This window comes from Amphiura filiformis, chromosome 6 (genome assembly GCF_039555335.1).
Source record: "Amphiura filiformis chromosome 6, Afil_fr2py, whole genome shotgun sequence".
Lineage (NCBI taxonomy): Eukaryota > Metazoa > Echinodermata > Ophiuroidea > Amphilepidida > Amphiuridae > Amphiura > Amphiura filiformis.
Window position 1 is genome coordinate 60,340,788 of NC_092633.1, and position 55,065 is coordinate 60,395,852.

General features: G+C 36.0%; 2 protein-coding genes across 2 annotated transcripts; one reads left to right on the forward strand and one right to left on the reverse strand.

Annotated features, from left to right (window-relative positions):
- The first annotated feature begins 305 nt into the window (after positions 1 to 305).
- On the forward strand, positions 306 to 8,924 carry LOC140155745 (vesicle transport protein GOT1B-like). The gene is made up of 5 exons (XM_072178694.1): positions 306 to 430; positions 3,045 to 3,136; positions 3,892 to 4,070; positions 6,614 to 6,695; positions 8,151 to 8,924. The coding sequence occupies exons 1-5, from the start codon at positions 406 to 408 to the stop codon at positions 8,187 to 8,189; spliced, it is 417 nt and encodes a 138-aa protein (XP_072034795.1). The 5' UTR covers positions 306 to 405; the 3' UTR covers positions 8,190 to 8,924.
- Positions 8,925 to 21,082: 12,158 nt separating this feature from the next.
- On the reverse strand, positions 21,083 to 47,238 carry LOC140154101 (MPN domain-containing protein-like). The gene is made up of 14 exons (XM_072176710.1): positions 47,122 to 47,238; positions 44,329 to 44,543; positions 43,728 to 43,880; positions 43,028 to 43,111; positions 40,124 to 40,278; positions 39,301 to 39,341; positions 38,698 to 38,785; positions 37,948 to 38,044; positions 34,050 to 34,122; positions 33,507 to 33,583; positions 32,293 to 32,461; positions 30,395 to 30,465; positions 30,005 to 30,094; positions 21,083 to 21,925 (listed from the first exon to the last, which is right to left on the reverse strand). The coding sequence occupies exons 1-14, from the start codon at positions 47,123 to 47,125 to the stop codon at positions 21,755 to 21,757; spliced, it is 1,488 nt and encodes a 495-aa protein (XP_072032811.1). The 5' UTR covers positions 47,126 to 47,238; the 3' UTR covers positions 21,083 to 21,754.
- Positions 47,239 to 55,065: the final 7,827 nt, after the last annotated feature.

The window sequence follows — 55,065 nt, forward strand, 5'->3', positions numbered from 1 at the left end:
AGGAGGGGGGGGGCAATTTTGTGAAAAGTGGACTTTCTTCCCCAAATTTGGACCTTTTTGACCAAAAAATGTAAAAAAAACCTGCTTTTTTTGCTCGCTATGCTCGCAAGTTCTGAAATTTTGGGACTTTTTGTATACTTTTGCAAATTTGGGGAGGTGCGGTCGCACCCCCCGCACCCCCCCCTGCGTACGGGCCTGCTCATGACCCAGAAAAAATACTGTGCAAACGTTGCTTTCAGCATAGATTTTAAATAAGATGAGGACCCTCAGGCTGAGGACCCTGTCTGGTTCAGTGGCATAGCGCCATCTGTAATTTGAAAGTGACGTGGATCTGAAAACGTAAACACGGATTTTGTGTACTGGTAGCTCGAAAATTGAAGAAAATAGCCATCGTCCAGCAGAAATATGATTGAAATATCAGATTTTCAAAGTAAGATATAGTTCAGTTTCTTATCAAATTCAAAGTGAGCGTTTAAAAACTATTTTAAACGTGCTTCTCCTCATTTTGATGTGGGCTTTGTGATTTTGCTCAGCATTGTCTTCAAAATTCGGAAGCTTGGCAGCTAGTTGTACACACCCAAAACCAAAGCAGCTTATAAATATTAATCTAATTATAAATACACTGCCTTGCTTCCAGGTATCTATGTTCCAATTATATACCTCACCCAAAACAATTATACTCGTACATGTAAGTTATGTTTAGGTATGCCAGGCAAACCAATAGTTAACACATTTGCTAGTCAGCGAAATTCGCCCAGACCGGCGGCGGGGACCAAATTTCAATTTTTTTCAAGAACAGGTCGGTCAAGGAAACCTACATAAATATGTTTTCTATACTTCACTTGACCCAAATATATGATTTTTTATGGTGATGAGACACTCACACATGGATTTTTAGAGGGATTTTGATAGAAGTTCCATTAAAAAAAGCTGCTATCATCATGAGACTAGGATCTAGAAACACCCCCGTAATGCTGTTTTGGGGAATTTTGCTAGCAGAATCTTTTTGATGAAAGTCGATCTTTTTTGCCACGGAAAGTGCTATGACAAAAAGGTTTTCAGTTTTGGCTTTCTTTACTCAAGGGCTTTAATTTGATATATATAAAATGATGCAGTTTGATGGCAAATTTAAATTCACCTGGCATACCTATTATGTTCATTTTACAGCACTACACTGTCTACAGTAAAGGTAAATTACTATTTTTTGGCCAAATTGGATTGGAACACTGAACGCGTCTAGTGCTCCGCGATAACACATGCGCACATAGCGTGGTACAGAAGAAAGCATACACACGTCCTGGGACACTATATCTGGTTCCATACAGCAATACGCAGTATTGCTGTCTGGTAAGCAGGTATGCAATTGAGACGTTATGAATTGAGACGCCGGAGCCGGTCAAACACAGAGGACTAGCCTACATCCCGTATCCTACTATCACTCAAACAAGCAAATCTCTTCACGAATTCACTCACCTTGCGATCCTACATCATCAGTTGAAACAAACATCTAAGTTTCCAAAAACAACTTTGTCATTCCTCAAAACTACAAGTAACTTCATTAATAAAAATTGAAATCATACTATTACCCGTTATTGAAAATTTTGTTCGATTTATGTGAACCAAAAGAACGCACGAGTCGAGTTCAGTTTACCAAAATGGTAGCTCCTGCCTCCTGGTCACCTCAGATATGACGTCAGTATCAAGCTGCTTATTAAACGGTGGATCGGATTGGTTGAAATCAACGCCACGCTTTTTGACCTTACAGGGGTCAGAGATATGCATATTCATGTATGAAAACAGCGATGCGGATATAGTATCATCACCGAGAACTGAGAATTGCGACATTTTCGATGTTTGTACCGGGAATTTCAGACACGGAGACTCGCAGAGATTTGAAAAATTCGCCCAAAGGTAACCAAAGGGTTGGGGATCGCATTTTAACTATCACTAAATGTTTCGGAATTGAGGTCGGCTAAAAAGTAGACAGTTCGGGGACTGTAATTGGTGTAGATGTCACATTTTGAACAGTGAGCGATAAGTGACCAATTTCATGCTCAGCACAAGTGACTATCTTTACACAGGGTACTGGGACACATGTCTTACATTGCATACACGATTACACGCTTAGTATGCTACATGGACGCAATGCGCATGTTCCAGTTTGGCCAAAAAATACTTAACTTGTCTTAATTTACCTGCATGCAGTGCATGGACATTTTTTATTTTTTGCAGGCCATCTTGAATCTTCAATCTTGTCAAACAAAGTTGAATCAGTGTTAAAAATATGCCTCAAAAAGCCTGCAACTCTGAAAAGTTACGCGTGTTGATGTTACAAAGCTAAAACTAGCGTGCTGTCACAAATAATACGAAAAAGGGTTATCATTTGAATTTTGTCTTTAAAATTGCTTTTATTCATCGTAACAATAATACTAATAAAGGAAACCTAGATTATTTATGAGAAAATAAACGTAAAATATTAAAAATTGAATATTGTCAGGTTGTGATTAATAATTAAATAAACATTAACCGCACGTTAGCGGCACATGTTCAGTTGTAAACAAATCAATCAGGACTTCCCCAGGCCATCAAACGGCGATCGTTCGGAAAGCATGCAAAAAGTGAACGATTTCCTGACGTTGCATTTACAAATATTGCAGAATTTACTTCAATTCTTAGCAGGTGGGTCAAAATTTTGGGGCTTTTATTATCATAAAAATATAAAAGAATAAAATTTCTTATTTTTATCATCAATTAATGATAAAATTTCAAGTTTTGCCTGCTTCCACATGCATGTGACATGGACTTAAAATACTTGATTAGCCATGTGAACTTGCGTCCAAATTTGTAAAATACGCGTCTGGACGCAATGACGCACACTAACGGGAAGCCTGTCCTACAATAGTCGGACATGATCCCTAAACCAGCCTACCCGCACTAAACCAAGCTATCTCGCATGTTCTAAATAGCTTCATTGTATTCTCTATCTTGATTCAGAATATCTTTTCATGTAACATTGTTCTCTATTTTACTCTATTGCTTTCCAGAAATTGGTGTGGGTTTAACAGGGTTTGGAGTGTTTTTCCTATTTCTTGGTATTATGTTCTTTTTTGATAAAGGACTTCTTGCTATAGGAAACGTGAGTATCAGTTGAATGAATGCATGCAAATTGTAAAATTATAAAAAATGTTTTAAAACCAAACACTCATTTAACATTAATATTAGTTGAGGGGGGAGGTGCTCAGTACTAATGACCATACACTACAGAGACATGCTGCAAACATGGGCAACATTTTCTTCATTCTGGTATATCAATGACCCCCTTTTCTAGGCCAATTTTGATATGGGTGAGTCCTTTTTGTAATTTTTTCAGAAAATACCAATTTTGCCTCACTGTTGTCAAAATTTTGGGGGAAAAGTTGTAAAAACTAAGAGAATTTTGATATAAAATTGGATCGATTGAGCCCATGTATTTGTCTCGCTATGAGTAACATCTCATAGCGAGACCAATAAATATTGGGTGTAAAGCATCCAATTTCATCATTATACACTTGGATTCATCAAAACATAATAATGTATAATTAAATTTGGCTAAATATTTGGCCTTGGTATATCAATGGGTCCAAATTTCTTGAAAATTTGGTATATTGATGGGTCCACTTCAAATTCTCAGCATCACACCCCTTCCCAAACCAAACATAAGTTGCCTACCCTGTACCCCTGTTAAGGAGTGAAGGATAGATAACAACAGTTAACAACACAATAAAGATATTGAATGAGATGAAACCAAATTTACATGTTAAATCTTAGCTATCTTAGGCAAGTTTCTGTCAACAACTTGGTGTGTGCCGTATTGCGTAAATTAATGATTTTTTCATGTTTTCTTTTTTTCAGATTCTATTTCTTGTTGGTTTATCATTTGTGATTGGTCTAGAAAGAACATTTAAATTCTTCTTCCAACAACACAAACTTAAAGCAACAGCATTTTTTATAGGTGGAATGTTAATAGTATTGATTGGGTGGCCATTGATTGGAATGTGTGTAGAAACCTATGGGTTCTTCTTATTATTTGGGTAAGTTAATTGACAGGTTTTATATCAAGGGAGAAAGAATGACTTTATTCATTTACTAGCGGGATACCCGCGCTTCGCGCGGGTCCCCGCTAGATGAGTAAATGGGAGCGATCACTAAAACAGGAGGAATTACTGAAAAGGTAGAATCATTGAAAGGTAAATTTTATTTTTCTAAACCTGTCCCTTCTTGCATTTCCATTTTCTTTTCAGTTTCTTCTGCACGGGCCTAGTTTGTTTCCATTAAAACAAAATGCTATTTAGCTTGTGATTTTCCGTTTCCATGTTATTTATCTATCTAGGCCTAACCCCACTCCCATTATTTTCTAAATCTATCCTTTCTTATCGTTTCCTTTATAGCTTCATTTTTATTAGCTGCTTAGCTTGTGATTTCCGTTTCCTTCAGTTGTTATTTATGTTTCTTATTTTTCCTGATTAGTTTCTAATTTTAACTTCTTTTTTTTCCCTTAATTTTCCTGATTAGTTTCTTTCTTTCCCTCTTAATAGTTTGCTCCCGTTTCATTTAGTTACTGTAAGCATAACCCATATAATAGGCCTACCCGTATCTTTTTTGTCTTCTTCTTTTTTTTCTTTTTTTTAAATTCATTTATCTCCTTTCTTTCTCTTCAGTTTCTTTTGCATAGGTCTATTTTGTTCCCATGCTGCTTAGCTTGTGATTTCCGTTTCCATGTTATTCATTTATTGAGCCCCGTTTCCATGCATTATTTTATAAATCTACCATTTCTTACATTTCTCCTTTTAGTTTTGGCTTTCTTCTACGTTTTATTCCCATTTTTCATATTTCCTGCTTAGCTTGTGATTTCCGCTTGAATTTTATCTATTTAATTCTATTCTCATTATTTTAGTTTTTTACATGAGTTATTTATTTATTTATTTATCTTTCCTCTCGTATCCTCACGATTTTTTATCATCTTGGCGGGTAATCTCTTAATCGAATCCAGTACCATGCATATAATCCACAACCCGACCCATCCATAGGCCTACCTTTTCAGTTTTGTCTTCCTTTCTTTTCTCTTCTATTTCTCTGGCACGGAAAGTTGGTCTGTGCATATTATGCACCCGTGACGCAAGGCGCTGCATCACATTGCTCAGTACGCCGACGTATTAACGCCAACGCGCTGCTGCCAGTTAGTTACGGTACGCGCTACCACTGAGTTTTGACAACAAAAATCCCGGAAAAAACCCGGTTTTAACCATATTTTCACTGATTTTGAGGCCAATTCTTGGTCTTGACAGTTTTCAACCAAATAAAGTGCAATGCGTTCCCAGTATATTCCTTAATCTCCCGTATGAATTTGGCTGTAAAACTAAACGACGATTCATAGGCCTAGAATAAATAATAAAATTCACGCGACGTAGCCTTAATCTCTTGGCTGCCAACTTCGTGCAGTGGCGGAAAATGGGGTGCGAGGCTCATGAGGGGCTTAAAAGCTCGTAAGATCATTCTTAAAGTACGCGATGTTGTGCATCAAGATAGCCTGAATCATTTCTTGGCCACCTCGCAGTTGGCAGAAAACAGGGCAATGTTGCTCTCATGTATGGTTTTTAATGGAAATATTATTACGCGGTTCACACTGTCCTTATTACCCACAATGCCGCTGCATGCGATTTTGCATAGCAACACGACAGTTTTTTATGTTATTCTTTTAGATACCATCAATTTGTGCAAAAATGAACCTCAGATGGTTTAATGGCAATATGTACCCGATCAATGTACGAATAAATCAGAGCTGAAAGTGAAATCATCTCTGAGTCTATTCGCGCACAAGATTTAGCGACTTCCTTTTATTTATATAGATTGCTGGCTTCACCTTCATAGGAAGCCTTCTTTGCTTTGTCTTCTTGGGTTATATTTGACTAGTCTCAGATTCCAGTTAATCCATTCACCCCATTGGAAGACATAGCTGTAATCGTCCACACAGTGAGTGTGTATTACAAATGGGGTTACCTGAATAGGTGTCTCCATTTGCAATTTACATAGGGGGTGTTTGGATATCAACTGAAAAGGCCCAGTTTTGCCTTGGACCAAAAACAGTGGAAGTACATATTGTCAAAAACCACTGAGCTATGTGACTAAGATTTTGTATCCAGTGTTAGAGATCTACAATGTATCCAGTTTGTGTGTAATGATGTATTGGGCTGTTCCATTTGAAATCAATACAACTCCAATGGAAGACATGACCATAATATTCTACAAAGGGAGTGAGACTTTCAAATGGATGGGTTACTTCATTTGAAATCTACATCCCCTGGTAGGGAGATTAAGGTCATGTCTTCGTATGGAATGTATTTAAAACTGGAATAGACTAATTTTTGGACCAACAATTATGAACCGCATAGTTTACAATACTGAAAGGATATGGATGGTTTCTGCAGGGAATTGACTTGGTCAAGGATAATTGGACACAACTTTGTAGATAGATGCTTGTAATGGATTGCATCCTGAAACTTGGTTTTATTGAAATGCCACTTGCATTACTATTGAAATATCCAAATGAATTATATTATCTTTTTTGTTTTTTCAGTGGATTCTTACCAGTAGCAATTAATTTCTTAAGACGAGTTCCAGTGATAGGTACCTTGCTAAATTTACCTGGGATTAGCTCCGTAAGTACTTTCATTGAAATATTTACACATGTTGTGTGTTCGCTGAGCCATTCAAAGCGAGGTTTCCCACATTCAAAGTGAGGACATTTTGACAAAGCGAGGACAAAATCCAAGTCCTTGCTTTGTGACGATGTGCATTGGATAACACTCTTCTTATAGGGGTATATGCTATTATCTCAATTTGTATGCACGTTTATAGGCAAAGTGAGGAGACCTCACTTTGAATGGTTTGTCTCGTAAAAATGTCTTTGCTTTGAATACCAGGACAGACACACAATGCACATATGTGTATCACAAGTCCACGCACGTAGGGGTGTATGCATAAGTGTAAATGTAATTGATAATTACATCATACTTTGATATGAATACTACTTGTGGTATTCTGATGGACCAGTCACATGCCTGATGGTGTTAATTTTTTTGTAAGAAGTGTATCAAGCATGAAAATTTCCAGGTTTTAGCCTGAATTCAGGCTGTTTTCAGGCTATTTTCAGGCTGAATTCACGTAATTTGATTGGTTTTCCGGTGTATAATATCTCACAATAGTTGTTAGTGATATTAGTCAGGGCGCGCGCCGCCACGCAACGGCGGCACGCTTGTTGCTCCTCAATGATTGCGCGATAATGCGTTCACAGAATACACACGCATGAAAAACTAAGAACGCGATTCGGGCGGCTTAGATGTTCGTGATGGGTTCGCTCATTTAAAACAACGGGATGTCCTCACAAAAGTAACTTAATTTTTTTGTGAAAAAAGGCAGTTTTCTCGCAAAAATTACATCGTAGTGGATGCGGCTGCGCCGGCATCCACTCCTCAAAATATTGGCCAGCCCATCCATTATGACACAATATTGGATAGGCAAAAGACAAAATCCTATCATTTATTCTCTAATTATATCTCGGGAAAAGCAATTAAGCATAAGGTAAAATACCATTCTTTAGAAGGACTTACCTGATTTCAGTGAGCAAACACAAGGTTTGCTAGAAAGAAGAAATAATATGGCCCGGCCCCATTGTATGACAAAAATCATCTTGGAACATAACCTTAGATGAGGTGTGTGTTTTAGGTGTTTTTTATGTGACAGGTTATGACATACATGAAATTATTTATGCGTATTGCATGTATTTAAAATATCAAACAGATATGTGAGCAAAACAGGTGCCGCGATTAGTTGACTTCATTGACCACTAGGTGAAAAGCATGGGGTGGGTCTGTTAGTACTAAGGTTCTCTAATCTGAAAAATAACAACAGGTTGCTTGTCCAAAAGTTAATTTGCACCCTAACCCTAAACCTACCACATACTCTAATCATGACCTAACCCTAACTTTCGGACTAGCGAACCTTATATTTTCGGACTAGTGAATCATAGGACTAGTAAACCTTATGAAGCACCACCAGCTTGTCATCAAATACAACTTTAAAATCTTCCGGAATTTTATCTTTTTTTTCTACAGCTTGTAGCCCGTTTTGAAGATAGGAACCCCATGGTGTGACAGTCTGCCTGTGAGCCTCCTACCAAAACATAGATAGTATAAACTCTACTAAAGCTTACTTCATTGGATGAATGCAGGGAGTTCAAAGGTCAATGATGTTGTCAAGTCATACTTGTCATGAACAATTTGAAATACATGTGAAGATTGTGGTCAAAAGTCTGGCAGCTGCTGTACACAAAAGAGATGGACAAGATACAACCATCCGATGGATTGACATTGGACTATTCCAGTTGAAATCCATACACCTTCTATGGAAGACATTACCTTAATCTCCCACACAGGAGGTGGAGATTTCAAATGGAGTCACCCATTCAGGTGACCCCATTTGAAATCCACACTCCCTGTCTGGAAGGTTAAGGTCATGTCTTCCATAGGGGGTGTATGGAATTCAACTGGAATAGCCCATTCATCTTAGTATTCTAACAAATATGATGCTTCAAAATAAGGTTTTGCCAGCAGTGTGAAAATTGAAGTAAGAAATGCTTTGTGATTTCATGTCCCCACGATATAAGTCTACTGTGGAAGTTGTATATTAACAAGACTGCTAAGGAAATGGTCTCTTTGCAGAAGACTCCCACTGAATACTAGAGGGTTGACAACTCTAATATAGGCTTAAGTACTTCTTGTTTACAAACATTCCCAGATGGAATGATAACAAGACTATTTGGGTATGTTGTCTCTATAATGTTATTTAAAATCAAGTTGTATAGAGTTGCACTGTCTATTAAAATTCCTTTTAACATATTACATTTGGCAACAACAATAACATGATCAAGACAGGCTAAGTGTTTTAAATGTTTTAACATTTCTCAACTGGACCTGTCTTGATCATGTTAAAACATTGTGGATGCACCCAGGTAAAAGGAATTTTGATAAACCCCTGTATCTTCTTGAAGGCACTGCCAGAAATATCATCTCATTTGTATATACATTGTTGTTTTTATACATGACAGTTTGTGATACAGATAGTATTGCTATGACAGTAACATAGTCACTTCTGTATTAAATGCTTATCTTCAGTCCCTAAGCAGTGGCAGCACATAATTCTGGGGAGGGGGTATTGGGGGGATGTTTAAGGGGTGCACAATTTCTGAGAATTTGTCTAAAATTTTGTGATTTTTGCCAATAAATTTGACATTTTCAGTAATTTTGTTCATGTGAGAAACATTGAGGGGGAAATTTATTGGAGGAGGCATTGATAGGGAATTTATTGGGGGGAAATCTGAAAATGTGTGTAAAATTGTGCAAATCAGTGATTTTATTCCAGACTGGAGGGGAAAGCCCCCAGGTTATTTCAAGCAGGTGGGTCCCCCTATGGCACCGCCACTGATTGTGAGCAATCAGTAATGTTGTTGTTTTCCATTGATTTTATATAATAAGAAATACATCAATGGTTTAGGACCAGAAGGCCCTGTCTGCAATACCTACCCCATAGACATTTTGATTATCTCTGCATTCTATATTGTACACATGTATCTGACAACTGACTATTATTGCAGGTAGGGCTTCCTTACCCTAAACCCTTGACTTGTTTTGTGCATACAATGAAATGTTAGATGCTTTGTAGCAGCAAAATGTTTTGTTCTGTTAGGTACTTTGTGTGACTGCTTTTGTTGTTGAAAACATGTAATGATAATTGTTCTTTTCATGTTTTATGTTACCAGTAAGTGAACTTACATGTGTGGTTATTATGGTTTGTATGTGTGTGTTTTGAACACACATTGAGTTATACAGACAAGAGTTTCTATGGCAACAGAAATTTGATTAGAACCTGTAGATTATAGTCTGCACAATGCAGATTCAAAAATTGCACTATGAATTGCTTCCCGCAATGTTTATCATATCGTGCTCCTTTGATCTGTGCATCATGGATGAACACAGTTACCATTGCTAAGAGTGGACAATGGGGCCTGTTACTTGTATGGTAAACATTGACATTAGCAATTTTTTACATTTTATTTTTCAGAAGTGCCAATTTTTTTAATCTGTGCCTTACATCGGTTTTCGTTTCATGTTGGTAATTTCTGCATCATTTGCCATCACTGACATATATCAAATTCAAGGGAACATCCTTGCGCACATTGTGATAACCTTGGTTTTCAACATCTACCTATTTTGGCTGTGAGGTCATGTTCAAAAACTATAGCCTAAATAACAAATTCTCGATCATGAGAGGATGTACCTTCTGCGTCAGCGTACTTTTCATAGAATAACACGATCGCGCGACCTGCATGACCGAATCTTGACCTTGCCTAGCAACGACCGTGTGATTGGTCAATTCTCAAAAGCTGCGTTTGCGCCGTAAGCGGTGGTATTTGCGTAGTACGCTTGACGAAAATAACTGTGCGTACCCAAGTTGGCTCTCATGATCGAGAATTTAATATTTTGGCTATAGTATCCTCTTTATTGTGCAGAGTCTGCAGACTGTAGCTAGAATGTGTAGAATATTCTCCAAAAAGCTGATGAGACTCTATTTTTAGATTCACTTTGAGTTTTTAAGCTCTAATCGCATGATGTGTACTCCACATTATAGCTGGCGGGATGAAATATGGACCAGATTTTGAGAAACTCAACAATCTGGTAACAAATCTCATCATGCAATGAAATTCTGGTCATCCATTTATGTGGTCAGTTTAAATTGTTCAACTTCTACATTCTGATAGTGATTAATATCACATTGAGCATATTCCAGGCATCAAATTTGCTCACAGTTGGGGCTATAGTCCAAAGCTATCGAAATTTTGTAGAAATTGATGAAGCATGACATAAACGGAGCGGATCGCGATCACGACGAGTGATCACAATTGCATTTCAACTGACTGTTCAAAATAGGCAACCTTTGCTCTGAAAGATAGTTGAATATCATTGAAATTTAAACATATTCCAGTTCAATCTTACTTCGAGAAGCCAAGATTAGAATATGCTCACCGATAGCTAGAGTCCAAAGCTATCAAAATCAAGTAGAAATCGATGAAGCATGACATAAAAGAGTTGAATATCATCCAAATTTTAACATCAACAGAAAATGAGAACTCCAGCCTCAAATGTGTAACTACCATGTGCAAATTTGAAGGTAGAGTTGTCAAGCAAGTCATGTGATGATGCAACGGGGAAAACCTTGCAGCCTTAATAATGGAGTATACATTGGGCTATAATAAAGTTAATTTTTTATTACTTCCGTGGTCCTAGCTGTGCACCAAGCGTAGACGAGCGTACACACAGAAGAAATAAACAATCACGCTGATTGGCTGATCAACGCACTTGACAACAAGCCGGTTGACCCATTGGTCGTCGGCGCGGCGCGTAGTAGGCGACCTTGTCACTTCTACGCGATCGCAATTCACCAGCGCGTACCCGGACCACGGTAGTAATAAAAAATTAACTTTAGGCAAAGCAGCAGCTGCTCACCGTTAACTTGGTCAATGGTCATATCATATTAGAGAGTGACATAAATGTAGAGATATGTTATCAAACTGAAGACCTTGAAAACAACTTATTTTACTTGTTGGAATTCCATGGGGGTGTGGAATTCATCTGGAATAGATGTGTGTTGGTTTGCAATTGGAATAAGTGGTATAACGTTTTAATATAAACAGGGTTTATTATGTTGAAGGAGTGTTAAGACATTTCAGCATTAACAAGGAATTAAAAAGTGATTTATGATACGCACACATTTTATATGAAATATTGATCTTACATATGACCCAGCACAATATGGTAAATTGTCAATATAAATGCATTTAAAATGAATTTTAATGCATGCCTGAGGATTAGAACACTTTAGCCCATTATAAGCTGTATAATCCCTTTCTTGAAACTAGGGCAACTTTGAGTATGCTTACATGAAGTTAATACACAAGAATCACTCAGAAAATTGTCTAGGGATCTCACATAGTGTTTGGCTTTATTCTTTATTTATGAAGTAATTTGGATTGACTGAAATGTGATGTTATATTTGGAAATATGAGTTATGATATCAAACTGTTTATAATTGAATGCATCTTACTATAGAATTGTATTGATATCATGATTGATATTTCCCTCCAAGTTGCTCGCTTACTTGTACTGGGTCACAATGTGAGGTGTATTTATGGGTTTATCGTTTCGTTAACCTAACATTCATGTGGAAACACACTTGGGTTCTGAAAGGACAGGTATAATAATTGTAATTACTATTAGCTATATTTTATTGTATCTTGCCATGTTAACTCTCTTTAATGTCTGTACTGTATCCACCATGTCCAAATGTTATACAATAAAATTTATTTATAAAGAAGTGTTCTATGCGATGCACTTTATTTTGAAACTGGATTGTGTTGCATTCCCTTTCAAAACAGGTATGATAATTGGTTGGGACTGTTAATGAATGTAAAGTCGCAAGTTGGTAATTTTGCAAGGCATCCTGGTTGCTGTGTTGGTTTTCTTTGTTTCACATGCGGTCGTGTGTCTTTAGCTCGCCACCAAAAAAAGGTGGCGACGTTACATTTTGCCAAAGTCGACTCAAAACAAATGATGATATCTCTGTCAAGCAAGAAGTTATTGTCATGCTTGTGGTCTCATTTTATTGCTAAATAAAATGCACTTTCAACCCTGTAAAAAGAAATACTTGAACTTTTTTAATACTAACACTGTGCTTCATAGAATTCAGAATGGGCAGGGTGGCGGTGGTGGGGGATGTGGTGGTGGGGGATGTGGTACACACAAACTCTATGGGATTGGTATTTTTAGTGCGTAATCTGCTTCTGTAAAGGCTGTAAATTGGATTTGGACTCTATTTAGCATATAAAAGACTCATGGCCTTACAGCTAAACAATTCTACTAATTGTTTTTAATCATTTATGATTGGTTTAGTCTAGAAAATACAAACTTTTCCATACAAAACTACCCGTTGTCATATTAAACACTGTAGTAAGTAATGCAGATGTCTTCAAAATCTAAAAGTTACTGTAAATTTTAATTACTTTTCCTATCATAGTCAAAGTATAGATTTTCTGAAGGGAAATTTGATGAGGAATCTAAATATGGACATATTTTTTCTGTATGAGTTAGGGGGAAAATGTTTAGGTTCAAAATATGTTGAATTGTAAAAAGATCTAACATACTTTGGGACACCCTATATTCCGAGATTACCAAACAGCTGTGATTTCGGTTTCTTCCAAAGTCAGTTGGCTCTCCATATCCTCTAACCAAATGAATGTTGTTTACTTCCAGTTTATTACTGTAAGTTGGTAATAAGCAATGCATTGAGTGACCCATTTTTTATCAAAATCTTTTTTATTCCACCCTGTATAACTTGCAGGTCACCCTGTATAATGAGTTGAAATGCATATATTTAAATTGCTTATGCCTTCAGCTTTCCAAAAATGTATACTTTTGCTAGTTTAGGGTTGATGATTGTCGAGATAATCTAATTAGAAACCCGGTTGGTGTAAAAATTCATAATATTTGTCATGTAACGCTAAGGGTGGCGAGTTCAGGACACACGGCCATGCACCTGTTCAAGCCAATAGTATATCTGCATGTCCTCTGTGAATGAGGCACAATGAGCCATTCACGAAGAACATACTACTAGCTTGTACAGATGCTTGGCAAACAAAGAATATCAACTCGGCAGCCAGGATGTCTCGAAACTACCAACTTGCGACATTACACTCATTTCGTGGAGCAGGTCTGTAGCTCGCATTTTGAGATAACTTTGCCCTCTATCTATATCACTTTTACATGCCAGGCTATTGTTCTGACATCTTATGGATGTTTTTCTGTTGTAAGAGATACATAGCCTGCATAGAGTTGCAACTATTATAGTCCTGTAGACCCATTCCCCGATTATTCCTTGAAAAAGTATTATTTGCCTCACTGTAGAAACAAATACACTAATACGCAAATAAAATAATCACAAAATGACATATTTGCATTAATTCACATTTTATTAATAAGTACACAGGTGGGGAATAGTTAGTATTCATTGCTACTAATACATTCAATTTTATAGTGGTTTTTCTGACATCTCTCTTGGAACACTATCACTTACAGTCATGTTAAATGAGTATTTTGACCCATAGAATTAGGTGTAGAATTTAAATTTCAGCCTGAATCATAGGTCATATAATTGAAAGATCACCAATTTTTCTCTTAACCATTGGTTTCTATCGGACAGGAAACTAACAGAAGTTCCGGGAGCCAATGTTGAAAAGTCGGGTACCCAATTTTTTTCTTAACCAATGGTTTCTATAGGACTGGAAATCTCAAAAGTCATGGGGAAAATCTTCAAAAGTCACCCAATTGAGCTATTAAGCGTGGGTTTGGCAACCTTGTTAATAAAACAGTGAACCTGTTCAGAACTGTAATGGGCTATTCCAGTTAAAATTCTCCCTTTGGAAGGTACGACCTTATTCTTCCACACAGGGAGTGTAAATTTCAAATGGGGTTACCTGAATGGGTGAATCCAATTGAAATCTACACCCCATGTGTGGGAGACTAAGATAATGTCTTCAATATGGGGTGAATGGATATCAACTGTAATAACCCAATCATGAAATTCATAATGCCAATTATCCCACCATACAGTATGTTTTTAATTATTGCAACATACAGTATGTTTGTAATTATTGCAACAGCTATTTTGTTTAAAACTAGTTTGGTGGCACTGTTCCAATACTTGAATTATCAGCAAATCCACATATTATTGTCAATTCTAAATCATTTCCTATATCTTGATGCCATTTAGGTTGGCAAAACACCAAATTACATACAGGTTAAAATCACAACATTACAAAATTTACGGTAATAATTGCTCAACTTCTTCCTTTTAAAAAGTGCTGCAAAGTCTGAGGTAGAATTACTCATCATTTTGAAAACATGTTTTAGTGATTTAGTGAATTGTTAATTATTATTTGGTTATCAGCACTTTGGTGAGATTGCAAAACTATGCAACTATTAAAACGATAGTCTATGTTAGTTGGTCATTAATTTACCAAATAATCAATGTTAGGGTTTATCCTTCATGTAAGCCTAGCACGAGGCGACGACAAAAAACCCTGTTCTACGGACCTGACCAACTCAGATTTTAATAAACTGGGGGAAAAATTTCCTGTACAAATGAATGCCAACCTAAATTTGGAAAATTTCAGATTTTTTTTTTTTTGGTATTTCAAAATATTTAACAGATTTTGATGATTTTTAAGGTCATTTGCAACTGCTCGACCCTACTTGAAAGGTCAGTCCACCCGTAGAACAGGATTATTTTTGTCGCCTAATGTTAAGATTTCATTGAGGGATTATTCATTCATTCATATTCATCATTCATTAGACAGATGTATAATCCCTGTCTCGATAGTAGGTTAACTCTACTAGACTTACATGAAGGTAATACCAATGTTAGAAATTCTGATATTGTACAATTTTACTACACATAAGCAAGACATACTTGCAGAAAATATTTCAAAACACCAATTATTTTAAGATTTATCATAGTACAGTATCTATTTATAGAATCATTACTGAAATTCTTAACCCCATGGACACTATTGTCTTTCTTACAGTGCCCCTGATTGGTTAATTACATGATATAATCATCTGAGTAACCAATCAAAACAGAGCTCTTGGATCTCTCAGCCATTTTAATCTTGGATCCCATCAGCCCTACTGACTATTCTTACCATATATCTGATTGGCTCAATATGTGATCTAGTCCTCTTAGTAACCAATCAAAATAGTTCTTAGAGACCGATAATTCGCCTGTACTGCCCATGGGGTTAACAGTTTTCAAAGCTGCAAATGAAGTAACAACTTATCTTGGAATGCAATTATTACTTTTACTAGGTTTTTTAAAAATACCATCATTGCCTTCCGAATACCAGAAGACAAGTTCAAGAAAAAGTTTTGGTCTCCAAGAACATTATAGAAACCCTTTAGGCATAATGTTGTCTAGCAGAAGGGTTCTCAAATAAATTGCCCAAAAAGTCACAAATTTCTTGTCATTTTCTTAGTTTTATAGAAGCTCCGAAGTGGCACTTGTGCCATTATTTGAGAATCCTTGGTTTAGCAGATATTAACATATAATAAACCATGTGTACCCCAAGCAAGTATATTTGCCACAGTGTATGTAATTTTATCCTCAATGGTGTGCTAAAGAGATGAGAATGGTGGAATAATTGGGGTATTTGTGTTTTGCTCTATTTCTGTGACCGAACCCCAACTATTTGTAGATAACACATCTACACACACAAACCTTGTTTTCATCAATAGTTAAGTAGTATATCTGCATGGCATGATCAACATTTATTTGTTCACAATAAATACTAATCTATCAAAAATATTATTGATCTTTTTAAATCTAACATTTACGCTATATAGCATAGTTATACAGCACTGTCAACAAAGATCTATTGCTTACAAAAATACTCATTTTACAATTTCTTTGAAATATGGCCTAAAATTGTACTACAAGTTTAATGATATCTATAAAGGCATAAAGAGCCAGCTGCCGAGTTTTGACCGATGGGTGCTGGTCATTGAGAAGGGGGTATCATGTGTGACCTCAACGTCTCATAACACATCCTAAACAATATTTGTGAGTAAATACCCCCTGAACATGTATGACAAGTGCAATTTCCAACCGCAAACAAGTATTGACATTATTTATACCCCATTTGAGGCAAGTAAATCAGTCATTTTTTTTATATTCTAAAACCGTCCATAACAGCTGGGAAACATAAATTCAAAAGGTAGTAAACCTTATAATATATTAATACAGCATACACTTGTCTTCAAGGTGTGCAGGTGTATTTTCTTAAATTTCCTTGTTCTCAATTTGTACATCATGAAAATATACCCCTTATACGTGAATCGTGATCATGCAACCCCCCCCCCATTTTTAAATATCAAGAGAGCTAATCACACTGTCTACCCTTGTCAAACACAACTTTGTTATCATGGCATGGGTATAGCTCTTCAAAGCTCTCTGTTCTTTACTTGTTGGTCCCCGACCTATTATAATTGATTTTGTTTTGTTCCCCTGGAAATCACAAGAAACATGGAATGCTAAAAATCATTGCTTGTATAATCAGTTCAAGGACAAAATTTGGTACAAGATTTCCAAAGTCAGCTGCCATCTGATAATTTTCTAAAAATGGTCAGTTTTATTACATGCAGTTGATTCTAAGGTTTATTCAGTTTATGGAAGGTGTCAACAATGTGAAAACTGTTGCATCTCTCCCAGCTTGTCCTGAAGCTAAAGCAAATTATAGTAAAACATTTGTTTGAATGAACACAGCTGCCAACACTGTGATTGTTGGCAAACATTGTGTGCTGAATGCCACCATGTGCCCAATGCGTAAATCCAATTCACTTGTAGTAGAAAGGTTGAGTGTTTGCATTGTTTCTTGAAATATGATTGCAGTCAGATTGAGTACAGCTGTTGGCAACTTTGTTCATTCAAATGAAGTTTTTACTCAAGAATGGAACTCTAATACATGTATCATTCAAGTTTGTTTGGTTTATATAAGGCGGAAAAACTAAGAATCATAACACCGTGTATTGATATAGAATGGTGTGCACGCAGTTGGGCTCAATGCTTTCGCTAGTTGTGCGTTACGTAATGTGTGACTGGCGCATGCTTATATGAATTTACGCAACACGAGTTGGAACCTTATTGATGCGTGTAGTAACAAAAGCCGATTAATTTCCGCCATATATAAGCCGAACAAACTTATTTGGTTTATATGTGAAATGATTCTGATGAATCCATGATGTCATGAATGTGACAATTACGCAACATTTCGAACTCAAGACAAGCCAAACCAGCTATCACTTGAAAGCGTGGCAATAATGTTAGTAATGCTATTAATAACTGGTTAATAACACACCTAATGGTATAACTTTGTTTTGGCTTTTGAGAGATTTTATAAAATACATCATTTTTTGAAAATATAAATATGCAATTTTGAATACAAAGTACGCCAAGTACTACTTCCATTTGAGAAAGCTTAAAACTCTACCACAAAACTTATGTACACTATCCGCAATTTCACATATTAGTATCAATTGCTTTATCAAGTTTAGAAAATCATCTATTCATTGCAATAGTTAAGATGCAACATTTGTATATTTTATAAACATTCATACCAAGCTGCTAATAAACTTGGTAAATGTGAAAGCAATCTGAAAAAGACAAAATCAGACACTTATTAATAAATAAAGTAAGGATGAAAATACATTCATGTAATTGAATTGGTCAATCAGTAAGCAGTTGAAATTTGGAGGCCAAGGTTAATGTACCACCCATTGAATTGGAACAAAGAAGGAGCCCACAAAATACGACTGAGCTAGTATGTATGTTTATGCTTTATGTTAACTTGTTTGTTTTTGTTAGTTTGATTTCTTCTTTACCCTAGGACACTCAATCAGTTGAAAACACAATCAACCATTTGTTGCCTAGACAATCTACACAATCTGATTCATCAACAACCATCTTAAAACTGGAAGTACTGAGAATATTTCCTGACCCAAAAGCTGCTTTTTAAGGTCATAATTTGATACATAAATCAAGTGCCAACCCAGCAACTCCACCATTATTTCTACTGGCCAAAATAATAGGTATCACACTGCATGATCTACCTCCTGAGGTGGTTATTGGTTGCTGAGTGGCCCCTCTCTTCCTCCAATAACAACTCCGGAATGGAATCTTCTCCAACCGTTTACACAAACAAACTAGCCCAATAATCAAGCCTGAAAATTCTGGAATCTTCACATTTCTCTCAAACTTGGTTGAAAAGTTACAAAATTTTATAATGTTGAATTTCACAAATAGTTTTTTTCCCTCAAATGCTTGTATGTATCAAAATTTTACATTTGCTGCCTTTGGCCTGATCAAATCAAAACTTGTAACATATCTGCTTATATCTCTACTTAAGTATGGCAACCCTTTCTTTTTACAAATTGGCATTTTGCACTTAAACAGAATACTATACATGAATTAAATGGAATACTAGGAATACAAATGAGCTATTCCAGTTGAAATCCATACACCCCTGTGGAAGACATGACCTTAATCTTCCACACAGGGAGTGTGGATTTCAATTTCAATCCACCCCGGATTCCATTTGAAATCTATATCCTCTGTGTTAGAGATTAAGGTCATATCTTCAAGAGGACGTGTATGGATTTTAACTGGAATATCTTAATATAGAGCCTTTAGTTGACTCGTAATATTCTTAAGTACAATGTACGTGAAAATAACTACTTGCAGACATTAGTTTTAACCAATGATAACACTTGCAGTGTTTCTGCTAATTAATAATTATTAATAAATAAAAGTAATAAACATGTTGCACAATTACAGGTCATATTGGGTTTATAATACAATTATCAAGTAGTAACAAACTTACATAAATAACTCTGTCATGAACAAAATAAATTATTATCAGATGTTATATAATAATCATCATAAGCACAAAGACATACAGGGTGGTCCCTAATGCACAAGTTTATTGGACCACCCTGTATAAACTCACATGAGGTCTGATTTTATCAATATGGAAGTCCTATTTCAATACAATTACATTCACTGTTAAATATAATTTTCATTTTTGATACACATACGACTTAACAAGTGCAATTTTCAAGCATTTATTTGTACACTTTACACAAAACCTTTCCATGAGGCAGGTAGGGCAAGAGTGCCCCCCCCCCCTAGCTTTTACTAAGCTAGCCAGCTCCATCTGCCTGGCAGAGTGGATTGAAAATATATGTACGCACGCTTTGCACATATAGGTCAAAATGTCAAATGACCCTTAAATGCGGAACGTATCTGGAGTTTACCAACAAATATTAATATTAACAATATTTCTACATGAATCAAAGAACATTTTGGTACAAAAATACAATTGAATTATTTTCCATTGACAAATTATTATTAAGTATTTAAACTCATGACAAAGGCAATCTCTTGCCCAAACTGTTCAAGACTGCACCCTGCCAACTGTACCAGCTTTTCTGCTTGCTGTTTCCCTTTTATTTAACACACAATATATTGGTCGTATCACATAATGTTCCAGAAACAAAATTGTTTCACAAACCGAGCTATAAATTTAATATCATTCTGGTGTTAGATTTGGCTTCAAAATTATTTAATGCTCAATTCATTTTCCTCAACAGGGTATGTGAAAGTTTGAATTTCTGTGAAATTTACAGGTCAATATTTTGAGTAACATTGTTTAAAATGGTATTCAACTTAAAGCTCTGTATGTGGAACTATTTTGTTTAAAATGGTATTAAACTTAAAGCTCTGTATGTGGAACTATTTTGTTTAAAATGGTATTAAACTTAAAGCTCTGTATGTGAAACTATTTTGTTTAAAATGGTATTAAACTTAAAGCTCTGTATGTGGAACTATTTTGTTTAAAATGGTATTAAACTTAAAGCTCTGTATGTGGAACTATTTTGTTTAAAATGGTATTAAACTTAAAGCTCTGTATGTGGAACTATTTTGTTTAAAATGGTATTAAACTTATAGCTATGTGATGCGACCGATAAGTAGTGAGTTTTTGTTTTCAATGACAGTGGGTTCTGCAACAGTTAAAACAAATTACCACGACCAGCGTCAAAAAGTTGTTCACAACAATGCAGATTTGCTCCAAGTAGTGTCCAAGAAACTGGAGGACAACAACATGGCAAAGTTGACACATGCATACATCACTTGGGGTGTCAATTTACTGTCACAGAATCATCCACCGACCAAAAACAAAAACTTATTATCTCACGCTTTTACTTGTACTGAGTTTAGTTCAATTTGGTTTCTAACTTACATGCATCATGTCTAATAGACATCATTGATTTGTACATGGCTTTCTTACAACTGAATTACACAGTAATTCAGTCGATTCACAATACGATGCACCTGGAGAGAGGCCAAAATATGCAGTGCATCTTGGGAAAAAGTCGACATACAAAGCCTGTGTGATATGAATACAACACAGGAATGTATGTCATTGTGTGTTTACATGCAAATGCATACCAAATGAGCAATTTACAATTACAGTAGGTTCATTTTCTATCAGTTGATCACACAGAATTGATTATTATCAGTTTATCAGACACACTAGCATGAAAATCCAATGGTGGCTAGAAAGGCGATGTCGACCTGGAGGTCAAAACTTGGACTTTCAAGAGCAACCGCTGGTGGTGCAGCCTATTGTGAATAGCGAGCATTGGCAAAACATTTACAGCATAAAAAGTACTTACAGGGATCAAATGACCATAATGTATGGGGACGGTTTCTCACCTGTAGTAGGCAAAGTTGTGTTTCAAAAACTTTCATTTACAACTTATAGAGAGTACAAAGACCCGTGTGTCATATGAAGAACAAAGAGCTAAATTACCACAACAATATGTAGTTTGGGAATAATTTGGCACAATATTCATAATTTGCATTTTCCTAGATCAAGTAATTTTTGCTTTCAAAATTTCTTTTGAAGGTCTCCCCCTCCCTTCAAAATATTGTAATTTTTGGTATATTGTTATTAAGCTGTTATGCGGGTTATACTACATTGTGTCCGAATACGCTGCTACAGTAATAGATTGTGTATATAGTCCAAGAGCCGCCCATCAGTTTGGTCCTTAGGGAATTTCTTGGACAGCGATCCTTTAAGTTTATCCATGAAGGTCTCTGACTTGTGCCATGTTTCTTTAAACCACACAAGATCAGCACTGTCTTTGTAGTACTCGGCCAAACATTTCTGAAAATGAAAAAAATTCTTAAGATAAATTTAATACAACCAACATATTATCCTACGGAATGACACTTTCTCCCGATTCCAGAAAAATACAGCACTAATTATTTGGGATTAAAAATTTATTATCCTCTTTTGCCAAATGAAACATAGCTCAAACCTAATGGTTAGTTCCAACTAGCAATATATTTTTATTTTAATATTTGGCCAATTTGAGGGAATATGGGCCAAAAACATGCAATTTTGCATACATTCTACAGTCACAAAATTCAAAGACTTGGTATTCAAAAAGCCTATGCATTCAAATTTTTGAGTATAGGCTATGAATTTGCTCATAATTATAATGTTGTGTTAATTTTGATAATTAGTTATAAAAGATATTAGAAAATGTTAGAATGCATAACCTGAAATTACTTTTAGTACACATCTTTGGACTCAGCATACAAGAAACACCATAAAAATGCATGTGTTGGCCCTTATTTCCAACGTGACTCCGAAATTACCTTCCAAATATTTGGTTTTAAATGTTGACTGTACCCACCAAGTTGCATGACCATACGACAGTTCTTACTAATTTGACCTCAGATGACCCCTGGTGACCCCGAAATGACCTTCCAAAAATTTGGCTTTAAATGTTGACTGTACCCACCAAGTTTCATGCCCATCCGACAGTTTTACTAATTTGACCTCAGATGACCCCTGGTAACCTCAAAATGACCTTCCAAAAATTTGGCTTTAAATGTTGACTGTACCCACCAAGTTTCATGTCCATCCAACAGTTTTTACTAATTTGACCTCAGATGACCCCAAAATGACCTTCAAAAATTTGGCTTGAAATGTTGACTGTACCCACCAAGTTTCATGTCCATACGACAGTTTTTACTAATTTGACCTCAGATGACCCCTGGTGACCCCAAAATGACCTTCCAAAAATTTGGCTTTAAATGATGACTGTACCCACCAAGTTTCATGCCCATACGACAGTTTTTACTAATTTGACCTCAGATGACCCCTGGTGACCCCAAATTGAACTTCCAAAAATTTGCCTTGAAATGTTGACTGTACCCATCAAGTTTCATGCCCATACGACAGTTTTTAATAACTTGACCTCAGATGACCCCTGAGTGACCCCGGATGACCTTCCAAAAAATTGGCAAAGCCAAAGAACTATTTCATCAAAGTAATAAATCAAAACAGAAAGATGCTTCCTTTACGAGTTATCACTCATTGAAAGTGCTACTTTGCTATACTTTACATGGAAAGCGACTATCTTAAAGTCGTCATATTTCCTTAATTACATGACCGATCAAGCTGTTATTGGGTCAGTCCATGTCGAAACAGATTGAGTGTACACCCACCCTCTTGGATTATGCTCTCCTTTGGCTCAGGGGTACCTTTCATGGATCCCTAGGTGAGGTCCCAAGAAAACAATTCAAATTCCATTTCGTTTCCGAATGGCGGGCAATCAAAGTTTGGCGACCTCGACCAAAATTGTGAATTTAAGGGTCCAAATGACAAAGTGCTCTCTTTGAGGGCACTTTCTTCTTAATTGAATCAGTTGTGATCCTCTTTTTGAATGTGGTCACTCACTGGCTGTGTCTGAAATACCTAATGCCAAAAAAGATAGATTTGAATTTCGTTGGGATTTCAGAGGGGTCAAAATCAGCACTTCGTACTGTTCAATCAAATTATCTTGATTTTGAAGGACCCATGATAATGTCACAGTGCACGTATAGGTCCTAATTATGTTCAGAATGGATTAACCATATGCCAATGTCTATGAGCAATTTAAAAAAGAGAAATTTCTAGACCCTACAGAATTTTAGGCCACCCCTAAAGTGGTTCAGCCACAAATGGCACTTAAAGTCGGCAAATTTTGACCCCTAATAACTTTAGGTGTACACCAGATTCTAGCCTTTTGCATCTGAAAGAATGTAGTTTAATGTTACTAGGAACATATGATTTGTTTTGTATTTTTTGTGTTTTAGTATTAAGTTGACGCTTTCAAAAATAGTCATTTTTGCCTAACATACCATGCATACAGGATACGGTACAAAATGCCAATTTTAGTATGATACTTTTTTATATTTTTGATCACTTTATAGCCATTTGTATTATTTATCCTGATATTTCAAGTTGCTCTTGAGTTAAGTAACAAGAAAAACTACTTTCTAATCCTCTGTATGGATTTTTTAAGGGGTCAAAAATGCACTTCCTGGCAACGATGCACATGCAAAGTAGAGGTTATGGGGGGGTCAGATTTTCAGAATGCTCCCAATTATTTCAAGTATTATATTAAATTACTCGTATGGTCATGAGGATTCCAAAAATGTATAGTTTGTTATGTGTCAGACCTTTCAGAAGGGCGCTATCACGAAAAATGTTCATAGGGCAACGACCTTTTTGAAAGTATCAAAACACAAAAAATACAAAACAAATCTTATGTTCCTAGTAACATTAGACTACATTCTTTCAGATGCAAAAGACTAGAAATTCATATCTGGTGTACACCTAAAGTTATTAGGTGTCAAAATTTGCCGACTTTAAGTGCCATTTGTGGCTGAACCACTTTAGGGGGGCCTAAAATTCTGTAGGGGGTCTAGAAATTTCTCTTTTTTTGAATTGCTCATAGACATTGGCACATGGTTAATCCATTCTGAACATAATTAGGACCTATAAGTGCACTGTGGCATTATCATGGGTCCTTCAAAATCAAAGATAATTTGATTGAACAGTACGAAGTGCTGATTTTGACCCCTCTGAAATCCCCACGAAATTCCGAAATCAATCTTTTTTGGCATTCGGCATTTCAGACACAGCCAGTGAGTGACCACATTCAAAAAGAGGGTCACAACTGATTTAATTAGGAAGAAAATGCCTCTCAAAGAGAGCGCTTTGTCATTTGGACACCTTAAATTTCCAATTTTGGTCAAGGTCGCCAAACTTAGATGGCCCGCCATTCGGAAACTAAATTGAATTTGAATTTTTTCTTGTGACCTCACCTAGGGGTCCATGAAAGGTACCCCTGAGCCAAAGGAGAGCATAATCCAAGAGGGTGGGTGTACACTCAGTCTGTTTTGACATGGACTGACCCTATTGGGATATGTGATGCACAGTTGAAAATTAATTATTAAAAGATTTGGTGACCTCAGTTGACCTTTGACCTTGTATGTGACCTTTGACCTCACGAAATTGGATAAAGTATGTTGCGCTGAAAAATCAAATTTGGCAATACCAAAGAACTATTTCATCAAATAAATCAAAACAGAAAGATGCTTCCTTTAGGAGTTATCACTCATTGAAAGTGCTACTTTGCTATACTTTACAAAGAAAGCGACTATCTTAAAGTCGCCATATTTCCTTAATTACATGACCGGTCAAGCTGTTATTGGGATATGTGATGCACAGTTGAAAATTAATTATTAAAAGATTTGGTGACCTCAGTTGACCTTTGACCTTGTATGTGACCTTTGACCTCATGAAACTCTAATCAGGTCGAGTACCTCTGGCCATGCAACTCCCCACCAAGTTACGTCACTGTACCCCATACGGATCTCCAGATAATCTGTTCACAAGGTATTTTGCTTATTACGCATATATTATGCAAATTAGGTACTTAATTACCATATTTTACGCTCAAAATCTAATCAGGTCGAGAACCTCTGGCCCCGCTTACTCCTCACCAAGTTACGCCACTGTACCCCATACGGATCTCCAGATAAGCTGTTCACAAGGGTTTTTTGCTTGATACGCATCAAATACGCATAAATTATGCAAAATAGGTACTTAATTAGCATATTTTGCGCTGAAAATCTAATCAGGTCGAGAACATCTGGCCACGCTACCCCCACCAAGTTACGTCACTGTACCCCATACGGATCTCCAGATAAGCTGTTCACAAGGTTTTTTTTGCTTGATACGCATCAAATACGCATAAATTATGCAAATTAGGTACTTAATTAGCATATTTTGCGCTGAAAATCTAATCAGGTCGAGAACATCTGGCCACGCTTACTCCCCACCAAGTTACGCCACTGTACCCCATACGGATCTCCAGATAATCTGTTCACAAGGTATTTTGCTTATTACGCATAAATTATGCAAATTAGGTACTTAATTACCATATTTTGCGCTCAAAATCTAATCAGGTCGACACCCTTTGGTCATGCTACCCCCTATAAAGTTTCATCATCATAGCACTTACGGTTCTCAAGATAACGCGTTCACAAGCTTTTTCCGAACACACACACGCACAAAATTTAATTGTCTTCAGCCCCCGGGGAAGGGGCGGCCACGGTACGCCACTGATAATGTTGACAAGTTTCTGTAGGCTACATACTTGTCAATTTCAGAGTTGTTGATTTTTTGATTAAAAAAAAAATCAGATTTTTTTAAAATTTATTTAAATTGATTTTTTTGATTTTTTTATTCCAAAAACTGCTATACCCCATGATAAAGTCAAAAGAATACCAGTGGAATGCTAGTCATATGCACAATGCTACCAGGTATTTACAAAAAATTCAAAACGTATGTTTTTACATGTGAAAATTTCGAAGAAAAAATTAGGTAAAATCATGAGGAAAAAGCTGTTGAATTCTGCACCTTGAATATTAATTTTTAGCAATAGATAAAGTGACATCATACAGGTATTTTAATTGTATCCAAAAGTTGTAGATTTATTTATTTATTTAATCTTTCTTTATTCTGTATAGCTCTTTCAATGCATATGTACTGCTCTCCCAAGAGGTCCAGATTATAACTGTTACATACAAAAATGTTAACAAAATAAGTATACAAAATTACAAATAATACATGTACATAACATATTGAAAAACAATCATGCGATTATGGATTAAAACATTAGGAATGAAGTAAAATAAATGGCAAAAAATGAAAAAAGTTGATTTAAATCAGTGATTTTATAATTTAAAAAATAAATCAAGCGATTTAAATTGCGATTTAAATCAATGATTTAAATCAGCGTGATTTAAATCAAACAACCCTGGTCAATTTCAGCTTATAAACCATGCAAAATTAGTTGAAACCTACTTACCTTGAAGTGTCCATGACAAAAATATGCACAAGTCAAAATGCAAATGAGCTGCTGGCCACAACATGTTCACTTTTGTCCATTGAAACGGGGACATCAAATTGGGTTGGCTTATTATAGTTTGTCAGTGGAAATGGGGAGATCACATCAGTTATTTTTTTTCTGTGGAAATGGGGACACACTCAGCTTGATTTTTGACTGTGCAAACGGGGATGTCACAACAGTGTGGTTTTTGTCTGTTGATATGGGGATGTCACCTAAACTGTGTGTAAACTGCATTGTTAAAGCATCTTACACACATGTGTGTGGCAGATTGGGATAAAACCATGCAAACTGGGTATGTACCTCAAATCACCCCAGATTTTCAAAAATGCATTTTTACATCAAATTTTAACATATTATGACCATTAGAGAATTGGGGATATCCCCATTTCACCGTATGTCCCCAATTGATTGGTACGAATCCTTGTGTGTATCCCCAATTTCAGCATGAAACAAGTGCGCACCCCCACACACACCCCCACACGGACACACACACACCATAGTGATTACTAAGTCTCTCCCTGAACATTCAGGCGAGACAAAAATTGGCTAAATACTAATATTTGACTTTTATTGTCAGTAAGAACTAAAGGATTAGGATTTAGAAATGTTTCCTTCGGCAAAACTGTTTGATATTTTTCCAAAAAATAAAATAAAATAATTCCAAAAAATTAGTGATGTGTTTTTCTGGAATCAGAGGAGTAGCTCAACCACTTGTCTAGTCTACCTCCTAAACACATTTTTTAAAGCAATGGCAAAATGGCTACTTCTTGAGAACCGCAATGCCCTACAAGAAAGTGAAAGATGCACTCTAAAAATGATCATGAGAATATTTCAATGCCAGACATCATTTTAATACGGCCTACGTCATTTTAATACGGCAACAGTCAATGTCGAAAGCAAAACAGCCATGTGACGGCAACACTGTCCATACGTTGGACACAATATTATTAGTTTTTCCCCAGGTGCATTTTTAACAACAATAATAAAATGTGCACAAACCACAAAATGCCATCCCAGATTGGAACGGCATACACGCCACAACACCAAAAGTTGCAAGGCAAGGATAGCCCATAAAAGCCTGGCTACGTATGCAGGCTTATTTCCAATGGGGTCCCAAAACAAAAAATGGCTGTGGACGTGGAGGAAAATAGAAAAAAAAGAGACATTTGGACATAAGCCTACATACGTATAAATTCTGCAGATTCCTGCTTCAAAGCACTATCAGCCAGGTGTTTTTTGACAGCCTTTTTGAAAGCCATCCTGTTGCTTATGGACTGAATTTGAGGCGGCAAGTCATTCCAATCTAAGTTGGCATTATAGTAGAAGGACTTGTTGGCAATACCTTTGACTCTGGGCACAAAGAAATTAAAATTACTAGATCTGGTACGATGGGTATGAGCACTTGAGGTTCTAATGAAGTTGTTTCTGAGGTATGGTGCACCAGTATCATTGAAGATGTTGAATACGTGGTTAAGCCTTAATTGTTTAGCACGGTCCTGAAAATTTAGAAGTTAATGGAGTTACGAGTCAACTGATCAATGTGGGTCCTGGGAGACAAATTTAGAATAAAGCGGACTATTTTGTTTTGGGTGATCTGTAATTTGTGTTTAACTCTGGTACTGATACCAACAAACCATGCTGAACAGCAGTAATCAAGGTGACACTGTATGAGAGCAGCACACAAATTTTTGCGAAGGGTTTGATTGAGATAGTTTGAATGCCTATAAAGAAACTTAAGACGCGTAATGACTTTCCTGACAAGAACATCAACCATGTTGTCACCCGAGAGTGTTTGATCCATTGTGATTCCAAGATAATTAATACTATCTTGGGAGCAGATAACTTGCCCGTTATAATTGATGTTAAAATCAGTGACTCTCTTTAATTTCACATGAGAGCCAAATAAAATACACTCAGTCTTACCCACATGCAGGGATAATTGATTGTCGATGAGCCACTGATTACATGATTGAAGTTCTTTGTTGAGTTCATGGGAAACGACAGTGTCATCTTTGTCCGAAACTAAGATAACACTGTCGTCGCATATAGTAATAGTTTATTGTGCACGGAGGACACCATGTCATTGCTGTAGCAAAGGTACAGCAGGGGACCCAATAAACTACCTTGTGGAACCCCACAGGTAATTTTCATGAAATCCGATGAAATGCCATCAACCGAGACAAGTTGTTGCCTGTTGGACAAATATGATCTAAACCAACCAGGGTTGATTCCCATGCACTCAAGTTTAGAACACAAAATATTGTGATTTACGCTGTCAAAAGCTTACTGTACATCTAGTAACAGCATGCCAACATAATTGCCCTCTGAAAGCTCAGATTTTATATAATCAGTTAAATGAATAAGGCAGGTTTCTGTGGAAAAGCCTGGACGGAAGCCAGATTGGTATTGGTATAAAATCTGTTTTTCTCTTAGGTATTCATCAAGCTGAACAAAAATACATCTTTCAAGAATTTTTGAAATACAACTCAGAATGCTCACTGGCCTGTAATTGGCCACGTCCAATCTACTGTTCTTTTTGTAAAGGGGAATTATTTTGTCAAAAGGGCACAAAAGGGCACAAAATATATTTCCCAGTGCAATATGTTCATTTTCACATGAAAATAAATAATTGTTGGTTGAAAATGAAAAGAAAAAAAGCATAACCGCCATACTTGGTTTCAAAATCGGGATTATCGCTTGACAGGCGAGCACCGCAACCACTGAGCCATTGTTTTAACTGTACATAACAATGAAATTTAAAGTCTACATCATGACATATGGGAGTAAAAATCTGGTAAAAATCCATATTTTATACTGGGGTACACTATCTCACCCCAATGGATTCAGACTAGTAATATATTGATTGATAATATAAATGTGCTTTTGGAATTATTTGTCATGGTTTTGTGCTTACGTGCTAAACCAATGACGCTGTAAAAATTGAGTCAATCTTGGCCCCCGATTAATTAAGGCTGTATTTTGGCACCTACCATTTCAAGAAGTACGTCTTGAGTGAGGAAGATATCCGACTGCCAGTTGAAATTCATAGTCATTGGTACACCAAATCTATTGGCTTGACACTGTAGGGTAGACAGAAAAAAATAAGATTAAAAAATACATAATCTAGCATAACTTTTGGTCAACCATCCTGGCTGACACAATACAAATACATATATTGGCACTTTACTAGCCATTATCTTTAGTATTTTTCACTTTCTGGAGGCAGTGATAAAAGCATGCTCTCTGACGATCATAGCATAATTAAGTACATGTAATGTCTTATTTGTAGACATGTTCCAAAAGGCAGTGTATGTTTTACACTCACAACAAGCACAAATATTGATACCCTTTACCAGATAATCATATATCTATAAGCTTACCTCTGGTGGTGGCATCACCCAGTAGGATTTCAGGCTGGACTCTTTTTGTGGTCTTTGAAGGGTATATGGACCTGTAAAAGCAAGTCAAAAGAACTTCAGGTACTAGAAATGACTAAATGATTGAAAAACAAACAACAAACAAATTAGGCCTGCCCAAATAGAGTATGTTTCAGAGCTTACAAAGATTTTTAAATCCAATACTGAATATGTTAAAATTTGCAATATAATACTAATTTTATGGTAAATTATTCAAAATTGATATTTAACAGTCCTCGAGGTAAACTTTATAAATCTAATGATATGTACTTAAAGTGTATATAGCTGGGAGGAAAAGCCGTCCAGGTCGTTTTGGGAAAAAATGTATATCTTCAATACAAAAGGTCAAAATTTTCAAATGATGGACAGCTTTTCCTTTAAGAACATATCATTAGATTTATACAAGTTACTTTGAGGAAGTAAAATGTTTGTTAAATGTCAAAAATATAAAAAATGTCAATTTTTTTTTGCCATAAAATTTGTATTATATCGCGAATTTCAAAAAATCAAAATTATTTTATATCAGAAGGACATTCCTCACATTCAGAATGCAATTTGAAGTGTCTGATCTCGCGTGTCCCACAAAAAATACTGTGCAAACATTGCTATCCAACTCCTTAACCACACGATTCTTCAGCAAATGTTTTTAAACATTTTTACTCAAACAAATTTCGACAACTGTGACAAACTTACAGCACACTAGAGCTAGACAGGGTTGATAGGAATTGCCCTCTCATTAAAACGCGGCTGTGTACTCTAGACATTGTTTCTTTCGCGAAATTGAGCTTTTTTGAAATAAATTTACTTTGTTATGTTTTTTATAAATACAAGGAAAGAAAATCCAGATTTGTTAACTCCAACTGCTCTATTTTATGGATTTTATTTCACTATTTCACTGTTTCCGCAATTTAAAAGGAAAGAAAATCTTTGTTGTAACCATCGGGGTATACGCGCGCAACAACGCATCGCGTTTTGTAGACTCGCAATTTGTTAACGCAGCATGAGATACGCTACACATACATAGCGCTTATCTGCATCGCGTCGCATCTTATGGAAGCACCACCCAAGCACTGATTTCATAAAAACCTAGCGGTCAAATGGCTCCATTTTAGCTGATAAAATGTGAATTTTTCAAGTTCTTTCCCGGATTTAAACATCAAGATATGATAGATTTCTACCAAACTTCTCTAGGTGCTTTGGATTTACCCGATGTTCACGTAATGTAAGGTAGAAAAACAAGAACTGCCGCATTCTCCTGTGAGCTTCGATCAAAGTGCAAAATGTGACCACTTTAAACTTCAGCGGCCTTTATTTCAATGTTCATTTTCTCGGTAAAATGACGATTTAGGTACACGATAACTCAATAAATACAGCATCTATAGGTAAGCAATTATGCTCATCATAAAAAGCATGATCGACTTAAGAAACAGTTTTCTCATTTTTTATATTTTGGTCTATTTCCGATTTTAGGCATCATTTTGTGCAAATAGGCGTTTGTGAATTTTAAAAGTTCATTTTGATGCCTTATATGGTCAATATCTCAAAAAATAAGGCCAATATCAAAAACTAAAAAAAAACGTTTTTTGAATGGTGTCTCAAGATTAAGAAAAAATAAAACGAACATTTTTGGAAAGTGTTTTTTTTGTTATGATGTACCGAACAAAAATTACCAAAAACTCACTTTTTTGTGATTTTCTTCATAATTGTTGTTTTTACACCAAATCTGTATTTATATTAAGATTCATTGATGTATTGCCTTTATAAAAATGTATACTTTTATATGTCTTGCGTGAATAATTACAAAGTTATGGCACTTTTACTACATGCATGTCTGAGAGTACACAGCTGCCTTAATAACTTACAGCACACTAGAGCTAGACAGGGTTGATAGGAATTGCCCTCTCCTTTCATCTGTATTTGGTACTCCATTTGGCATTCTACATCTGCCAAGGACGGTTGAGCTGCTGAACATGGGTGACTATGATACCAGCCTATCAGCTGCAGGCCTCGTAAAGCTATAGACCTACGAATCTGAAAGATAAAAGTAAAAATGGTTTAGGCCCAATACAATAAAGGAAGTTGTTTAAGCAGAAGAGGTCACAAACTCAACATCTTGGTTTTATTCTTAGGTTTCAAATCAATTTGGAATACTATTCCTGTTATACTTTTTAATATTTTACTTTTAATAGTATGCTACGATAGCAGAACTGGTGGACATCTAATTAAGAAAGAAAATCATCTCTAAGAAATTGAACAGGTTTACTTTATTATGCCATTCAAATTAGGATATCTTACTCGGATCAAATCTAGCAGCTTTACAGTCTGATTTATCCTACCAGCAGTCAGCTATTCTAGTTAAAATTCATATACTTCCTATGGAAAACATTACCTTAATCTTCCACACAGGGAGTGTGAATTTCTAACAAGGTTACCTGATTGGATGACTCCATTTGAAATCTACACCTCCTGTGTGGGAGATTAAGGCCATGTCTTCCATAAGGGTTGTTTGGATTTCAACTGGAATAACCCATTTTGAAACAGCTCGTTGAAGGAAAAATTCTTCCAAAATATTTTGGTGCTTTTCAACTGTGCTAGTGTACAAATGTGAATTGTAAAATGCTGGTACGGATTGAGTAACTATTACCAGTGATTTTCTGTCAGAGAGTTGCAAGCAATGTCACTAAATTGAATTGGGTTTGCTTGCAATTGCTTTCAAGTATGCCTCACGATCGGGAGGTCGCGGGTTTGAATCCCGGCCGGGCCATACCAAAGGCTTTAAAAATGGTACCTACTGCCTTCTTGCCAGGCGTTTGCCATTGAAAGAATGGCGTAGGGAAAGTTAAACACATGGCTACCAGTGGACTAACCCCTTGCTGTAGCTTTTCTGCTTGCAGACATGTGGCCTAGGGTTATGAATCGGAGATAGGCGCCGCTCAATGGGCCGAAAGGCTTGGGAAGGATTTAACTTTTTTTTTATGCCAAGATGTTGGGCAATTTCAATGTACACATCAAACTGCACAGTTGACTGACCAATAAGGGATTACATGAATTTGTTTTAATAGCAAACAAATCTAACCTCTTCTTCTACGACAGCTGCATTTTGTTTGTCTCCAAGACGGCATCTACAGGGAAAAGCCTGTAGTACTGACATATCTGCAAAATAAAATAAAAATTATGTAATAAATGCTACCTAGTGAGTAGGTGCATATTGCACATACGCTCCATTCACTTAAGTTTGCAAAAGGTCTATTATCACACATGAATTTCTCTAAATATAACTCTACCCCACGATTAGAGTAACGATAACCATTATCCTAACACCAAATATACCCTACAATACAGGTCATCTGATAGTTTTAGATGTGTCTATGTGTATGTGTATTATTAGGTTCACTTGTGTGTGAAATTAGTCACTCATGGTCATTGCCACCTTGCTCACCCCTGATTACTTTAAATATCGGGTCAAAATGGCAACTCCCAAATTTCAATTCACTTACTGGAGTAAGTCCGCCCCAGCTGTTTGCACTGCCTACTGTAAAGAGGAATATACCATACTCAGGCTTAGGAAAAAGTACTATAATATTTCAATCTCATGAAAAAAATTTCTGCAAAAACTTACGTTGTGTTGATGAATCCCATTTTCCAGCCAAGTAACCAACGACTTCACTGGTAGTAAGGTGGCAATGAAAATCCTGTTAAAATGAATGAACAACATCATGGTACTGAAAAACAGTGATAAATCACACTTGTATGGCACAGTTTGAAGTGGGCTCTACTTTGGAGACAACCAAAAATTAAAACCAGTTGCTATATTTGTATTGTGGGATTGAATTTTATGAGATATCAGGATACAATTTAGGCTTGGGCTATTGTTAAAAATAATCAATATCTATGTGTCACTGTATCTATTTGCTTAGAAAAACAATCTATTATTTTTGATTAAAATCCAAATGTCGATAATTCGATTATGATGCTTTTAAGGTTACACAAAGAGACGTATAAAAAACGTATAAAAGACGTATAAAGTTGTTCTCTAAAACAGAGTTTTCTCAGTAATCAAATATCGCAGCGAGTGAAATGTTGGTGCATTGGATGTAGCTTAACATTTTTGTGTGTGTTATATACAAATTATTAGAATAAATTTGAAAATCCTTCGTTTAAAGCATTTTTACCCACCATGTTCACAAGATCAAAAACACGTTCCATGAGGTTTTTTTCAAATGTGCGCTCCGTATAAATCCACACCGGCGATTGTTTTCTTCTTTTTAGTATTATATTACAAATCGATCAAAGAAATAATGTTGCCATGGGGAAGAACCAAATACAGTACCGATTAAATTTTAAAAGCCCGTTTTGGGGAAAATTTTGGAGAATTTGCTTGAGAAAAAGCTGGTTTGTGAAATTATCGATATCTTGATTACGAGCGTTAATTTAGACATCTGAATACCTACATTATTTCTCAACATTCTGCCAATTGCTATTCCATTTGATTTTCACTCCAAATTGAAGCTAGTTTTGCAAAAAGCGAGGTTTTCCTCCATCAGTTCGTTCAAAATTTCAGCGCCGACATGCGTGTTTATTCTAAGAGCCATAATGCGGACGCCGATTGTAATCATGTAAATTATTGCATCCAATTATAGTTATCATCCGCTTTGAGAACAATCAATTGTGTAAGCTGATCGATGGCGAGTGGATAGAGCGTTGGACTGGGAATCTAGTATGAACTATTTTTGTGGGTTCGAGTCTCCGTGTGGCTGAATTTTCTTTTTTTCTCTTTTCTCATTTTTACTTCCTTTCTTTCCTCTTTTCTTTCTCCCTTTCTTTTTCATTTCTTTTTTTTTCATTTCTTTCTTTCTTTTTCGTTCATTTTCTTTCTCTCTCTTTCTTTCTCTTTTTCCCTATTTCTTTATTCTTTCTTGCTCCTTTCTTTTTAGTTTTATTTGATTGATTCGCTGAGTGCAGTGAATCGTGATTGATTGTTTTTCACTTTATATAATTCAGAAATTTGTAGGCCTGCTAAGTCGATTGTTGATTTTCATCCCAAATTCGATTTACAAATAATTGTAATCAGGGGAATAGCAGCATTGATTTCATCAAAGATATCAAGGCTATAAATTCAAAATCAACATATTTTCCAGGGCGTAGCTTGACGAAGTGCCCCCAATCAATTTTAAAATTTATAAAATCCTTGTGAAAATTGCGTTAAAGCGGCTTGTGGCACCCCGGCATCCGAGCTCCGGGCACGAAGCTAAGCCAAGTTTCATAGCCTTTTCATGTCTTGACCGTGGATCGATATTCTATTGTAAGTAGGCCTACGTCCCGGTACACTTGTTCATTTTCTGCATGGCTGTTTCTGTTATGAACTTACGCCCCTCTGAAATCAAGCGCATGAAAAACTCTCGGCTAACCTTAACTAATCGAGTACCCAATTAAAATAAATAATCAACTATTTTTGATTAAAGGTGAACCTCATTGAAAATAAAGTTATATATCAATGGAAAGCTTATGATGTCAGGAAGCAGGAAAGAATTTTTTTTTTTTTTGCATAGCGTACCAGGCTAGACATAATCTCCATGCAAAGATTGGATATTGGCACCCCCTAAATTACAAAGCGAAATCGTTCAAATTGGGGCTTTCGTTGATGACGTCAGCCCAGGGACACACAGTTACTTCCGGGTTTGATTGTAAACACAATGTCCGTGTATTACTGTGGCATGCATCGGGCCAATGCACGAATTCAGTCATTGTCAACTTACTTTACATGAAAAATATCTTCAATAAAATAAGAATAACGTGAAGGAAATATCATGATCAAATTAAGAATGAAGTTCCTGAATAAAGTGTGTGGATTTAAAAATGGGAAAAGTGCTGGCCGGGGTGATTTGGGATAGGCCAAGCCATCCACGATATGCATAGGGAATATTACAGTAAAGCACCTAAGAGCGAAGATTAGCGAAGAACCGGAATGAAAACAGATTACAAAAAATAACTGCTAGTGCTACCAGTTCAGATCGTCACACCAAGTTGAGATGAACTTATCACAATGAGAAAATGAAGGAATAGAATAAGGTACATGTACAGGATTTTTTAATTATTTCTTAGCTTTACATCCGGTCATGTATGATAGGCGAACTCGTATAGATACATACGGGATGAGCTCAGTGACTGAATGAGTCTCACTACGCCGAGTGTTCAGTATCCGCGACTGTACTGTACTTGCAGACAAAATGACCAATTTGATATTCACATTCTGATAATTCCAACTTATTGCTACTTCATCAGCAAAATTTATTCCTGTAAATGTTCCAAATATAAGGGAACGATTGATCAAATTTGCTGAAACACCCCATGAAACACAGAGGACGAAGCACCGAAGCGAGTCGCTGTGTTTGTGCATATCCGTCCCTGCACTTCAGCAGCAATTTACGCATCGTGTTCGGTAATCCATAAAACATGAATGTTTCATTTTTTCAGTACCGTACACTGATTGTACTATCATTAAAGAATCATGACACAAGCGACAATATTTTAATTTTATTCAGATTTCAGAATTCCATCAAATAACGGTCTACTAAGTCTAAATTGTATTTATTTCATAATAGAGTATCTATTTCTTTCAATCGTGATTGTGTGGAAAGAACGTACGTATTACCGCAATGCGCTAAATATGAAAACCTTTATATGGGCTGGATTTGATGAAATCGGCGGTTTTTATTAATTTTGGATTACTGCAAGGCGATATTTTTTAATCAGACATTTTACAATGAATCAAGAATATATAGGGAATGTAACAAACAAGTATTTAATTTGTTATTCGATCATGTTTATTCAGTCCATGACACATGAACGGTAGCAGCAAGCATTTGCGCATGGGATTGATCCCAGCGAAATTCAAACTCAATTATTACCCAGTTATACCCAGCCAGTTATGACTGATTTTGTCCAAAATTTACGGAAAAGTTATGTGTTGACAATAATTCTATTTTTTCTAATATAGAAGGAACCAGCAACTTGAAGATTCCTCTAATTTCAAGCTTTATTGTGAAAATCAGACTTGCCGGGCAGCTTGCAAAGTACAGGAAGCAAGTCTTGTTTACACGTTCCGAGTAAGATCACGTGACTCGAACCCTGAGCTTACGCCACGAGCATTCTCAAGGTCATAGACGATTGATTTGGGTGCTTTTTGGCGCCTTAAAAAGACCAAAAATTCAATCATTTTTTAATTTTTCAGCTTTATTGGCCATCAAAAAAATCGGAAAAAATAATTTTTAATATCCTGACATCACAAGCTTTCCATTGATATATAACTTTATTTTCAATGAGGTTCACCTTTAATCAAAATATCGCCTAAGCCTGATACAATTTCAGTTAAAAGTAGCTCCTAGTCATGAGCTTATTTCAAGGTAATAAGTGGACAAATAGGGAGCCAAGAGCCTGCTGCTTATTTCCCCATAAGGTCAATGTACTGATGCAAAACTAACTGCTACACATCATGAAATATTGCAAATACTACTCACCACAACAAGAAGGCAATTAGTAGTTATTGAGACTGTAAAAGGTTGTATTCTTCCCTGAGAACTAAATGATAGGCACTCCACCAGTTTACTGTGATCTCTGTGGGTACAAACCAACAACAAGTTTACTTTTATTACTTTCAAGCCATTCACTATGAAACCATTCCTTTGTCCAGTAGAAACTCATTATTAGGGAAGTGGTCCAATCTTTTCATGTTCTGTTGTCTAACTTACATTGAGGCCAATCATTATAACAATTTTCCCAAAAAATTTGAGTTGTATTGCTGCAGCAGTTTTGTTATGAGAAGCAAAAATGTGTATAATAATGCCCCATAGGATAGCACATACACTTCCGGTGTGGTCACTACAATTCACCACATTTTTGTTCACATCATCTAAACAAAAATATCTCAAGCGTTAAATTTTACTGGTGTAATGAAAAAATTATGAGCTTCCTTCTGATACCAAAATCTCAGTTTTGAAGAAGAAATATGGGGGATGAGGCTGTCGATTGAGTCAAGGACCTTTAACACAAAATTCCTGATAACACCAAGTGTTTTTAAAGTACCAACCATATACCTTTATTATATCACATTTACAAAAACCTGATAACACAATTCCTGACAAGCAAAACAAATAAATCTTGATGTGGTGCTTAGGGTTTCTTTACTATGGACAGTGTAAATGACTTTGTAAATTGTACCCATTCAGGGGGTTTACAATTGCAGCAAACAAGCATCTCACTAAGCTTACCTTTCTGAACTTCTCTTTCCGAGGGAAGAATATTTGACTACTTGAAACTCTCTCTGGTCTGATTTCGTCATAGAACCACACATCATACCTGTTAAAAACATGGATATGAAGTTAAGAATACATCCTATTTTTAAGAATAGCATATATGTGACACAACACACATCCAAGGGGGGGGGGTGGTAAAAAGATGTTTCTTCAAGGGAAAGAGGACAGAAACATCCTCTTGATGTCATGAGACTGCAGCTGGAGAGGGAGGGTTCCCGGGATCAAAGCACTCAACCCACCACCAGTCAGCCCCCGTTGCAGTAGACTGAGAGAATTTACAACCAGATGTAGTTTAACCTGGGCTTGATAATCCTGATACCTTGAAGATTGTGCACGTCCTACAAAATGTATATGAAGATCAAGCCAGGTAGCAGCTACACCCGGCTATGGTTTTCAATCTTACTAGTAATATGCTTAATGCTTACACTTCATGGTCATGCGATTTTGTTTCAATATTGTCTGTAAATTTATTTGTAAAACCGATGTTCAGCATCTCTTGTTCTCTCTCTATTTCTCATCATTACTACCATGCCCTCGCAGTGACACATCAAGACTTACCCTGTGTATATTCTTCTTCACCCATTTTTCTGTTACAAGAAAATAAAAAACAAACATAATGTTACCATTGCTTAAATCAGATGTGCATAATAAGTGATTGATAAACGTAAAAGTATACATTAAAATGCATTAAAACTGGTCATACACACCATAATTGTTTCATATGACTCAATGTGTGCTTGTCAGGGCTTTAGCTAGGATTTGACAAGTGTCCATCATTTTCCCCAAAACTGCCTGTCCAAAATTTTACCCTTAAAACATGAACCATACTTCCGCCCCTTCTGGGGGTTCAGTCTGTTCAAATACCTATAATAGCCTTGATTTGTTGGTTTGGTCTTGTTTTGAGCTCACAGAACTTATTCAATCACTATTTTTAGAATTTAGCATTAATTTTGGCTGTCCCAGTAGCAAACTGCTTGTCCAAAATGATGAGTGAACGGGTGGCTAGCTAACACCCCAGTGCTTGTTATTGCTGTATTGCATAAACAAATAAAGTATATTTGATGATTTAAACAGAATACTTTATAGGTACAACCGCATACTTTGTGTTTCAGAGTTTCAATTTGGACATGTATCCTTGCAAGTTAACTCAAACTCACTCCGGTATCAATCTTGCAGAAACTCCATGTACAAGATCTCTTACTATGATATAAGCATGGATTCCACAAAATAGATCCAGTACATCTGCAGCTATGAAGACAAATCAATTCTATTGATTAATTTGTCCACCAGTACCAAAATCTCCATTGTAAGATGGACGACATGTGTTTACAAGGCTCCCACAATGTAAACCCCTTTAAACCCAAAGCAGCCATCAACCAACCTGCTGCTCTTTTTGCGTGTGAGCTCTGACACCGGTGCCCTTGGCCTATCTGTAGGACTGGGAAGATCTTGGAAGTCCTCGGATTCTTTACTACCTCCATTCTGCATCATCTCATCCAACAGATGCAGACCGTCGCTATGGTTACCATTCCCATTCTACAAAATAACAAACACATTTATTTGTTTCAAGACATATTTTTTCATAATCTTTGATGAAACAAACACCACTCTCAAAATGTTGATGAATTCATTCTTATTGCTAAGTCATTTGTCTTTTAATGTTCAGCACTCACAGTTGTGTCACACTAATCAATCTGTTTTTCATAATTATTATGTGATACTTGCTTCAATATCTTCCTTATCAAGCAGCAAAATGTCTTATCAGAATACCATCAACTTATTTTTCCTACAAGTATACTATGATCAGCTTGCAGGAATTATTGGTTTTTATCATTGGGTGCACCAATAAATCCCAACTAATTATGTCCGTGCAAGCCAATAAATCCCAACTAATTATGTCCGCGTAAATTCAGAAAAGTCACACAATACCAAGTTTGTATAGTTTCAGCGCCCAGTTCTGTGTACGCCATTCTATATCAATCCATGATGTTATGAGTCCCACCTGGCAGTTGGGTAAGTCCATATGATATCAAGGAGGTCCCCACCTGACCCCCTCAGATTTGCTTTATATTTTAGTCATATGTTGTACCTGTAAAAATATTAAAACCTGCAAATTTGAGGTCTGTAGCTCTTACGGATTTTCTGTGGCAGCCATTTAAAGTTGAAGTATGGGGGTCTAAATTTGGACTCAAAAGTTGCCCTTTAAATAAATGTCATCTTTGGGAGTCTGTGACTTCTTTACAAAAAGAGAGAGAGGTCTGAAACCTTGTATACATACTAACTACATGACAATTTGTCAAAAGTAAAAAAAAAAAAAATCTGTAATTGCGCGTTGTGTCACGGGGTCATTAAATATGCAAGAAAAAATGTAATGTTTTGTAAACTGGCAAGTTTAGCCCCTCTAAATTCACATTTTTTGTCAGATTAATTATTTTTTTTTTTTTTTATTTTAAATATAGGATAAATACAATACATATCCAAAAAATTGAGGTCACAACTTATTTACATTTTGAACAGCGCCCTCACGAAGATGAAATTTATTGCAAATTCAACATTTTCAGGGGGTCCAAAGTCGATGTGGTCCACCTTCAAAATTTATTTAAAATTTTTTATATGACTACTAGTCTTAAATTACAACTTTGCAAAGTCCCAGTAATTGTCTAGGTTGACTTCATATCAAACGACAAGCCCAAAGTTGACCATTTTCTTATGATTGCATGTACTGCAAATGTGCGAATTTGGAAGGGTTAAAGTCAAATTGGCCCCAATATTGAAAATAAAATGGAAATTAAAGTAAATAGGGCCAATAACTACGCATCTAGTCATTTATTTTCAATATTGTGGCCATTTTGACTTTAAAACCTTCCGAATTCGGCACATTTGCAGTACATACAATCATAAGACAATGGTCAACTTTGGGCTTGTCGCTTTATATGAAGTCAACCTATAAAATTACTGGGATATAGCAAAGTTGTACTTTAAGACTAGTAGTCATATAAAAGTGATGTTTTATGAATTTTGAAGGTTGACCACATTGACTTTGGGCCCCTGAAAATGTTGAATTTGCAACTTAAATTTCATCTTTTGAGGGCGCTGTTCAAATGTAAATAAATTGTCACCTCTATGTCTTGGATATGCATTGTATTTGTCCTATATATCGCATCAGTGACAACAAAAAACAATTATTCTGACAACAAATGTGAATTTAGGGGGGCTAAAACATTAATGTTTTAATTATACTGGCAAGTTTTAGCCCCCCTAAATTCACATGTGCCGAATTCGGAAGGTTTAAAAGTCAAAATGGCCACAATATTGAAAATAAATGACTAGATGCGTAGTTATTGGCCCTATTTACTTTAATTTCCATTTTATTTTCAATATTGGGGCCAATTTGACTTTAAGCCTTCCAAATTCGGCACCTTTGCAGTACATGCAATCATAAGAAAATGGTCAACTTTGGGCTTGTCGTTTTATATGAAGTCAACCTAGACAATTACTGAGACTTTGCAAAGTTGTAATATAAGACTAGTAGTCATATAAAAAAAATGTTTTATAAATTTTGAAGGTGGACCACATCGACTTTGGACCCCCTGAAAATGTTGAATTTGCAATAAATTTCATCTTCGTGAGGGCGCTGTTCGAAATGTAAATGAGTTGTGACCTCAATTGTTTGGATATGTATTGTATTTATCCTATATTTAGCATCAGTGACAACAAAAAATAATTAATCTGACAAAAAATGTGAATTTAGAGGGGCTAAACTTGCCAGTTTACAAAACATTACATTTTTTCTTGCATATTTAATGACCCCGTGACACAACAGCGCAATTACAGATTTTTTTTGTTTTTTTACTTTTTGACAAATTGTCATGCAGTTAGTGTGTATACAAGGTTTCAGACCTCTCTCTCTTTTTGTAAAGAAGTCACAGACTCCCAAAGATGACATTTATTTAAAGGGCAACTTTTGAGTCCAAATTTAGACCCCCATACTTCAACTTTAAATGGCTGCCACAGAAAATCCGTAAGAGCTACAGACCTCAAATTTGCAGGTTTTAATATTTTTACAGGTACAACATATGACTAAAATATAAAGCAAATCTGAGGGGGTCAGGTGGGGACCTCCTTGATATCATATGGACTTACCCAGTTACGAGCTGATCATAGAATATATAAAGCAACTGAAATCATATGAACACTGAATTAAATCCAAGGAGGATGCAAGTATATTGTTATCCCTATGTACTTCCATCCTCCTTGCGTACAACTGTTACTTGAGGTTACTTACCAATTCTGGAGTAGGCAAACCCAACTTCATTTTCCTAAACCAAACAGACTTCCATAGATCCAACTTTTTCCCTTTATACTTGACCTGAGAAAGTACATAAAAATATGATTAGAAAAATTAACTTTAGAGTTTGACTTCTTTGACTCAAGCCACTATTTACACATCAAGTATTTAATGCCATACCCCAGAAGCAAAATTAATGAGTGTTTGTTTCATTGAAAAACTTAGGTTAAGTTAAAGATTCAAATAAGCAGACTGGCAAAAATGTGAATTGTGCAGGAGTACTAGTACTCATCATGAGAGATACAGGGTGATTTATAATAATTGAAGAACCCATTTTCTTGCATTTACTGTTTATAATCTCTAGCTAGAATTCACAAGGTGTGTATGTGAGCATCACCAGCGAGGTTCTTTTTATGCGATAATCAGGATACGGGTGAAGGCCAGGCAAAACCAGTACAAAAAGACCTTGCTGAGATAGCTAAGAAAATCATTTTCAAATGAAAAACTAACACAAAGAAGCCATCTGTTTGAAGCTTTCAATTTAATTTTCTACATCAATGGTGGAATAAAAAAATTGACATTTACGACAATAACAGCTCAACATAAATATGATAATTAACACAAACAAATTTAAGTATTATACAAGCTTAAATATGTATCAAATAATCAATCAATTCATGATTGGATCAATTCTTACCGATGCCCATCCACATCCTGATTTTTTGGCTGGATTCACAAGTTTCTTGATGTGTATCGCCCAGGCACTGGGAGAATTGAAGATTTCTTTGGTATTTTTATGTGTCCAACAAATTTTGCCATCTTTACACAAATCTGCTGTGAAATTACGCCCCTGTTAAGGAAAAGAAATACATTGTTACATAAATATAAAGCAAACAAAATGTGACCGTCCACAAACTAGGTGTCAAGTTGTAATTTTCAATTTTAAGATTTTGAATTTGTTACAATGTACAAAAAATAAGCTTGGTAAAGTCACTCAAATAATCAACAATCCTCTTGAATCAAAAATCCTCTTGAAATTGCTTGTTTCCTAATGAATTTTGTTGAGTTTATTGAGCATAAATAAATAGGCCATATCAGAATAAGCCCCGACGACTTTACACCTGGTTCGTGATGGATGATGGACAAATTAGTTGTCAAAGGGACATCGGCCAATTTCTTTTAATTAATCATACTACTTATAAAAATGGCAAAAGTTGCATAAGTTTTTGGCAACTTTCTGCCTACTATCACCCCCAACCAATTCTGGTACTAGTTAGTGCAAACCCTTGTCTACTTACCAAGTAATCAACAGTGAGGACATTTTCACCAGCTTCCACTATGCCATCATTCATTAGAGTACTGAGGGTGATGCCTCGTCCTGTTACCACTCTTCCTTTACCACTTGCTGGACTGGAAGTGGACCCGGAATCAACAGATTCCAGATCATCATCCATGGAATGAACCGAGTTGGAATCATCATCTCGGAACAGCATTTTTAAATCTGTTCTTAAATCTGAAAAATATGAAAAATTAATATGAAAACAGGCTTAGTAACTTCCAAGTTTAAATTAACTTTCTCTTAAGGGATGGGGTATGAGCGTTTGGACAGTATTTATTGTGGGACATTAGAGCACATCAGACATATCGAATTGCATTCTGAATCGAAGAATGTCCTTCTGATATCAAATAATTTTGATTTTTGAAATTCGCAATGTAATACACATTTTATGGCAAATGATTAAAATTGATATTTTTGATATTTAACAGTACTCGAAGTTAACGTTATAAATCTGATGATTTATACTTAAAGTGTATGTAGGTGGGATGAAAAGCTGACAATCAATTGAAAATTTTGACCTTTCGTATTGAAGATATGGATTTTTTCCCCAAAACACCAAAAAAAATTGGGAAAATTTGGGGAAAAAAAAATCCATATCTTCAATATGAAAGGTCAAAATTTTCAATTGATCGTCGGCTTTTCCTGCCAGCTACATGTATACACTTTCCGAATATATTATTAGATTTATAAAATTTATTTCGAGGATTGTTATATATCAAAAATGTGAAAAATATCAAATTTTAAAATAATTTGTCATAAAATTTGTATTATATCGTGAATTTCAAAAAATGAAAATTATTTGATATCAGAAAGAGATTCTTCGTATTCAGAATGCAATTCGATATGTCTGATGTGCTCTCATGTCCCACAAAAAATACTGTCGAAACGCTCAAAACGCTCATTCCAGATCCCTTAAATCTCCAAGTGATTATGCTGCCACACAAATACTGGCACACTACATGTGTATAATTAGGTAAATTAGATACTTGGTGGCCAAGTGTACTAAGAGTGTACACAGTGTAAAGCTGCTTGTGTACGCAATCTTCTGTACCACATTATATGTGTGTTGGTTTATATCATGGAGTCTTTGAGCTTGGTCAAGAATTACCCATTTTACCTTGATTATTGAGAAGTCTATCCTCAATCCAAGGCACTGATAACTTTTAAGTTATTAAAATACTCAAGAACTCTAGCTTCAAAGTTACACATTCGATACTAGAGTCCAATGCTATTGTTTTATAATCTATCAGTGTTGACATTTTTAGCAACTGATGTTATTTATTCTGTGGATGTTTATGTTTAAATTTGGAGTGAATTTCAGAATTTGACTTGGTCAACTCTATCTTTTGAGCAAATTTTGCCCATTTTCAACATTCTAAAATTAAGCTGAAGCGCAATATATTTTAACAACATTTTTGATGCGATCATGTGATTGCCCACTGGGATGTTTACTTCAAAACTTCCATTGCTTTACATGGTATCATGATTGTCATCACTGTCATGCTTCATCAATTTCTACCAGATTTTGGCTGCAATGGACTCTAGCCTCAAATGTGACACTATCCGTGAGCAAAATGAAATGAAATATCACCTATAGAGTGCTAATATTCCTTACAAAGCATGGGTTTGAATAACGCGCCAACGATTCACAGAGGATGATAATAGTTTGTTTGTCCTCCACCGGCCACCGCACTTGACTGACTCTCAATGCAGGTCATTTTTATAGAATAGATATGCCAGGCAAACCTTAGTTAACACATTTGCTAGACTCTCATATAAAATGATGCAGTTTGATGGCAAATTTAAATTCACCTGGCATACCTACTTTTAACCTTTCGTGCAAGCGCCCTATTAGCTTGTGTCTGGGTCTAGTCCTAAACAAAGTTGCTTAAATGACATGTCAGTGAAGTAAACAATTAACATGGCCATGGTTTGTCTCTTTAATATGTGCAAACTTTGCTCGTGAAGACACAGATAGTCACAAAATAGATTTTGGTACCGTATAAGCACAAACCTTCACACAGAATTATTTCATTCATTTAAAAATTGTGGCCAAACTAGCCATGATGACACCAGTTACTGTGTGGAGCAGAAAGAGCAAAGTCAAGAATGATAACATTGATACATTTACAAATCAATGCCATCAATTTAAAAATTTATCAATTTGGCATTTAAAAAAATCTGTGTTCAGTTTCAGTTTAGTGTAACCCCAGTACTAGGGACAAAATGAATTGCGACTATCTGTGTCTTGGAATGTACATGTTGTCATACGTAGATCAATCAAAAAGTGGACTGAAACTTGGATTAAAATAGCAAAAGGTCGACCCTGAGTGAGTGATAGCACACTGCCACAAATAAAAATAAAATTGTGTTCACATCAACTTCATTCAAACATATAAAGTTAATTTCACCACCTGCAAAATTAAAGCATAAATGAATTAAATATACATGACTTGTTCATGTTGTTTGTATACTGTTTAGGATAAAATGCATCTCAAATACTGAGAAACCGGCTTGATGTCCGCTTTCTGCGTAATCGTGATCTCACACTCAGTCACAACATGCGCTGTGCATACATGTTCAACACATACAGTCATCAATAAAAATGTATTGTGTTGTGCCCGACACAGCGATAAGCTTACTTACTTACTTGTGTACAATTTAGCCACACATTTTGATGATTTACTGCCTCAAATTAAACTAGAACATAAAAATAATGTGTCCTACCAAGATCTATAAATTACGATCTTACCCATGATGTATGTGTATTTACTGTTGATATTACAAAGTCTTCAAAATCGTGTAAATGGTGAAAAAATGACATTTCACTTTACATCGACTGATGATGTTCTTTGTGTTATGATTTTTAACACCTGTCTGCACGTTCCATTCGTCAAATAGGGGCAAAGGTAAAAAGAAGTTAATTGAACAATTAAAATTGTAAACAGGTACCACTGAATATGTAAGAAAAATATTGTTAATGAGTAAATCAATAATAATTTTATAAATTTTTGCTATATATTGGAACATAATTATTTTCATTATTCTTGGTGGTGAAAGTTCTTTAGCATTGATAGTAATACTCCCCTATTAAAAATGGATCCGTCGTAATAGCATTGTCTATGTATATCACATCAATCGATTTACAAAACACTTCCGGATTGGATTGCGGCTTGTTGCATGATGAGGCAGTGTGATGTGATTCTCATCTTCTCTGAGTGTACATGTACCCACAAACAAAAATGTTTTGAAAACGTGATATAGGGGGGGGGGGGCTAGGCCCTACGTGTTAATATATTAAAACGTGTTTAATAGTTTTGGACAAAACGTTTTACCATGAAGGTATTGAAAAAAAACCACTGCGATAACATTTACAAAATGTTTTCAAAATGTTATTAAAATAATTTATATGCCCGGGGGGACTTGTTCTTCAAGGCGGACACCATGCATGCTCGTGTACAAAAACAAGTAAAAAGGGTTGCTTTTCAGCATTGGGCAACTTCGCTACCTGTTTAGGGTGTCAAAAACGCCAAAAATCAGGGTATACTTTCCAAGCAAAATACTTGCTTTATAGGGTACCAAAGTTTAGGCCTAGGCCTAATGGCAAAATAAAAAAGGGTGAAATAGGCTATGTTTGGCTTCTATCAGAACACATCGTAACTATATAAATATTAGAACCTGAACATGAATTTTTACTTTCTTAGTGTTTAAAAAGTGGCAAAATACTTGTTTAGGGTATGTTTTGCACGTGTATTTTCCCAGCTATTTCCTTTTGCTTCTTTTGTCTGTTTGGCATGTTTTGGTACCTTTTTGTGTTTTGATTTATTCTCTATGTTTGTTTTTGATGTTATTCATGTATAGGCATCCCTTCAATTTATTGCTTGCCAATATTGGGTTTAGCCTGGCGTTTCGCCGAATGTTATAAATAAAAAAAATTAAAAAAATACCGTAAAATGGGGTAACTTCGGGTCAGCGAGGTAACTTTGGTCGGTCAAATATTTTTTTCAATTGGTCATATTTTCGTACAGCAATATTGTTTTTAGTCATATTTGGTGTCAATTTGTTAAGAAATATATTTGGAAGAAACAATAGTCGCTCATGTCCAATTTCCTTGAACTTTACAAAAAAATCAGGATTTTTGACCAAAAAAGAGCATTTTTTTACATTTTTTTCAGAAAAAATAAAAATCGATATTTGTGAGCAAGGATGTGTGCTTGATTAATTTTACAAGGGGTCAAATGTCACAAAAAACAATAACCTGCCCATATACAGTGAAGATCAATTTTTTTGATTTTTTTTTCTTCATGGAATGTAATCATTGACCAAAGTTTCCCCAAATGCGGGGTAACTTTGGTCAGGCTATTTTTAACCCCTAGGGCACCCTTACCAAATTATTAAAAAATCTTTTTCAAATTCAAGGTGTAGAAGGAAACCCTAATGTCATAAAAAAAAAGAGTTAATTAGAAACAGAATTGGTTTTGTTTGGAAGCAGTGGTTTAAAAACTCCTGCTACCCCAAAGTTACCCCATTTTACGGTACTCGTTTAGGATGCGTTTCAAGAGTCCATATGAGCATGCATGGTGTCCATCACGTAATGGGATCTAAAATATTTCACAACACTTGTCAGAATGTCAGTTTCACAAAATGTTTTTGAATCATTGTTATTAAATCGTTAGGCCCTTTAGGCCGATAACCAGTGGCGGCGCCACGTGGGGGGCAAGGGGAATTTCCCCAAATATTTTTCTTGCCCCCCCCCCCCCCAGTTTCCCCCTCCCAGTTTTGAGGTAAAACACCCCAAATTACGTAAATTTCCACTTTTTAGCGGCAATTTTGCGCAAAATTCACTTTGCCCCCCACCCCGAAAGAAAATTCCTGGTGCCGCCACTCGGATAATAACCCAACATTTTCTGTAAACGGGCGTATTTGCTGGGTTTAAATGGCAACAATTTAGGGAAATGAATAAACAACTCATGACATCAAATAATTTACAAAAACAATGAGCTGATTGACTTGACTTTTAAAAAGTAAGTAAGAAAGAAAGAAAGTTTGAATGAATGAAAGAAAGAAAGAAAGAAAGAAACAAACAAACAAACAAACAAACAAACAAACAAACAAACAAACAAACAAAAAAAAAAAAAAAAAAAAAAAAAAAAAAAAAGAAAGAAAGAAAGATTGAAAGAAAGAAAGCAAAAAAGAAAGAAAAAAAGTGATAATAGACTAAATCAAAATTAACAGTATCTCATCTGAACTAATGAAAATGAATATTACGAAATTAGAGTGTATGGACCAATAATGACCACAAAAATTAATGCTATCTATTGCTGATAGCAACAGTGATGAATTACCCATGGACCATTAATGCTATCTACTGCGGATATATAGAAAGAGTGATGAATAACCAATGGATCATTGCTGATAGCAACTGTGGTGAATTATCCATGGACCACTAAATGCTATCTACAATAGCAGCAACGATAAATTACCTATGAACCATTAATACTATCTACTACTAATAGCAAGTGATGAATCACCAATGGGCCTTTAATGCTATCTACTGCTGATAGCAACAGTGATGAATCACCCATGGACCATTAATGCTATCTACTGCTGATAGCAACAGTGATGAATTACCCATGGGCCATTAATGCTATCTACTGCTGATAGCAACAGTGATGAATTACCACGGACCATAATGCTATCTACTACTGATAGCAACAGTGATGAACTACCCATGAGCCTTTTATGCTATCTACTGCTGATGGCAACAGTGATGAGTTACCATGTACCATAATGCTATCTACTACTGATAGCAACAGTGATGAATTACCCATGGGCCTTTTATGCTATCTACTGCTGATGGCAACAGTGATGAATTACCCATGGGCCTTTTATGCTATCTACTGCTGATGGCAACAGTGATGAATTATCTATGGACCACTAGCTAAATGCTATATACTGCTGATAGCAACAGTGATGAATCACCCATGGACCATTAATGCTATCTACTGCTGATAGCAACAGTGATGAATCACCCATGGACCATTAATGCTATCTACTGCTGATAGCAACAGTGAGGAATTACCCATGGACCTTTTATGCTATCTACTGCTGATGGCAACAGTGATGAATTACCCATGGACCATTAATGCTATCTACTGCGGATATAGAAAGAGTGATGAATAACCCATGGATCATTGCTGATAGCAACTGTGGTGAATTATCCATGGACCACTAAATGCTATCTACCAGGGAGGTAAATAACATGTTAACTGGGTGGGCAAATGCCCACCCAGTAAATTATTTTGCCCACCCAGTAAATTCAACTTGCCCATTGCCCAAAAGTGCCCACCCAGTAAATTATTTTGCCCATAAAAAATAATAATATTACCAACGTGCATATTTTGAAATCAACTTGCATTTTGAAAGTGATGTTGAATAATGAAAGTGATGTATCTTTTCTTAACATTTGCTAACTTTTTCATTTACCATGTTTACAACTTTGGAGTAGGAATACTTATCACACAGTAAGCCTACAAAATGGTATATGAAGCCAAAAATTAATATTATTTTGAGCCGCAATTTCCACACAAGACCTGAGAGAATTCTTATAAGACCATAAATACTATTTAGATATTCTTGAATAAGGTGTGTTTTTAATAGACTTGGACATTATATTTGATTTTTTTAAAATATATATTTGATTATATTTGAAACTTAAATCCAGATATACATTGCCCATTGCCCATCAAGTCTTTGAGCATGCACAGGTAATAGTATTATAAAAATGATTTTATGCAATCAGTCTAAACTTTAAATGTTGAAAGAATATATGTTATTTTACATTATCATTACTTTTTACACCTTTTGACTGTGATTCTACATCCGTCTTTATTATTTTGAGCAACATTGGGGCCTATGTTATAAGAATCATAAGAATTGGCAAAATAAACATTTTAATTGTAGTTGGGAAATAGGTCAATATAATTCAGGGTTGTCCATATATTGCCAAATTCTACAGTAGATTCATTTACCGCCTTGGGTGGAAAATACCGGGGAATACCAACATATACCGCAAAGATGCAACTTTGGGCCACTCAAAAACCCTGAAACTTTGTGAAAATTTGGATAAAAAGTCACAAAAATAGGTTGAAGATAATTAAAAGTGCCGACGTTTTGACTTAATAAAAGAAGGAATCCAGGCATGAGAAAGAAAGGTGGCATCTCTGATACCAGAAAGTACTGGGAAATACTTGTAAACATTGAAATTACTAGTGAATACTTGGTCAAATATTGGTTTGGTGATATTTTTTTGGTAAATTTTAGAATATACTTTTGTTCATTTTTAAACACATTTTCATAATTATTTATCAAATAATTTCAATACATTTTAGAAAATGTCACTCGTCCAAACAGAAATTTATATTTCTTCAATCTGTGAGTGATGTGTGTCTGTGACAAGAAGTTACAGAGTAAATACGAAGACAACAACATTGCCATGATTACCCTTCCCATCTAACTTTACTGCTTTCCCCCCTGCCTATAATACTATCTACTACTGATAGCAAGTGATGAATCACCAATGGGCCTTTAATGCTATCTACTGCAGATAGCAACAGTGATGAATCACCCATGGACCATTAATGCTATCTACTGCTGATAGCAACAGTGATGAATTACCACGGACCATAATGCTATTTACTACTGATAGCAACAGTGATGAACTACCCATGAGCCTTTTATGCTATTTACTGCTGACAGCATCAGTGATGAATTATCTATGGACCACTAAATGCTATCTATTGCTGATAGCAACAGTGATGAATTACCCCTGGACCATTAATGCTATCTACTGCTGATAGCAACAGTGATGAATTACCCATGGACCATTAATGCTATCTACTGCTGATAGCAACAGTGATGAATCACCAACGGGCCTTTTATGCTATCTACTGCTGATGGCAACAGTGATGAATTAACCATGGGCCTTTTATGCTATCTACTGCTGATGGTAACAGTGATGAATTACCCCTGGACCATTAATGCTATCTACTGCTGATAGCAACAGTGATGAATCACCCATGGGCCTTTTATGCTATCTACTGCTGATAGCAACAGTGATGAATTACCCATGGACCATTAATACTATCTACTGCTGATAGCAACAGTGATGAATCACCAACGGGCCTTTTATGCTATCTACTGCTGATGGCAACAGTGATGAATTAACCATGGGCCTTTTATGCTATCTACTAGAGATAGCAACAGTGATGAATTACCACGGACCATAATGCTACTTACTACTGATAGCAACAGTGATGAACTACCCATGAGCCTTTTATGCTATTTACTGCTGACAGCATCAGTGATGAATTATCTATGGACCATTAAATGCTATCTATTGCTGATAGCAACAGTGATGAATCACCCCTGGACCATTAATGCTATCTACTGCTGATAGCAACAGTGATGAATCACCCATGGGCCTTTTATGCTATCTACTGCTGATAGCAACAGTGATGAATTACCCATGGACCATTAATGCTATCTACTGCTGATAGCAACAGTGATGAATCACCAACGGGCCTTTTATGCTATCTACTGCTGATGGCAACAGTGATGAATTAACCATGGGCCTTTTATGCTATCTACTGCTGATGGTAACAGTGATGAATTACCCATGGACCACTAATGCTATCTACTGCTGATAGCAACAGTGATGAATTATCCATGGACCATTAATGCTATCTACTGCTGATAGCAACAGTGATGAATCACCCATGGGCCTTTTATGCTATCTACTGCTGATAGCAACAGTGATGAATTACCCATGGACCATTAATGATATCTACTGCTGATAGCAACAGTGATGCATCACCCATGGGCCTTTTATGCTATCTACTGCTGATCGCAACAGTGATGAATTATCTATGGACCACTAACTGATATCTACTGCTGATAGCAGGAGTGATGAATAACCTATGGATCATTAATGCTATCTATTGCTGATAGCAACAGTGATGAATTACCCATGGACCATTAATGCTATCTACTGCTGATAGCAACAGTGATGAATCACCCATGGGCCTTATATGCTATCTACTGCTGATAGCAACAGTGATGAATTACCCATGGACCATTAATGCTATCTACTGCTGATAGCAACAGTGATGAATCACCCATGGGCCTTATATGCTATCTACTGCTGATAGCAACAGTGATGAATTACCCATGGACCACTATTGCTATCTACTGCTGATGGCAACAGTGATAAATTACCCATGGGCCTTAATGATATCTACTGCTGATAGCAACAGTGATGAATCACCCATGGGCCTTTTATGCTATCTACTGCTGATCGCAACAGTGATGAATTATCTATGGACCACTAACTGATATCTACTGCTGATAGCAGGAGTGATGAATAACCTATGGATCATTAATGCTATCTATTGCTGATAGCAACAGTGATGAATTACCCATGGACCATTAATGCTATCTACTGCTGATAGCAACAGTGATGAATCACCCATGGGCCTTATATGCTATCTACTGCTGATAGCAACAGTGATGAATTACCCATGGACCATTAATGCTATCTACTGCTGATAGCAACAGTGATGAATCACCCATGGGCCTTTTATGCTATCTACTGCTGATGGCAACAGTGATGAATTACCCATGGACCATTAATGCTATCTACTGCGGATAGAAAGAGTGATGAATAACCCATGGATCATTGCTGATAGCAACTGTGATGAATTATCCATGGACCACTAAATGCTATCTACTGCTAATAGCAGCAATGATAAATTACCTATGAACCATTAATACTATCTACTACTGATAGCAAGTGATGAATCACCAATGGGCCTTTTATGCTATCTACTGCTGCTGATAGCAACAGTGATGAATTACCCATGGACCATTAATGCTATCTACTGCTGATAGCAACAGTGATGAATTACCACGAACCATAATGCTATCTACTACTGATAGCAACAGTGATGAACTACCCATGAGCCTTTTATGCTATTTACTGCTGATAGCAACAGTGATGAATTACCCATTGACCATTAATGCTATCTACTGCTGATAGCAACAGTGATGAATCACCCATGGGCCTTTTATGCTATCTACTGCTGATAGCAACAGTGATGAATTACCCACGGACCATAATGCTATCTACTACTGATAGCAACAGTGATAAATTACCCATGAGCCTTTTATGCTATCTACTGCTGATAGCAACAGTGGTGAATTATCTATGGACCACTAAATGCTATCTACTGCTGATAACAGGAGTGATGACTAACCTATGGATCATTAATGCTATCTACTGCTGATATATAGCAACCGTGATGAATTACCCATGGACCATTAATGCTATCTACTGCTGATAGCAACAGTGATGAATCACCCATGGGCCTTTTATGCTATCTACTGCTGATAGCAAGAGTGATGAATAACCTATGGATCATTAATGCTATCTTCTGCTGATATATAGCAACAGCGATGAATTACCCATGGACCTTTAATGATATCTACTGCTGATAGTAGCAGTGATGAATTACCCATCATCGGGCCATAATGATATCTACTGCTGATAGCAAGTGATGAATCACCAATGGGCCATTAATCCTATCTATTACTGGTAGCAACAGTGATGAATTACCCATGGACCATTAATGATATCTAC

Excerpts from the sequence above, each read along its gene's own strand:
- LOC140154101 (XM_072176710.1), bottom strand. Across the intron at positions 40,279-43,027 it reads GTTTGCCTACTCCAGAATTG|AATGGGAATGGTAACCATAG; the intron begins GTAAGTAACCTC and ends GTTATTTTGTAG. Across the intron at positions 38,786-39,300 it reads TGAAGAAGAATATACACAGG|GTATGATGTGTGGTTCTATG; the intron begins GTAAGTCTTGAT and ends TGTTTTTAACAG.
- LOC140155745 (XM_072178694.1), top strand. The coding sequence starts at position 406 with ATGATTGAAATATCAGATTTTCAAA. Across the intron at positions 431-3,044 it reads TGAAATATCAGATTTTCAAA|AAATTGGTGTGGGTTTAACA; the intron begins GTAAGATATAGT and ends ATTGCTTTCCAG. Across the intron at positions 4,071-6,613 it reads GGGTTCTTCTTATTATTTGG|TGGATTCTTACCAGTAGCAA; the intron begins GTAAGTTAATTG and ends TTGTTTTTTCAG.